Here is a 66,487-nt window from a genome sequence, read left to right as displayed (position 1 = left end):
CTTGTATACTAATATTATACTTTGGACTTTTTTAACAGCACCTGCACTTTTCCTTCTGTTTACTGTTACACTGCAGGGCCATCTTACCAGCATCATAGGCCCCTGGGCAAAGTATTGCGCGGTGTCCCTGTATTGATAACAAAACAGAAACATACATAGGCATCGGAAACATTGTGGGCCCCATGCACCTGGGACCCCCAGCCAGTGCCCATTGTGCCCATACGTTAAGACGGCACTGCAATCCTGTTATGTGTTTTGATAACCTTATACTTATAAATCATTCAATCCAGTTCAATGCTGCAAATTGCCTCTGTACAATATCTTAATTATAGTGCAATATTACTTTATTCTGGAAGGTTTAAATCTGTTATATGGTTGTATTGTTTTTTATGGTATTGTTTTGGTCGCACTTTGTACCTTGTTGTATGTTGCTGAATGTTGCATTGGAACTCAACGGAAATACGTTTTGTCAACCATATTTATTAAGCGCAAATGTAGTTACATTAAATAAAAAAATAACTGTATTTGTTTCTGCTACACATTTTATGCACTAAATTTATCTAATATACATTGTAATGGAGCACAGCTGATTAATGATCCTGGCATCCTTGGTCTCTCTCTCCGTGTGGCATTTGTCTATTCTCCTCATGTTTCCATGGGTTTCTTTTCACTTTTCCAAAGACAGGCAGGTCACATTAACTGGTTAGTCTAAGATGGCCCTGTGTGTGTGTCCAAATATGAAAGGGACTTACTATGGACTGACTTTCCATCTAGGGTTGCTTCCAGTCTGATTTTGATTTGATATACTGTACTTTGTTAATCCCTGAGGGGAAACTGTCTTTTTGCGTGATCTTTGGGGGTCAGAGCACAGGATCAATCACTATACAGATTGAATTTAGTAATATAGAATGTTATGCTACATTTTAACAGGTGATAGTTTCTGAAAGTCAACAATGCCAATGAGGCCTGGTACTCAAAAGCAGTGGGTGATTTGCAGTGTATCTGAGATATTATTGTAGTAGCATTGCATCATGACTAGACTACATAGTCTAATATTAGCAGAGGATGATCCTCTTAGTTCTGTTGCAATGAACAATGGAAGTTTAATTAATCCACAGCTAGTGTTGTTGTATTTTGGTTTTTATTGCCTGTGCTGTCAGCTCATTGTCTTATTTGCTTGTTATCATGGGCACATCGGTAATTAACGATGTACAGTCATCTTTCTCTCTCCACATTTTATATGTGCAGAAAATATGAGGAAAAAATATGTTTTTTCAATCTCTGTGTAACATACTTGTTAACACAATGTTAAATCTTCCATCTTAATCACACATTCTTGGAAATACTGCATTAAATCATATAAAACTTTCTGTCACTGCAAGGAAAACTGCAGCATTTTTATGCATATTGGGTAATGCTTCTTCTAGACAACCTGAAACTGTTGTTCATTGCAGTAATTAAATGTATATGACAATAATTATTTAACTAATTAAGTTGCAGGGAAATAGGAATTATCAGTATTACATTTTACACGAATTACTTACTTTTCTATGATGATAAATTGAATATAATTATTTTAATACAGTGCTATGATTCAGTTTAAATCAAGACAGACTTACATCTTTTGTAATGGTTCCAATTTATATGTTTGCATATACATTGTCACACACTTGCACATGGGAGGCAGCTAAAGGGTTTGAATGAAAGTAATTCCAAGCCAGACTGGGAGGTAGCAGAGTACAGTGGCATAGTCGCAAAATCAAAGAAGCCACAGAAAGGTTTGGGGCAGCCACCTGTATATTATTCCCTGGCTGCAAAAATGGTTTAAAGGTTTGTACTGATGTGTACAGATTGGAGTCCAGAACAAAACTGAGGGAATGGAGGAAAGATGGCGGCTTTAAAGGTCAGAAGGATCTTCATCCATAGGCTTGCACCTGGTGCCGGAACCAGGAAAGACATCATCAGGGCCAGGTGGAATTTCCCATGAAAAAGCACGAGAAAGAGTTGGTGCACTTCGCTACCTCCAGGTCTGGCTCGGAATTACTCTCATTCAAGCCCTTTAGCTGACTTCCATGTGCACGTGTGTGACAAAATGCTTTTAATTTCCATAACAGACTATATGATATGTGTGGGTATTCATCTTATAACATTAGCCAAAGTTCTTTGTCACTAAGTCTTCCTGATGGAAGAGGTTTAGGTTTATTATCCAATTTAGTTTCCCTACCCTGTCTTCAAGACACACTATAATGACAGTTACTCTTAGTATGCTGCTAGTCTTGACATGCTGCTAGTATGCAGCTCAAGTGCAGTTTAAAAAACAGGTAGCCTTTATACTGTGATTGAGGGAGTCATCTCAGGATGATTTCATGCTGAATACATAGATGTAGATGACCCAGAGATTCACAATGATACCCTTTTACCACCCTAGACCTACCTACACAGGTCTTGAGCTCTTTCTGCCTTCTAAAAAAGTACCAACAAAGTGTTTGTTTATTTTCAAAGTTTTATTTTCATATCTTTAGTCTTAGTTTTTATCTTGACTCTGGCTTCTTCCTACTGCCACTGAGCCTTTACCCTAATCTCTTTTCCATCTCCAGATTCAATGTGTACCCTGCTGCGAGGCAGCGTAAACCTCTTTCCTGGGAGCCAATTCTGTCCAAACCTCTGTACTCTCTAGATTCCTCAGAAAACATATGACTCTCAAATGGCCACATCTCACTGATGCTTGTACTGGTACCCCACTTTTTACTCTACTGGGGCACCATGCAGACATTGGGAGGTTCCTGTCCTTTTAACAGACCTTGCAATCCCACACTGGTAGGACTTTCTCTTGTACAATATGTATCTCACTTTCCTCTGGATGGATCTCTTGGAGTTTCTCTTTGCCCTGCATTACACTTGTCACTCCTTTGCCCCTGGTCATCCCTTCACACTATCAACGAATGACCCATATTGTATTAAATTAACTGCAATGCCCATAGTCTGAATTATCTGCAGGTTTCAGTTACATTTACATTAGTATCTACTAGATATTAAATCATGAACAACAGTATTGGATTGGTTTCTGGTGACCAACAATTCTGTGGTAAAGGATGTCAGAAAGTCTGTGACAAAAGAAGAGCAATTTTTTTAGGTTGTTGGGTGTAAAACAATTTTTAAATCAATCTCTGTTCTGGAAGAGTGACACAGTTGTTAGTATTACTTTATTGAGACCATGGGCTTGGGTTTAGATGGTCAGCTTCTGGGTGGAGTGTTCATAATCTCTCCATACCTCTGTGTGTTTTTCCCACATATCCTAGTCTCCCACTAGATACCAAGGATTAAAAGAATAGATTGGTAATTTTAAAGTGGTCCAGTGAGTGTGAAGGTAACTGTGTGATGAATATGCTACTAATCTTGCATTTGGTGTTTCCAGGCTAGGCTCTTCGCTGCTGTGACTTAATTTTTTTGAATGGTCTTATTCAAATATAAAGTCACAAATGATGTCTGTATTATTAATTATATAAACCTCTAAACCTTGTATTGACTGTTAATGTACAGCATACTCAAGAAAATGTTTTCAGACTACTTACCAGATAGCCAACGAAGAATCATGCTGTGATTTCAGAAATCTAGCACTCTTTTAATCTTAAAGCAACATACGACTTTGCAGTGATATTCATTCAGTATGTACATTGATTGGCTAGTTGACAACCACTGGCTGTATCCTGAGGATAGGCTCCTGCCCTCCTGTGACCCAGAATGGGTTTAAGTTGGCTCAAAACTGCATGTGTTGCATGAATTGATTGCTATATAGCTGTCAGACAGTGATACATTCACTAACCACTGTTAGCTGCATAGGAGGCAACAAAGATTATAGATGTGATTTAACATTTAATTAAAGGATTAACTGGAAATTTGTGGGTACTGAAGAAAACAGTTTTGTCAACAGCAGGTGGATAAACAAGACATTGTATGTATTTCTTTATTCTTGTTTATAGTGTTATTATTGTTGCATGTACAGATTACAATGAAATTCTTACGTGCAGGTGCCAATTAACATGCAACAAGTTGCCACAAGTTAATTGGTGAATAAAACTACTTTACTTCAAAGCATTTGTCTTTCTTATCTTAAATAGCTTACCTTACCTTGAAACTTCTATCTTCCTTACATGAAAAAATCTAAGAACACATTTGTCATGATACTGAAAATGCCCAAGTGCTGATGTGGATGAATTAGAACCATTATCATTTAATAACCAAGTTGCTATTTAGAATATAATAGGAAGAGGCAACCTTCCACATTTAAGAAATATCAAGGAGGTAAAAATTATACAAAAATGGTTCCTTTAATAAATCCAACAATTCAAGGGAAGGATAACTATAGGGAGAAAAAAAGTAACAACATAAACAGAACAGAAACAAAACATCAACTATCTTTATGGGTTTTTGCCAACAAGAATTGAGTGCCTGTCTGTCCATGAAGTTTGGCAAACCTGCTTGCCCATCTGCTGGGTACTCAGAAGCAATGAGCACATCCCCTGTCTCTTCCTCTCTTGACCCTAGCCCCTGTCTTCCCTTCAACTAAGACTTGAAAGAAGAATGTTTAAGTCAAACCCCAGACTCAAAGGTCTTCTGGCTCTAAGGCAACTTTAAAACCTTTCTTGATGTCACCTCTGGTCAAGCCTTAATTCTATCCAGAGTCAGGGATTAACATAATATTGCTCCTCTTACACTAGGCTGGAATTCAGTCTAGTGACTTTTGGTATCCCTGCAGGCCTAAGATAGTTTTTTGTGTTGGGTGCTCTGAAAGAGACACAGCTGTAAGATGTTTGATTGATTAATAGTCAATAAGGTGGCAATCCAAAAGGTCACCATAATAATGTGGGAATTGAAAAAGAAATTTTTAATTTATCAGTTTTTCCCCTCAGCAATAATCCATTGGTATTTAATCCAATTATTTGTCAAGACTCCTCCTTTATTTACCTTACCTTTCTCTGTTTTAGGAGGCAGGTCTCCGGCCTTTAGACTTATATCAAGTTAACTGATGCACACTTGTTTTAAGAAACAGAATAATTCACTTTATTAATATACACAAAGATTATTGAAGTATGATAATTGCATACATACTGCTCAAACAAATTAAAGGAACACTTTTTAATGAGAGTATAGCATCAAGTCAATGAAACTTCTGGGATAGTGATCTATTCAGTTAAGTAGCAGAGGTGGTTGTTAATCAGTTTCAGCTATTTGGGTGTTAATGGAATTAACAACAGGTGCATTAGAGGGGCAATAATGAGATGACCCCCAAAACAAGAATGGCTTAACAGGTGGCGGCCACTGACATTTTTCCCTCCTCATCTTTTCTGACTGTTTTTTCACTAGTTTTACATTTGGCTACAGTTAGTGTCACTACTGGTAGCATGAAGCGATACCTGGACCCTACAGAGGTTGTGCAGGTAGTCCAACTTCTCCAGGATGGCACTTCAATACGTGCCATTGCCAGAAGGTTTGCTGTGTCTCCCAGCACAGTCTCAAGGGCATGGAGGAGATTCCAGGAGACAGGGAGTTACTCTAGTAGAGCTGGACAGGACTGTAGAAGGTCCTTAACCCATCACCAGGACTGGTATCTGCTCCTTTGGGCAAGAAGGAACAGGATGAGCACTGCCAGAGCCCTACAAAATGACCTCCAGCAGGCCACTGGTGTGAATGTCTCTGACCAAACTATCAGAAACAGACTTCATGAGGGTAGCCTGAGGGTCCGACGTCCTCTAGTGGGCCCTGTGCTTACTTGCCAGCATTGTGCAGCTTGATTGGCATTTGCCATAGAATACCAGAATTGGCAGGTCCACCACTGGCACCCTGTGCTTTTCACAGATGAGAGCAGGTTCACTCTGAGCACATTTGATAGGTGAATGGGTCTGAAGAAGCCATGGAGAATGTTATGTTGCCTGTAACATCGCTTAGCATGACCAGTTTGGTGGTGGGTCAATGATGGTCTGGGGAGGCATATCCATGGAGGGACGCACAAGCTAGACAACGGCATCCTGACTGTCATTCGGTATCAGGATGAAATCCTTGTACCCACTGTCAGACCCTGTGCTGGTGCAGTGGGACCTGGGCAGTGATATTTCAGTTCTGATATTAATTGTAGTTTTATTTTTTATTTTATTTTATAAAATTTTTTATTTTTATTTCGTTCTAGTTTTCAGTAAAGTCAACAATTTTTATTTTTATTTAGTTCTGTGTTTAAAATTGTAGTTTTTATTTTATTTAGTTCTGGCTTTTTTATATAATATTAGTACAATTTTAGACCACAAATGCTGGCCTACACATATTTCAATGCCAGTTATGTTTCGGTCAACAAAATACACTCACAGTTCATAATGCTGTTAAACACAGCTTGACTATCAATGATCAAACAAATTAAGTGGCCTAATGAGCATAGTCCGCAAGATCAAATGTTTCAACACAAGAAACCAGTCTGTGCAAGCACATTGCTGTTAAGCTTTAAACAAGCACACATTTTGAGAGATTTTTTCATGTTGCAACGACGTCCATTGCGCAGATAGCCACACAGTGAAAATATTCGCTTGACGAGCGTCTGTAATGCAGGTGCACAGACAAGGTCCTATCCACTGGTGCCAGCAGACTACATGTTGATGATTTCTGCTGCCAGTACTGAAGCACTGACGTGCAGTGAGGTTCATGGCTGGTGTGGCAAGGACTCCTTCAGAGTCAGATTTACAAATATATATGTAGCTTATTCACTATTCAATTAGCAGCATGCACATTGACTACTAGTTATGTTTCATATTTCATCAGCAGTCTTTACACACACATAAGTAAGGTACATATTTGGCTAAGAAAGACCGTTATATTTATAGCGGCAAGAGAGAGCGGAGAAAGCGCATTTGCTCTGCACCCTCCATGTGTTCTAAATTTGTCTTTGCAATTTCACAATTCAAACTCATTCGATACAAGTGAAAGGAGTTGTGTACAAAAAAATGGATTTCAATTTTGACCTTAATTGAAATATTTAGTTGCTTTTAAAAGCTTTTAATTCTGATACTTTAATCAATTTTAATACAGACTGTTCAACAAAAGGATGAGGAGGAGGTTAGGTCAAGATCCAGATTAGGACGCAAGTGTAGCCATGCAATTGGTGGATAACAAGAAAAGCAAAAGAATATTTTATTTAAGGTCAAAATTTAGTTTTTAAATATTGAATTTTTTTTTCTTAGTCTGATCCCATTTTTTATAAAATTGAAAACCGTTTATGGTCTTATCTTTATTTGTAAATGAAGTCCATGCACCTATCCTTCTCCACGAAAATCTCTGTCACTTTTTTGTAAAAGTACTCCTTACTTTCCTTTAGTTTTAAAATTCTTAACCTTCCATTTTCTCAGTCAGTCGAAATAAAAAATTAAAGGACCGCAGCAGTGCACTTGACTTTCTGATATCGCTAACTTATTGTTGCCAAGAGTCTCTGCATAGGACAGTAGCAACAAGCACTTGTTGGGCTTCAGTGCGGCACAGTATTGTCTGTCTCAACTTGTGCCTTTTCACTGTCCTTTTTATGTCCTATCAGCAAGACTAAATATGTCACACACATTCATAAAATATATTATCTAGACTGTGGAAAGTCAGGTATATAAGAAACACGCGTGCAAACATTATATTGCCGACATACAGAGTGACAGCAACAGGCACGTGCCAATTGCATGCATCAACCCAGTGTTGAGGGATAACGCTGTCCGAGATGAGGCTCGGCTCATCTTGTAGCTGCCGTACCTTGCGTTTCTCCTCTGTATTTGATCAACAAATGAGCAAACTCTGCGATTTTGACTATAAAAATGATCATAATTATTAGAATCATACAGTCCAGTGGACAAATTTATTTTATGTTATCATTATTTATTTATTTATTTTTTTACTTTTCATGATGACAGGTGTGACCGCACGTCCCTGTATGAAGTGCAGTCAAGGTACCAGAGAAGTGCCAGACTTCCACTAAGCACTGATCCAGCTGCCCTCCGAGACTCTTTTCTTCTTCTCGCACGCTACATTTGCTTTTATTATCATCTGCACTGTAATTAAAGTATTTCCACACGTTACTTTTTCGCTTTCTACTCACAAACACGTGTGCAAAACTCGCCATCGTCACTCACACATGCTTACTGCTTCAAGCCGACGAATCAGATGTGCACAACAAACAAACAACAGTCTTTTAGGGAAGTGGAGCCACATGACTATAGCAAGCCTAAGGTACAAGATCACCAACAGCGCAACGTAAATGAACGCTCAGGGTGACCTACAAACAACCCCTCTGCATGACTGAACCAGATTGAACGAAAATGCTATTGCTATTTTTTTGTTTTACTCAATTTTCGTTTTAGTTTATTCACATATCACTAATTTTTATTTTTATTTAGCTTTAGTTTCTCTGTTTGCCTTAATTTCAGTTCTCATTCTTGTAAAACGATAAACAATATTTTTAGTTCTAGTTTTCGTTATGAAAATATCACTGGTCCTGGGTTCCTCCTGGTGCACGCACGACAATGCCCAGCCTCATGTGGCGAGAGTATGCAGGCAGATCCTGGAGGATGAAGGAATTGATACCATTGACTGTCCCCCACGCTCGCCTGACCTAAATCTAATAGAAGGCATCTGGGACATTGTTTTGGTCCATCTGATGCTGCCAGGTTGCACCTCAGACTGTCCAGGAGCTCAGTGATGCCCTGGTGCAGAACTGGGAGAAGATTCCCCAGGACACCATCCTTTGTCTCATTAGGAGCATGCCCCAACGTTGTCAGGCATTCAAATAAGCACGTGGGGGCCATACAAACTACTGAGTAGGATTCTGAGTTGCTGCAATGAAATTTTGGCAAAATGGACTAGCCTGCCACATCATTTTTTCACTTTGGTTTTTGGGGTGTCTTTGAATTCAGCCCTCTGTAGGTTGATAATTTTCATTTCCATCAAATGATGGGGCATTCTTTCGTTCCTAACACATTACCCAGTCCATACCAGTAGGGCCGTGGAGTCAGAGTCGGAGACAATTTTGGGTACCTGGAGTCGGGGTCAGAGTCGGCAAAAATGTACCGACTCCAACTCCAAATAATTTGAAATTGTAATGAAAAAAAAAAAAGCAAGTTCAAATGTCCCATTTCACAAACAAGTCATAATTAAGTACTTCCCTGATGTAAGAATAAAGCCCATTGCATAGCTGTGTTACTACTAGTGTGAAGTTCAGCTGAGCTATTATACAACCTGACATTCACATATTGTAATCTGGATTATGGTATATTACAAAAAGTGTTTTCATTTTATTTCAGATATAATGTGTTTAACAAGTTCATTTGAGTGTAAACAAGTGTAATGATGTAGGTGTAGGTGTGTGCTATGGCCTAATGTGTGTTCAGGGGTTCTGTCTGAACTCTCCAAATATGCTCCCACCCAGGGGTGAACTTTAGCATAATTTTGCACACCACCTGTTCTAGAAGATGTTGAAATTAAAAAGAAACAGATTCTATGTCTTTTGACAGATAATGCTTCTAATATGTTAAGCACAATTGAGAAAATGAATAAAGTAGATGGAGAAAGTGACAAACAGATATTATTAGAGCAAGACAGTTCTGCAAGTTTTGGAGAAAGTGAAACCGAAGAGAATAGTGAAATTTTGGATAACATTGCTGAAGAAGCATCTACTGTAAGCTTACTACTATTCAACATATGCACTGTGCTGTTCATACTCTGCAACTTGCAATAAGAGAGAGATTGAAAAATTGTCATGCAGCTGCTCTAATTGGCAAATTCTGGCAAGTAACTGTTGCAGCCAGGACCTCTAAAACAGATGCCATTTTGAAAAGATGTGCAGGAAAAAGAGGCATTTTGGATCAAACAACACGCTGGGGAAGCACTTGTTTGATAGTAAAGCGTTTGCTTGAACTAATACTTTATTGAAGAACTGGACAATGAAAATGTTACTAACTGAAAGCAAGTGGGCATAAGTAGAAGAACTGGAAAGTCTACTTTCATACTCCTTTACTGTCACCAAGAGGTTGCAATATGAAGATTTAACACCCGGTAAATTTTTATTGGAATGGAAGAGCTTGATATATTGCCTGAACAAAAGTGGAAGGTTAATAACTGATGGCATCATATCTTCAATGAAGAAAATAGAGAGTCCCTTACTGGATAGTTAGTCAGTATAGATATCCAGCATGATTTTTTTCCCATTGAGATGTGATGTGTTTTCAAAGTGTTTCTTTAATTTTTTTGAGCAACCAACAACCAACATATATGTTGGTTGTTTACTGGTATTTAGAGTTCTACTTTATCTTGGCACAGATAGTTTTACGATACCAAGTCTTTATGGATGATGTCCGATGTTGTGTGGAGCTGTTGCTTTGTTGTTGCTCTGGGTCCAAGTGGAAGATTCTTCATCCGTTGGAGTACTCTTTTTCACTTTGTTGCATGATCCTTGTCAGCACTGTTCTGCTGCTTCCTCAGCTTGCCTTCTGCTGTCTTTTGCCACTTAATTGGGAAAAGACATTACTCATTCTGGCCCAACAGTTTAGAAGATGAAGTTACCACCTTGAAGTTATGACATCTCAGCCTCATCAGACTACTAGCACACAACTGTGGCTTGACAGACTGTGTCTCAGTTCCTGGTCCCCAACAATAAGAGTTTGTCGAATTCAGTTCTCCAAGGGAGCGGCTCATAACTTGTAGGTTCGGAGATCAGGATTCACATATTTTCGGTCATTTTGGAGAGTTCCCTCACCCTGAGAGAATCCAAGAGAGGGTGCCCAGAGAGAATCCTTAAACTTCACTAAACTTGCCATTCTCTCCTTCTGTTCTTTCTCACTTACTTTGAGAGATGTGGTTCATGTGGTTTTAAAGAGTGGTTGAACATTTTTCTGATTGGGATAAAGTCATTTCCAGTTATGAAATCAGTGTTTTTTAAATGGGTTCTTCTGGTCAACTTATTTGTCATCCCTTAAATTATATAGGTCTTTATCTTAACTTGAGTTCTTTTTGCTTCTTCTTGCTCAAGAGGTCTGCAGGGGGACCTCTGGAGAGATGTTAGTGCAACTCTGATTTTCACCTTTCTTATCAGAGGAAGTCCAGAGGATCCAGTTTGGAGTGCAAGTGGGGGTTTTGTGCAGTTGGATACCTGCATCCCTGCTAAATCTGCTTTCTTGACAGGTTTGGTGCCACTAAAAACTAGCAGAATGGCCAATTTCCACTTTGTCCTACACAACCCAGTAATTTATGATATTTTCCGGTGCTGTAGTGAAAGTATTGCATCTTCCAGGATTCACTTAGTGACTTAATCTTCTCTTTTAGAAAGAAGCACCTTATTATCAAGGAAAAACAGTCCATGCTTTTGTCCAGGTCATCTCTCTGTCTCATTCATAAGGGTGATCCTGTCACATGTATTCTGGGGCATGAAGAACATGAAGTGCCCTTACAAAATATACTGCCTCTTAGTAGCTACTGTGGTTCCATTCCAAAAGGTCATGTGAAAAGACAATGTTCCCCTGGAGATTAATAAAGTATATCAAATAAAAGTAGATAACTAAATAAAAATATTGTCATGCAAACATTCTTTGTCTTGGAGGCTTTCTGTGTGACTTCCACTTTCTCTGCATTATCCTGGAGGTTCATTTGCCCTTACAGTAACCTCCTCCCAGCCAGGCATCTCCTCAGAAGAGTAGGACTGAAACTAAGGAAGCGTTTAACATTGCCACTCCTGATGAAATGTTGAGCATCTGTTTGTATTGTTTGAAGCCAACTTCTTTATCACATAAAGCTGCCCCTAAGTTAAAAAAACAGTGTGTTGTCATACAATATTTGGTTCAATATTTTTAATTATACAGCACAAGGGATGGCACAGTATGGACTGCTAATGTTCACTATTACAGTGGAAAAAGGCCACAGTCTTTAGTTTAAGATTCAGTCAAAGTGGAATATGAAATAAGCAGTGTACTGAAAAGTGGACTAATATTTTAACTGCAATGTTAATCGCTTTCTGCTGTGCCATCTGTTTAATTGAAATTTGTATCCCTGAAACACTCCGTTCAATCTTTTACTCATATGCTGTGAGACGCATCACACAAGACTCAGATCCATTTTTTTATATATAGTGCATTTCATATCATTTACAGTACCGCCATTTGTTGCAAAACAAATAATATTAGAGTAATACAATGGACACAAAATACAAAGTAAAACTTAACTACATTTTAATGACATCTCAAGATGACAAATTACAAATTACATTACATTACAAATTGATAAAAATTTGAAAATACTTCTTGCAAAAAATTGAAACTAATGAGGCAAAGGTCAGGCACACTCTGACTAGACACACTCACACAATTGGGATCATACACAATGCAGCTGCTTAGTACCAGCTTACCTGTGGAAAAAGCCAAGATGCAGGACTGTCATGAAGTATATTTATTTACTTAAGCATATTACCCCTTTTGGAGATTAGGCTGCTGATAAGAGTCCTCCAGCCATTGCTGTCCTGGGCCCTTCTTTTCAGCTGGCTATGGGAGTAGTTCGGTCTTTTAATGTCCACCTCCAGACCTCAGTATTAGATATCCTGTGATTATGCTCTTTTCTGTTTGCCTGAAGAATTCCAGGTGAGGGCTTGCCTGCTGAAATTTGTAGTGGGGTTGCATTGTGTATTCTCAATCCATCTCCAGAGTCTTCTCATTATTTCTTCTTCTGCTGGCTGCTGATCCATCTTCTGCCACAGGAAGTGTGCTGCTCTGTAATGTATGTATGGCTGTCAGCAAGAGCAAAGGTTGGGACACAAATGTAGACAGATGCCATGGCAAACCAGCAAAAGTTATATTTTACTTTGAAATCCAAAGTCCATGAACTCTAATTTAAAAGACAGGTAATCATAATATAAGATGGCAAGCACAAACAACATTATCAAAAGTGTTAAACAAGGACAGTGTCCGAAAACAGGCAAATGGTCAAAACCAGTCAAAAATATCCATCCAACCATTATCCAACCTGCTATATCCTAACTACAGGGTCACGGGGGTCTGCTGGAGCCAATCCCAGCCAACATAGGGCGCAAGGCAGGAAACAAATCCCGGGCAGGGCGCTAGCCCACCGCTGAGTCAAAAATATTTTAACATAAAAAAAAAATAAAAACAAATAGAGGATTTCATAACAGCAAACATGTTCAGTGCTTAAACATAGAATACTATTTAGGCTCCTTTTTACTCCCAGTGCCATTTCCATCGTATAGTAAATTTGTGAATGATTAACACTGCATAGTAACAAACACAGGCTGACTAGAAGACCTAAAATAACGTAGTCCTAAAATAACTTAGAATTGCTTTGTACTCATTGAGGGGGAAAAAATGTAAACTCAAATAGGAATAATAATGAAAGGGATCTCTCTGACACCCTGCATGGGAGCCATTTTAGATCTGCTGTTGAGTAGGAAATTAAGCTAAAATTATTTAGACACCTATACTGTAGACGTGATATAAGTTTAATGAAAATAAAGTGATCAATTGTTTTAACAAAATGAGGAAAATGTGAGATCAGATGATAATTGAACAGAACAAACTATGTAAATTTTGGTACAGAGATCTTGAAAGCAGGAGGACCTGAGATATTGGCGGACAGCCTGGTAGAGAAGCAGAATCAGCATAACATGACACATGAGACAAATGTGGAGAATTTAGAGTCCAAGATGTGAATCTAGTTAAGTAGGAATAGAAATATCAGAATGAAATATACAGTGCATCCGGAAAGTATTCACAGCGCATCACTTTTTCCACATTTTGTTATTTTACAGCCTTATTCCAAAATGGATTAAATTCATTTTTTTCCTCTGAATTCTACACACAACACCCCATAATGACAACGTGAAAAAAGTTTACTTGAGATTTTTGCAAATTTATTAAAAATAAAAAAATTGAGAAAGCACATGTACATAAGTATTCACAGCCTTTGCCATGAACCTCAAAATTGAGCTCAGGTGCATCCTGTTTCCCCTGATCATTCTTGAGATGTTTCTGCAGCTTCATTGGAGTCCACCTGTGGTAACTTCAGTTGATTGGACATGATTTGGAAAGGCACACACCTGTCTATATAAGGTCCCATAGTTGACAGTTCATGTCAGAGCACAAACCAAGCATGAAGTCAAAGGAATTGTCTGTAGACCTCCGAGACAGGATTGTCTTGAGGCACAAGTCTGGGGAAGGTTACAGAAAAATTTCTGCTGCTTTGAAGGTCCCAATGAGCACAGTGGCCTCCATCATCCATAAGTGGAAGAAGTTCAAAACCACCAGAACTCTTCCTAGAGCTGGCCGGCCATCTAAACTGAGCGATCGGGTGAGAAGAGCCTTAGTCAGGGAGGTGACCAAGAACCAGATGGTCACTCTGTCAGAGCTCCAGAGGTCCTCTGTGGAGAGAGGAGAACCTTCCAGAAGGACAACCATCTCTGCAGCAATCCACCAATTAGTCCTGTATAGTACAGTGGCCAGACGGAAGCCACTTCTTAGTAAAAGGCAGCCTGCCTGGAGTTTGCCAAAAGGCACCTGAAGGACTCTCAGACCATGTCTGATGAGACAAAGATTGAGCTCTTTGGTAAGAATGCCAGGCGTCATGTTTGGAGGAAACCAGGCACCGCTCATCACCAGGCCAATACCATCCCTACAGTGAAGCATGGTGGTGGCAGCATCATGTTGTGGGGATGTTTTTCAGCGACAGGAACTGGGAGACTAGTCAGGATAAAGGGAAAGATGACTGCAGCAATGTACAAGACATCCTGGATGAAAACCTGCTCCAGAGCACTCTTGACCTCAGACTGGGGCGACAGTTCATCTTTCAGCAGGACAACGACCCTAAGCACACAACCAAGATATCAAAGGAGTGGCTTCTGGACAACTCTGTGAATGTCCTTGAGTGGCCCAGCCAGAGCCCAGACTTGAATCCGATTGAACATCTCTGGAGAGATCTTAAAATGGCTGTACACCGACACTTCCCATCCAACCTGATGGAGCTTGAGAGGTGCTGCAAAGAGGAATGGGCGAAACTGACCAAGGATAGGTGTGCCAAGCTTATAGCATCATATTCAAAAAGACTTGAGGCTGTAATTGCTGCCAAAGGTGCATCGACAAAGTATTGAGCAAAGGCTGTGAATACTTATGTACATGTGATTTCTCAGTTTTTTTATTTTTAATAAATTTGCATAAACCTCAAGTAAACTTTTTTCACGTTGTCATTATGGGATGTTGTGTGTAGAATTCTGAGAAAAAAAATGAATTTAATCCATTTTGGAATAAGGCTGTAACATAACAAAATGTGGAAAAAGTGATGCGCTGTGAATACTTTCCGGATGTACTGTAACTCAGTAACTTTGAGAATACTACTAGATATGTACAGTTACTAAGAAACTGAGAATGGAGTACATGGCCAGAAACAGACTGTACAAGGGGAATGGTAGTGTGCATGGTCAAGGTTATAGCTAAGTCAATAAGAAATAGTACTGTGTTGTATCTTAACATTATTAACACTAGGTTTTTCCTTTGAGTTTTAACTTTGTAATCAATGTTGATCAATACTACATGTTTTTATGTCTGCATTTGCTGATAATGTTAAACAGAATTTAAAATGTCCAACTGCACAACTCCTGGACTACTTTCCCAAGATAACAGATGCTAATAAAGAAAAATGTTGTGTGTTAACTTAGAGGGCTTACTTGACCAATAAAATTTGACTTAATAGGAATCTGTTGATCTTTGTGAACTTCCATTTTAGAAACATTAATTTAGACATGGATAACACAATATATTGAACAAAACACAACATTTTGAAACCATCTTAATCCAGATCATGGAGCTTTCCTAGCAGTATTGGGCACCTGACAGGAACTAAACTTGGACAGGGCACTAGTCCATCATGGTGCTCACTTATTCACACACACGCTCAACATGAGAATACTATATGAATCACCAATTAACCTATAATTCATAATTCTAAAAAAAACAAAAACCTCTTTATTAAAATCATGTACAACAAGATTTCTGAAAATTTTTAACTTGCTGTGCTCTTTGTGGATGTCTTTAAAAAGGCATTCAGTATTTTAATTTTTTTTGTTTTTTGTTGTTAGAATTTTACTGGTGTAATCAGATGTAGATATAAAAATACTTTATAGATCATTTTCAAACATTTTTCTTTCTAATGTTCTAGAAAGTAATGTATTCCAAAATACAGTGTTACCTAAGTGAATACCAAAACTTACATTAGTGGTTTGTGTGCCATGCAAAATGAAAAGTGCCAATTGTGAACCAAATCAGACACACAGAGACCAAAATACTGCTCTTAAACATTGAAGACATTTATTGGAAAAAGTAATGGGCATCCCTTTCGAACAGGGGCGTAAAGGACTTAGTGCACCTATTAGTTACTGTATCTTTTGCTAAGTAATTTACACAAAGTATTTGTTAAGATGCACCCTATTTAAATGTCTTACCCAGTAATGAAAAAAATCCAGTTCTTATAATCCATCTAGGAATAAATAAGAACATATTCCTGCAGTATTGGTGTCCATGTAGTAAACAAGAAATCCTTTAAGTCTCTTTTAAGTCTATATCAATAGTTTGTGACCAGTAGGGGGTGTTACAGCACCCCATATCACAAACAGAACTAAACTGACACAAATCCTCAGTAAAAAATGTAAGGTTTATTATTTACAATTGCCTTACAAAATGCTTCTTTATCAATATAGAACTCCACAATTATAAATTCTTTCTCTTTTCCCCTCTTGCTTTTTCTCAACTCCTCCCAGGTGAGTGTTGCCTGTCTCCTTTCCCAGCTCTGACTCATTTGGATGAGGCAGAGCAGCTCCTTTTATCTTGGACCCAGGAGTACCTCCAGTGCCAAGGCATAGTTCAATGGAAGTACTTCCAGGTCAATCAGAGTTCTCAAAAACTAAGGAGCACAGATTCTAGTGGCATCCAGGGACACCAATAGGACGGCTCTACAATACCCTGCATTCCCTGTGCGTGTCTCCTGGTGTACCTGACTCCGTGGTTGCTGCCACCTAGTAGTTCGGGGGAACATGTAGATTAATACATTGTCTCCTGCTGTTCATTAAATACATTGGCCTCCCATCCAGGTAATGAATCATGCCCTGTCCTGGTCAGGGTGGCAGTCCATGCCAGCTGTCCGTTACAAGTTTTAAGACCCAAACTTAAATTAATATTTACTCAGATGCTCCTCAGTACATAAAGAAGGAAGCTGTTACTTTCAACATTGTAGTTCTAAACTCTTGGACATTTGATTGAGGATAATATTTTAAATCCCAGGGAAGAATTATCTCTGCTTTTGTGCTAATACCTAAACTAGTTATGCATTTCACGTGCCTATACCTTACAGTGGTAGACCTACATTTTCTGTGGCCTGAAGTTTGAACTATTATGGGGACCACTTTACAACTGGCAACAAGGTCTGGGTAACCACTGTTCTCTTCTTCAATGTTGTTGTTCCATGACAGATCACCAGACATATTATTTTTTTGATACTTTAATAACCTTTACATTTTTATTTTAACTATAATTTTGTATTGAATTACACTATATTATTAATAATATTATTTTTTTAAATCCTTCACATACAGAAAACACCTGAAATTTTTAAACAATGTGGGCTAAAGTCACTACTGAAGCCCCTCCTGGATTAAGGCCCTGAAGCTTAAGCTTCATTAGTTTCATAATAGATCCGCCCCAATACCTTATGTGTATGGACAGCTGGTTTAAAGGTTGTTGCTCCTAGAACAGTCCTGGAAATTCCAAACAACTTTTTTCCGTGATAAACCATTTACTCAATCCTCACACCTACACCTGTAATAATTTCACAGAGGAGCAGTGCAATAATTTTATTAAATATTTCACCTCTAAAGTGGACAGCATCCGCTCCTCATTGTCTTCCTCCAGCCCTCCATCGCTGGATGTTTCTACATCAAAGTCAATGGGCTGCCTTCCCCAGTTCCTCTGTACCACAGTTAAAGAAATTGAGGACATCATACAGAGGATGAGACCTTCAACGTGTTCATTGGACCCTTTTCCTACTCCTCTGGTAAAAGCTAATGTATCAGATATAAGCCCTCTTATTGCTGATATCATTAATCACTCTCTCCAGAGCGGCTTAGTTCCACTGGCCTTGAAAACCACAAAAATTAGACCTCATTTAAAAAAATCCTCTTTGGATCCTGAAATGATAGCAAACTATTGTCCGATCTCCAACCTTCCGTTTTTGTCTAAGGTTTTGGAAAAGTCTGATCTGGTTCAGCTTCAGGAACACCTCAAAAATTCAATCTGTTTGAAAAATTTCAGTCTGGTTTCCGAACTTCTCACAGCACAGAGACAGCCCTGGTCAGAGTCACCAATGGCCTCCTGATGGCTGCTGACCATGGCTCTCCATCACTCCTTATCCTCCTGGACCTTACAGCTGCTTTTGATACAGTAGATCATAATATTCTCCTTCATCATCTTCACTATACAATTGGACTTTCTGGCAATGCTTTGGAGTGGTTCAAGTCCTATCTTACAGACAGGACTGGGTATGTGGCCTTGGGGAATGCTAAATCTCATACCTACACTGTCACCTGTGGGGTCTTTAATATCTATATACTACCCCTGGGTCACATCATCCGCAAGCATGGAGTTTCATTCCATTGCTATGCCGATGATACGCAGCTCTATGTGAGACTGGATTCGACTTTTCTTACACCTCCATCAACTTTTTCCTCTTGCTTGGATGAGATTGAGGCCTGGATGTCCAAGAACGTCCTCAAGCTGAACAGCACCAAAACTGAAGCTCTTTTATTTGGCACCCCCCATCAATTTCATTCCTCTGTAAATTGTATTTCCTTTTCTGACCGTACCATTACCCTCTCCCTTCTGTTACAAATCTGGGTGTCAAGTTAGACTCCCATCTGTCATTTGATATACATATCCATCACCTTTGTAAAACTGCATTCCTTCATCTGCGAAACAAACTCTGTCCCTACCTCTCCCTCTGTGATGCTGAAAAGCTGGTTCATGCCTTTGTCTCATCCAGACTGGACTATTGTAATGCATTCCTCATCGGGATACCCAACAAGAGCCTTCAAAAGCTATAACAAATTCAAAATAGTGCTACAAGAATCCTGATGAGGGTGCGCAAATATGAACACATTTCACAAATCCTTCGATCACTTCATTGGCTCCCTATCCATCTCCATATCGAATACAAACTCTGTTTGTTTATTCACCAGTGTATCCATGGAAATGCTCCACAATATCTTAAGGAACACCTTTTACTATAATCCACTACAAGAAACCTCTGTTTTACAAATACCTACCGCCTTCGCTCCCCTGTGACCAAACTTCATACAATGGGAGACCGAGCCTTTGCAGCTGCTGCTCCACGGCTCTGGAATGCCCTACCAGACAGCCTATGAACACAGCAGATAGTGGGCTGTTTTAAAAAACAGCTAAAGACTTTTCTATTTAGGAAAACTTATTAACAAGAATGCTATAATTATTGTTGTTTTATCTCTGTTTTTATCTTGCCTTGCCTTTGTTTAACTTTTTATAACTTTTCACTTTGAGATTTACTGCTAATGTAAAGTGCCCCTATAAATAAAATGCATTATTATTATTGTTAGCATTTCCATAATATATAAAACAGTTTTAAAGTCCCTCCCTTTCAAAGATCCCAGAGTACAGTGGGAAAACGATCTCTCACTCAGCATCTCAGAAAAGGAGTGTAAGGTAGTAATGCACAGAATTCACTCGAGCTCCATATGTGCAAAACATACAATTATTCAATTCAAAATTATAAATCGAGTGCATCTGTCTCATTTAAAATTGTCCAAAATGTTTCCAGGGCAAGATCCAACCTGCAAATGTTGCAATCAAGTTCCAGCCTCATTGAGCCCTATGATTTGAGCCTGCACCAAATTAACATAATTTTGGACCAAAATTTTTAAATGCCTTCCTGACAGCCTTGGTGTCACAATCCCTCCTAATCCACTAACAGGTGTGTTTGGTGTATTCCAGATGGGCTTCAAGTGGAAAAGGACAAACAAACTATAATTGCCTTTACTTCCCTATTGGCACGTAGACTTGTCTTGCTCAACTGGAAGAATCCTGATCCACCTCTTTTAAGTCAGTGGGTAACTGCTGTTATATATTATTTGAAATTGGAAAAAATCAAATTCTCACTTAAAGGATCTGTACAAAATATTTTCAAAACTTGGCAGGATCTAATCAATAAGAATTTAGAATAAACATTTAAATTGATGAAGTGGATTCTCTCCCCTCTTTTTAATTCTATTTATTTTTATTAATTTATTTTACATACAGTACCGCTGCTCCCTTGTACGCAGAGTACGCAGTCTGCGTAGGGCACCAACTCCCAGGGGGGCACCATCCCAGCTGCTCAAAAAAATCGTTTTTATATATTATAATAATAAATTAATATTAATAATATACATATACAAATAAACAAAAATATAAACGTATATATTGCATTTTATGGTGAACGCAGAGTAGGCTAAGCACACGTGATGACGCGCGCGCCCTCACCTCTGTTACGGCTGCCTATTTGGCCAAAAATGATAATAATTGAACAATATGCCTGGTCCTGGAAAGAGACATCAACAGTCCGGCGCCGAGAAACGAAAGAAAAAAAAAGCCCAAGATGAAGCCCGTGCATCACTTTCAGGTACGTTCATAATCCTGTGAAATTATGTATTTACTTTTATTTGAATAAAGTTCTATTTTGGCCCCTATAGTAGGTGTTTTTTTTATTATTTTATTTTTACTTCCGTAATATTTGGGGGAGGGGGCACAAAAGTAAATTTCTGCTTAGGTCACCCATTTGGCCCTGTTTACATATTTTTACTATTATTAACATTTTACTCTGCTGGCTAGCTCTCCTGAGTGGGGGTTGATTTGTTTCAAACCTAGTTTTGTTAAACATGACTTGCTTATATGGAATGTTATTTGATTTTAATAAAATCAATAAAATGTTAAAAAAATAAATGGCTTTTAAAATAAAATCTCACTACTGTACTAGGTTTTTACCAAACAAAGAAATTCACAGAAATATTAGAAAGGTAGTCATGATAATCAGACTGGTTTACAATGTCTCAGTAGAAAGCAAATTAACTATTCATCCATCCATTCATTATCCAACCCGCTATATCCTAACTACAGGGTCGCGGGGGTCTGCCGGAGCCAATCCCAGCTAATACAGGGCGCAAGGCAGGAAACAAACCCCAGGCAGTGCGCCAGCCCACCGCAGGGTGAGCGCATGCACACACACACCAAGAACACACTAGGGACAATTTAGAATCACCAATGCACCTAACCTGCATGTCTTTGGACTGTGGGTGGAAACCGGAGTACCCGGAGGAAACCAACACAGACATGGGGAGAACATGCAAACTCCACGCAGGGAGGACCTGGGAAGCGAACCCAGGTCTCCTAATTGCGAGGCAGCAGCACTACCCCCTGCACCACTGTGCAACCGCAAATTGACTATTTACACTAACATTATTTCCATCAATTTTTGAACCAGTGTATTACAATGTTGTGGGTACAATTATCCTGCCCTGAAGAAATAGAAATCACCTGCACACAAGGTGCTAAACTACAGCAAGGTTGTATTTAACAAAATTTATGATAAAGGACTCAAACAATGAAGTATATGCAGTACTTAAACAACGGCCACCTCAAGTATTGTTTAAATGTTCCTTCTCAATTAATTTGCAGCAGACCACATTACAATAACCCAGGTTGCATGCAGGCTAAAATCCTGTGGTAATGTGTAAGTCTCTCCATTAATATCTTAACATGAGGTGATTGAAAATATACCTGATTGCTGAAAGTATACTGTACAGGGCCAAAGGACAGGAAATGGAGCAACAATATGATTACGCTATATTGTACTTGTAAATGGAGTGGCACAGTGTCATCATCATGATTGGTACTGCTCACTCACGACACTGAGGGTCTAAGTAAATATCTGCATGGGATGTCTTCCAACATTTCAAAGGTGCACATATCAGATCAACTGGGAACTGAAACTAGCTAACCTTTCCAGAGCAAGTTTCTGCCTTGAGCCTAATGCTGTTATAATAAGCTTTGTTTCCAATATTTCCATTCTATATTGAAGTGTTTCAGTAATGGACAGACAGATATATTTGTAGCAGTGAGGCAAGGTAGTGCAGTGACTAACATTACCGCCTCGCAGTTCCTGGAGAATGAGGCTGTCAGTGTTTGTGTGTGTTTTCCAAATTCTCTACAGGTTTTCTTTACATAGGTGTTTTTCCTCCAACATTATAATAATTTTATGGTAGGTTAACTGGTGGCACTAAATCAATAGAGTGTGGACGTGTGTATAAACATGCCCTCTGATGACCTGGCTCTCTGTTCAGCTTTGTGATACCTCATGCTCAATGAAAAATGTATATTTTTCAGACTCGTGCAGCCCTAAAACTTGCATCTAACTGTTTACAAAATTAATAAACAAAGTAGTGCAGAGACTAATCAGCTAGACCTGTGACATCAATGACCCTGTTTGAAATACTACTCCTCCCTTGAGACTCAACTCAAAGTCACTTAAAATGTCACTGCTTCATTTTTAAAAACACATATGTCAAAAAGTGAATATGTAAAGTAATTAGAATGGTCTACTTCATAATAGGTATTATATAAACTATTTTCCTATAGATTACCATAACTCTTAAAATACTGACTTTGATCAGCATCTTACTGTTTTATTTGCTCATGTGCCCTGCACAACAGAATAGTGACAATAAATTCATATTGTAAGCATCGTGTCTGTGAAAATATTAAGAGCAAGTGCGGCCACTGGATATATCCAGGAGATATTAGACTCTGCTCTGCACATTGTTCTTTTTGATAATATGCTTGATTACTACTTTTTAAAATATCATTAGATGATATTGATCAATGACATTGAAGAAAACAATAATTGATAATACATTTCTTGTACTTATGCATCAATAGCTTTTGTATTTATACTAATAATTTATTTTATGTTTATTTTGTAAACTTTTAAATTACAGTCTTCTGGGACAACTGTGCAAATATAAAATACAACATGGTGAGTGAAACAATTAGGCATGTCATGCAGAACCATAATGAGCTGCACACAAAAGGTTTACATTTCCATAAGTGTTACAGCATGTAGAGCGAAATAAAGGAAAACAGCAGCATAGCAATTTGAGGTTTATAAAGTGCCAAACCTGACAACCTGATCTCAGGAAACAGTCAACTGCAAATCATTTTCTCCACACCCAGTATTTTATACTTGGATCAGATTGGTCTTAGGTTCTGACCAAGCGACTGCTGCATGTCAAACACTCTGGAAGCAGAGGGCCACCCTGCTGAAGTTCAATCCATGTGCACAACAATACATTAGGTTGCTAATGGTTTTGACAGACACACACCAAGGCTTTCTTCTCACTCACAGCGCTTTGCAGAGCAGGTTTCAGGTCCATCTCTGCATTGAGCCTTCTGATTGTTAGGTAATTTCTACTTTTTTCAATTTGTACAAACTTGGATTAATAAAGCTGCAAGCTGAAAAATGAACAGGCAATCTTTTATTGCCAGTACTCAAAGTTTTGCTGTTCATCGTTTTTAATTGAAATGAATTACTTGGTGATACTGAGTCAACATTTAGTCACTACATAAGTTCTTCAAACTGAGTTACAGAAATTATGTTTTAATAAGAGTCACTTTCTAGCACCTTATATTTGTAACTGGTGTGTGACCACTGTGCTGCCAGGTTCCACATGCCATTTGCAGTCCAGTGTAATGTTTAGCAGTAATATCTGCAAACCCTATCTGCAGCTTTCAGAATTCCACCATGCCTTGGAACATGTTCAGTAGTAATGGCTCCTTGATGTGCTGTACAGACCAATATGTTTCTTTGTTGTCTATCCAAGAACTGTGGTGACACTGCCAACAGCCACATGTTCAGTTACCTTGGAAATGCTGTCAAATTTACTGTTGCCAGTAAGAGATTTTTGGCTGGTGCTTCGTTTCACATGTTGAACATTAACATGTCGGCATGCTGTAAAGCTTTTGGTACAGCAAGAAAAGGCTGCCTTAAACTCCTCACGAAATTTTCCTACATGGGGGAAAAAAAAGGAAATAAGCACATAGGGTGAGTGTGAAATATGATCTTGAAATAATAGCAGTCCTTGAGGGTTTCCATTAAAGGCCAGTACCAAACAACTTCAGAGTAGATTTCAAACATGAACAATACACTCACCACTCAGAAAATTATAGATGATGGGATTTGCTGCACTGTTAGCATAAACAAGCCAGTGGGAGAATGTAAACCATGCATAAATGGCCTCTCTGTCATTTGTGTTTTCAAAGTATCCAAATACCCTGAAAAGCAAAGCAAAACAAATTCCATGGAACCTTGCATTCTAAACTCAGTCTTACCCCAAATAGTGCATGGAGTCTGAGAGAAAGTAAAATGAGATCTACAGGCACAATACCTCTTGAGGATATTTAGGATGCTGATTGGTAGGTAGCATAGAGCAAACACGAGCAGCACCACAATCAGCATTCGGGCAGTCTTACGACGGGCACGCAACTGCTTGGTCTCTGCACTGATAGCACTGGAGCAGTGAGATGCTGCTGTGTCCTCTTTCTGAGACAAGGGTTTCTGTGAACGAGGAAGCCACTTATGTGTTAAGGCTGTCCCAGCTCCAGGAATCTGAGGAAAGCAAGGGATCTAAGATAAAACCAGTTTCCATGCAAATTATATATTATTAATTATGACAGATGAAAAGTGATTTGAAAAGAATGACATGGCTCTCAGTGGTAACATTTTTTCGAAATTGGATACCCTGTTATTGAAATGCAGCTTTCCCACAAAGCATGTCTGATGAGAATTAAATCTCCATCGATGACATCTACAGGTATTCTAGGAGACAACAACTGAAAAGGTGAAGTGTTGTACACACCAATTCATTCTTCTTTCCCCCTTTCCTCACATTCTCTTTGTCCAAATTGTACCCTTCACAGTTTGCCTTCTGTGTCTTTGTGGTTTTTTTAGTGCAATTTAAATGACACATTAATAAATGATTTAGTTAATAGTAAGAAAATAGAAATGTGATCCAGATCAAACAGGCAATAATTAAACTAATATAATGTGCCTTCTTTAAACTCACTTAATACTACTCAGGGTCATGGAGGCCAAACTCTAACCCAGGGGTCCTCAATCACAGTCCTGGAGGGCCGCAGTGGCTGCAGGTTTTTATTCCAACTAGTTTCCTAATTAAAAAGCAGTCCTTGCTGATAATGAAAGTTGGTATTAAACTATTTAGCTTGTTAATGCTTGCATTCATCCAAGAGCAATTTTAATTGCACTGTAGAGTTTCCTTCTGTGAGAACATTATCCGTGTTTTTTGTGGACCACAATAAATTTAAACTTAATGGTCCTTCCAATTCCCCTCTCATTCATTTCTAAACATTTTTTATCATAGATACTTCATGGTAAGCACGTTACCTGAGAGAGCTGCAGGTTTATTGGTTATCTGCATCTCATTATTCACTCATGTCTGATTAAGAAAACAGGCAAAAATTAAAACTTAAGTGTAGCTACTAACATCTAAAATAGGCAATTAAGGGTTCTGAACGGTAACAGGCAAGAGAAGTAAAATTAAGCCCAAATAATGTATTGCTTTAGTAGTAAATAAAATGGTTCTAATTAAGAAATTGGTTAAAGCAGTGTTTCCCAATCTTGGTCCTAGGGACCCTCTGTGGCTGCAGGTTTTTGTTCCAACCATCTTCTGTTTTTAATTGGACTCCTGGGCTAATTAATTGATGTGTTATTTCCTAAGTTCTGTGTTTTGGGAACAATTTAGAAATTAGAAAACTAAGTTTGGTAAAATATATATATATATAAATGTACCAAGCAGTTATATTCTTTTTAACAATATTTTCATCTTGATTTTCATTCTACTTTTCTAGGTGCTCTAATTGTTTAATTAATCCATTATTTAATAATTAGTGGGTCTGATGCTAAAGTAGTTGCAGCCTTTGATTATTCAGTGTTGTTTGCCTGCGTGTCTGCTCTGCTTGTGTTTAATTATTATTATTAAGATACAACAAAGGGGAAATACTGCACAGAGAAAGGGCAAACTATAATGAAATCAACAAAAGAGAGTTAAGCATTTAAATCTATAGCTAAATTAGAAATATTTCTAAATGTCTTATAAATATAAAAATCATGCTGTCGTGCTTTTCTGAATGTAGAATAAAAGAAAAAAAAAACTGAGATCAGTGTTATCAGGTGTTGTCACTGATTAGGAATCTGGTTGGAACAAAAACCTGCAGGCACAGGGGGTCCACAGGACCGGGTTTGGGGAAGCACTGGGTTAAAGTGAAAACCTGAAGCTATAGGAGACCTCCAGGACTGTAATTGAGGACCTCTCATCTACAAAGTAACTAAATTTTGTCTTTGGTGAATAAAGGAACTAACAAGGCATAGAGTTAAACACCAACATTTTCCCCAAGGACTGAGTTCTATTTAGGACACTGGCTAGAATGAAAACCTGTAGCCACTGCGGCCCTCCAGGACCGTGATTGAGGACCCCTGCTCTAACCAAGTAACATTAAGTGGAAATAATGCCAGGTGGGGTGAAAGTCCATTGCAGGGCACTCTTTCTCACACCAGACCTATCTAGACAGCTTGAGGATGTGGCAGGGAAACCAGAAAACCTCGAAGGCCCACTCACACACATCTCCATATGGGGCCAGTTTAATTGCCGATTAACCTAAAGTGTATAGGTGTGCATTCCACAGAGAAAAACGCATGCAAACATGAGGAGAACATGAAAACACCACCTAATGATTAGCTGTGGTATTTGAATCCAATATGCTCTATTCTGAAAAAAGCAATATTTTTTTCATGAATTTTGTTTTAGAGAAAGTTGGAAGAAATAAGTTAACAGACAATTAAATACAGATATATGCTTGATTTTGATCTATAATAATACAGTATTTAAAGTATAATTTTTACCAAATACATTTTAATTGAATTAAAATACTATGTAAAATGTAAAAATAAAAATAGCTTAATTCAAATACATTACATATCTGTAGTTTGATTTTTGTTTCCTTGCATAAGATTACATATCTTCCTGAAAACAACTTATGTTTGCATAACATAATCACCTTTTTTGTATTTTCAGTATCAGAATCCACACTTCTTCTTCAAGCCATAAAGAAAACCTTGACTCATTGGTATGCTTTGCGATTGTTTTGAATAAACAATAATCATGCAGTAATGAAAAAGACAACATTGGTATGATAAAACTGGCAAATATGGATAGCTTACTAAGTGCTACATAGCAGCATGACAACTAAAGGCCAATGTTACTGTGTTTCCCCGAAAATAAGACAGGGTTAGGGTTAGGGTTATATTAATTTTTCCTCCAGAAGCATGCTCTAGGGCTTATTTTCAGGGGATATCTTATATTTATTCATGTACAACAATATACATTTATCCAAATACAGTCATGTTATAACTCTCCACATTCAAACCCTGAATTTCAGCCTGAATTTCTTGCTACTCCAGCCTCTTTGCTGATTAATGTGCGCGCTTCGATGTTTGATGAATGGTTCGATGAGGTGAAGCAAAATGCCGACATACAGATGCATTCGTGGTGCTTTGATATTCAAGCGTTGAATATTCCCCAAAGTAATGACATGATACATTTGAAAGTCTCACATACCATCTTCTTTTTTTTTTTTAATAATAATAATAATAATAATGCATTTTATTTATAGGGCACTTTACATTAGTAGTAAATCTCAAAGTGCTACATAAAAAAGTTTAAACAAAGGCAAAGCAAGATAAAAACAGAGATAAAACTACAATAATTAGTAGCATTCTTGTTAATAAGCTTTCCTAAATAGAAAATTCTTTAGCTGTTTTTAAAAACAGACAACAATCTGCTGTGTTCTCAGGCTCTCTGGTCGGGCATTCCAGAGCCGTGAAGCAGCGGCTGCAAAGGCTCAGTCACCCATTGTACAAAGTTTGGTCACAGGGGGGCGAAGGCGGTAGGTATTTGCAAAACGAAGGTTTCTTGCAGTGGATTGTAGTATAAGGAGTTCTTTAAGATATTGTGGAGCATTTCCATGGATACACTGGTGAGTAAACAAACAGAGTTTGTATTCAATACAGAGGTGAATAGGGAGCAAATGAAGTGACCGAAGGATTGGTGAAATGTGTTCATATTTCATATTTGCACCTTCACAATACCATCAGAATGTACAGCGGCGTATTTGATCCACAGAGAAAAAAAAATAAGGACATAATGAAAATGTCTACTTTTTGATTAAAGTGGAAATTTCAGCTTTAAACTCAAAATGTCCTCTTTAACCTCGTAGTTTACTTTTTCATTAAGGTAGACTGTTGTAAACGTCATCTGAAAACTGACCCAGTTGTTAAATCGCTACGTGCTTCTGGGGCTTCCTCCTGACCTGAAAGCAGCGGCAAGTAGCATCGCCACACAGAACACATTAAATTTATGATATTCCAGCTGTCTGCACATTTAGAATTCTTAGATTTATACTTGATATCACTTTCATGATGAAATACATTATAAATATATATGTTACATTTTACAGATAAATCGTTAACTTTGTTTAAATAATGAATACTGCTAATAGTTACACATATGGGGTGGCACGGTGGCAGAGCGGTAGTGCTGCTGTCTCGCAGGGAGTCATGTCCCTTGTGATCCCTGCCTGGAGTTTGCATGTTTTCCTGGTGGGTTTCCACAGTGTGCTCAGTTTTCCATCCAAAGACATGAAGGTTTGGGGATTTGGTGAAGCTACAACAACGCCAGTGTATGTGTGTTCTTGTGTTCACCTTGCGATGAGCTGATGCCCCGTCCAGAGATTTTTTCTGTCTTGCACTGATTCTGCTGGAATGGCCGCATCCCCAAATTGATGGATGTAATCATTAAACATCCTTTTCAGAGATATTGTGGCAAGGTGTCCTCAGAATTTAATTGATATTTCGGGCACATGCATTGCATCGTGTGAAGTATAAACCTGGCCTTAGGCGCCTTACTTTTCATCTGACGATCTTCACTTGGGCTTATTTTTGGGTTAGGGCTTATATTACAGAGCAGCCTGAAAATCATGCTAGGGCTAATTTTCGGAGTAGGTTGATAGACTACACTTGAGTACAAGTGGCACTCTAAGCCTGGCTTCGTAAGATACCATGTACATAGTGAATAAATATTTAATTGGTATTTACTGTATGTTATATTAAAATTAACCTCACAACTCCATCATCTGCAGATAATAATTCCCCAGTACTATAATTTATCAGTGACACCATAATGATGTGTTATCTATTATGGTTTGTGTATTCAACAATTTTGGCTTCAGAATTCAACATGATTACATGTAATGTTTACATTTTTCCTGAAGAAGGGGACTGAGTTGCCTCGAAAGCTTGCATATTATAATCTTTATAGTTAGCCAAAAAAAGGTGTAATTTTGTTTGACTTCTCACATTCATAATGGTTAACACGGTACAACACCCTAGTACTACAGCATGAAATCCTTTTGGAATTTTTGGAAGAGCCAAGGCAAAGTGCATGCTATTACTAAGTTCACTATGTGAATCAACACTAAGCATTAAAAAAAAAAAAAACACTCACAAAAGAATTTTAAAACTTTGTGTGATGTGTGAACAGAACTATCGTCTGTATTTTGATAGTTCGGATAAAGTCAGCAAGCATATTGTAGTTATTGGTATTCCTGTAATAGAAAGTGGTAACCTTTGTGAAGGACAAGTTTTTATCTGTTGTACATTTATCTTTCTAAATTCAGTATGAAAGTTCAGATCAGCACCCCACACTAGTGATAAGCAACTCATAAACAATTTGTTCCGAATGACTCTTTCAGTGAATCATATGAATCATTTTGCTAGCATGAATGAATCGAATCAGTGAGCTAAACATAAATCATGAGTCTCAAACCACATCACTTATGATTATTTTCAGTTCACTATATCAATATCAGCAAATGAAAACAGTCTCTCATTCATCGTACAAGTACAATACAATAGCAACACTTATTTTATGTTAGAATGTATTACTTGTTATGATTTGTACAATTTGTTAGTACAAAGCACTTTCAGCATAGGAAAGGTCCTATATAAATAAAATGTATTATTGTATTACTAAGGTTAGTATTGTTATTAAAGTTGAAACTGAATATCTGTATACAGTATGAACAAGTTAGTCACATAAAACTGAACCTTATAAAAATGTTATTCTAATATTTAACAATTATTTGCTTTCAGCTTTACTTTAGTATGTATCATTATCTAATTCTTTTCAGTTCTAACAGAATCTGTACTCAAGAACCAGTTGGATGATACTGAACTGAATCATTACCCATGAATTAGTCACATAATTCTCATAACATCCTTTATAATGCCATGTTTTGTCTACCAAAATAAGACAATTCTATATTCATTATCATTATTATCAATCAAAATGCCCATCATTAACTCACACACAGAAAAGATGTGTTGGAGAAGGTGGCAGGTGGGGAATCTGGCTCTGAGGAAGTTTAGGACTAGTGAAGAACTTATCCATGTAACCAGCTCAAAGAACACAACTGTGACCATTTTAAAAATGGGCCGGAACAAATGTTTTCCATGCTAATTCATTAGATGAAATTATGCAAATAGAACTCAAAAGTTGTGTGCCTTTTTTACAGGAGGAAAAAAGATCCGGAAAATACATAGTTCTGGTGTTGTCTCATGTCTGCTGTCATACTTGCGCAAATGGCAGACAATTTCAGAGTTTATTAACTAGCAGTTCACCTTGAGTCGAGGGTTGGCACTGTCATCCATCCATCCATCCATGATCCAACCCGCTATATCCTAACTACAGGGTCACGGGGGTCTGCTCGAACCAATCCCAGCCAACACAGGGCGCAAGGTAGGAAACAAACCCTTGGCAGGGTGCCAGCCCACTGCAGAGGGACTGTCATCTAATGTCTTTTCCTTTTCCTTCAGCCTCAGACATCAATTTCGCTCCTGCCTTTCTGGATACACCTTTTCTGCTGGGGCCAACATAAAGAGGATGCCACCACCAGAAGACCCCAATCAGAAGACCCATGTCTGAAAAGATGTCACCTCACAGCGCTAGCTGTCATTTTGTCATTTTTTGGCATTCTAGCTGGAAGGTAGAGAACAGATTTCATACACTACACAATTGGCTTGAAAAATTGACATATTTGGTAATTTTTTGTTTTTCAGATTCACATTTGGAATTATGCTCCTTGAAATTCATTTTAAACCACAAGGACAGACATGATGTTTTTTTTTAAATTCATAAAAAATGCTTCACTTTAGAATACAACTTCAAGTAGCAGAATTATACATACCATGATTGTAAAGGAATAATAATAATCCTTTCCGAAACAGTATTAATAAAAATAATATATACACTAATTCTACTTTGTTAAAGTTGTTTCTAAATCAGCGATGGCATGTTCAGAGCAAAGGATCTATTAAGATTCATGTAACCCTTATTTTCTGTCAGTCATACTGTATCTACTGTTTTGGTTATATCTATTGCAATAAAACATCCATCCATCCATTTTCCAACCCGCTGAATCCGAACACAGGGTCACGGGGGTCTGCTGGAGCCAATCCCAGCCAACACAGGGCACAAGGCAGGAACCAATCCTGGACAGGGTGCCAACCCACCGCAGGACACACACAAACACACCCACACACCAAGCACACACTAGGGGCAGTTTAGAATCACCAGTTCACCTAACCTGCATGTCTTTGGACTGTGGGAGGAAACCGGAGCACCCGGAGGAAACCCACGCAGACACGGGGAGAACATGCAAACTCCACACAGGGAGGACCCGGGAAGCGAACCCAGGTCCCCAGATCTCCCAACTGTGAGGCAGCAGCGCTACCCACTGCGCCACCGTGCCGCCTATTGCAATAAAACATAAAACATAATTCCTGTTTATTCAAGATTTTTTAAGTTGTAAAGTTAAGGTTAATTAAGTTAATAATTTGTAATCTAAAATACCACTGCCTCAAATCTTATTTACTTTAGAATAAGTGTGGAATTACATTTTGTGCCTCATAATGAAGTGTGGAAGGCAATCTGATTATGTTATCACAAATAGGAAACGCTCAGAACTTATGCTATACCAAAGGTGTTTCTTAACTATTAACACTTGTCTTCTTCATATGTACTGAAAAGAAGACAGAATCCAAAAACAGATATAAATATTTTAGATATAATTCACAATCTAATATAGCATAATATACCATCCTCAAACTTGCTAATCTAATTCAGGGTTGCATGAATAGAGCCATCCATCCATCACTATGCAAAACACAGGAAACAACCCCGGACAAGATGTCAGCCCATCACTGGGCACTCTCACGCACACACCTGCATTCACACAGTACCAGTCTGAATCACCAGTTAACCTGTCTTGCACGTCTTTGGGAATGTGGGAGATAAAGAGTATGTGAAGGAAAAGCCATGTAGACACATAGAAACAATAATTCATGGGACTCGAACAAATGGAGCTGGATCCGTGAAGCACAAGCAATAGCTTCCACTTCCAGCCTATAACCCACAAAATATTATGAAATCTTTCTTTTATATTTGGGAAGTTTTATTCAAAGCTTATTGTTTAAAAATTTACCACGACTACCTATTTTAATAAAAAAATATCCATCCATCCATCCATCCTCTTCCGCTTATCCGAGGTCGGGTCGCGGGGGCAGCAGCTTGAGCACAGATGCCCAGACTTCCCTCTCCAAGGCCACTTCTTCTAGCTCTTCCGGGAGAATCCTGAGGCATTCCCAGGCCAGCCAGGAGACATAGTCCCTCCAGCGTGTCCTGGGTCTTCCCCGGGGCCTCCTCCCGGTTGGACGTGCCCGGAACACCTCACAAGGGAGGCGTCCAGGAGGCATCCTAATCAGATGTCCGAGCCACCTCATCTGACTCCTCTCGATGCGGAGGAGCAGCGGCTCTGCTCTGAGCCCCTCCCGGATGACTGAGCTTCTCACCCTATCTTTAAGGGAGAGCCCAGACACCCTGCGGAGAAAACTCATTTCAGCCGCTTGTATTCGTGATCTTGTTCTTTCGGTCACTACCCATAGCTCATGACCATAGGTGAGGGTAGGAACATAGATCGACTGGTAAATTGAGAGCTTTGCCTTACGGCTCAGCTCCTTTTTCACCATGACAGACCGATGCAAAGCCCGCATCACTATCGATCTCACGCTCCATTCTTCCCTCACTTGTGAACAAGACCCCGAGATACTTGAACTCCTCCACTTGGGGCAGGATCTCGCTCCCAACCCTGAGAGGGCACTCCACCCTTTTCCGGCTGAGGACCATGGTCTCGGATTTGGAGGTGCTGATTCCCATCCCAGCCGCTTCACACTCAGCTGCGAACCGATCCAGAGAGAGCTGAAGATCACGGCCTGATGAAGCAAACAGGACAACATCATCTGCAAAAAGCAGTGACCCAATCCTAAGTCCACCAAGCCGAACCCCCTCAACTCCCTGGCTGCGCCTAGAAATTCTGTCCATAAAAGTTATGAACAGAATCGGTGACAAAGGGCAGCCCTGGTGGAGTCCAACTCTCACTGGAAACGGGTTCAACTTACTGCCGGCAATGCGGACCAAGCTCTGACACTGATCGTACAGGGACCGAACAGCTCTTATCAGGGGGTACGGTAACCCATACTCTCGGAGTACCCCCCACAGAATTGCCAGAGGGACACGGTCGAACACCTTTACCAAGTCCACAAAACACATGTAGACTGGTTGGGTGAACTCCCATGCACCCTCCAGGACCCTGCTAAGGGTGTAGAGCTGGTCCACTGTTCCACGACCAGGACGAAAACCACACTGTTCCTCCTGAATCCGAGGTTGGACTATCCGACGGACCCTCCTCTCCAGAACCCCCGAATAGACTTTTCCAGGGAGGCTGAGGAGTGTGATTCCTCTGTAGTTGGAACACACCCTCCGGTCCCCCTTCTTAAAGAGTGGGACCACCACCCCGGTCTGCCAATCCAGAGGCACTGTCCCTGATGTCCATGCGATGTTGCAGAGACGTGTCAACCAAGACAGCCCTACAACATCCAGAGCCTTGAGGAACTCCGGGCATATCTCATCCACCCCCGGGGCCCTGCCACCAAGGAGTTTTTTGACCACCTCGGTGACCTCAGTCCCAAAGATGGGGGAGCCCACCTCTGAGTCCCCAGGCTCTGCTTTCTCATTGGAAGGCATGTTAGTGGAATTGAGGAGGTCTTCGAAGTACTCCCCCCACCGACCCACAACGTCCCGAGTCGAGGTCAACAGCGCACCATCCCCACCATACACAGTGTTGACACTGCACTGCTTCCCCCTCCTGAGACGCCGGACAGTGGACCAGAATCTCCTCGAAGCCGTCCGAAAGTCGTTAAAAAAAAATATTATTTTAAAATAATTTCAAAAGCATTTCCTCCAAATCTTTTTTTTTAAAAGCAATTGTAGAGGATTATAAAACAAAACATTTGCATTGATAAATTTTATTGATAATTATAGAACTTTTTTTTTTAAGTATATGTTTTAAATCTATATGGAAAAGGACATATTATTAGCTGTTTTCAAAGTATTACAAAACCCTTTATTGAGTTATATGAAGTGTATGTATACATATATGAAAAACATAACATAAAATTTAAAAATCTGCTTAATACAATTCAAAGCCCAGAAAGTCTAAGCCGGCAGCAGTAGGCACAAGGAACGAAGGAGGTCAGTCTATTACAGGGTCCATTCACACAGGACCTCTTTAGAGCTGGCAGTTAACCTAACCTGCATGTGTTTGAAGATGCAGGAGAAAAACCACAGACAACAACTGAATGCAGGACTTCAGTCCATGATGCTGGACCTGTGAAGCTGTAACACCACACCACCATTCCACCCTTAAAATGTATACAGTATATATTTCAGGTTTGAACATATGTTCTTAGACTGTTAAGGATTTTAAACTGCATTGGCAACTGCTACTTGCTAGAATGTGTCACTACAGTCACACATTTACCACTTCAGGGTGTTAAAATAATGGAAGGACAGTGGGGAACAGTATGTTTTACATTGGTTTCAAACTGGGGTTTTAAATTGACCCATTTCACACCATCCTGTTAAAAATGGTTTTGGATATAAGGTGGACAAAGATTTGGTTGGTAGGAAGAAGTGGAGATAGAGTAAGTAGTTGAAAAAGGTGAAGAAAGGAGGTTTAAACCTTAAGTTAAACCCCTACTTAAGAAAAATAATCTTGACCCCTCTGCTCTTGAATATTTTAGACCCATCTCCAACCTGCCTTTCTTAAGTAAAATTCTAGAGACGGCAGTCATTATGCAGTTAAATGGGCACCTCAATAAACATACTATTCTTGATAAATTTCAGTCAGGTTTTAGAACAAATCACAGCACAGAAACTGCACTCATTAAAGTAGCAAATGACTTGCGGGTAAATGCAGACAGAGGCCATTTATCTGTTCTCATCCTCCTAGATCTGAGTGCCGCATTTGACACCACTGATCATAATATTCTTAGAAATCGCCTTAGTCAATGGGTGGGCCTCTCTGGCAGTGTCTTAAATTGGTTTGAATCCTACCTGGCAGGGAGAAAATTTTTTGTTAGTTGTGGTAATTACAACTCAAAGACACATGATATCCTATACAAGGCTCTATCCTGGGTCCACTGCTTTTCTCAATCTACATGCTTCCGTTAGATCAGATTATCTCAGGGCACAATGTGAGCTACCACAGCTATGCTGATGACACACAGCTGTATTTATCAATAGCACCTGATGACCCCGATTCTCTTGATTCACTAACACAATGTCTGACTTGTATTTCAGAATGGATGAATAGTAACTTTCTCAAGCTAAATAAAGAGAAAACTGAAATCTTAGTGATTGGCAATAATGGATACAATGAGGCTATTAGAAATAAACTGGATGCATTAGGATTAAAAGTCAAGACAGAGGTAAAAAGCTTAGGGGTAACTGTTGACTGTACTGTAATCTGAATTTTAAATCGCATATTAATCAGATCACTAGGACAGCATTTTTTCACTTAAGAAACATAGCAAAAGTTAGACCTCTTATATCATTGAAAGATGCTGAGAAATTAGTTCACGCATTTGTTTTAAGTCGGCTAGATTACTGTAACACAATCCTCTCAGGAATACCCAAAAAAGACATAAATCGTTTGCAACTAGTGCAGAATGCAGCTGCTAGAATCCTAACCAGGAAAAGAAAATCCGAGCACATTTCTCCAGTTTTGATGTCACTACACTGGTTACCTGTGCCATTCAGAATTGACTTTAAAATTCTGCTTATGGTTTATAAAGCCTTAAATAATCTCGCCCCATTTTATATATCGGAATTTCTGACACCTTATATTCCAAATCGTAACCTCAGATCCTCAACTGAGTGTCTCCTTAGAATTCCAAGAGCAAAACTTAAAAGAAGTGGTGAGACGGCCTTCTGCTGTTATTCACCTAAAATCTGGAATAGCCTGCCAATAGGAATTCGCCAGGCTAATACAGTGGAGCAGTTTAAAAAACTGCTGAAAACACATTACTTTAACATGGCCTTCTCATAACTTCACTGTAATTTAATCCTGATACTCTGTATATCCAATTCATTATACTATATATTCATGGTGGCTCTAAAATCTGTACTAACCCCTACTCTCTCTTCTGTTTACTTCTCCGGTGTCCTTTTGGTGGTGGCGCACTACCATCAACTCAAAGCACCGTGATGTTCCAACAGTGATGGATTAAAAGCCAGAAGTCTGTATGACCATCATCATGAAGTCCTTCCATGAATACAAAGAGGACTATTTCATTTATGTTAGGTAGAATGCCCAGAGGGGACTGGGCGGTCCCGTGGCCTGGAACCCCTACAGATTTTATTTTTTTCTCCAGCCGTCTAGAGTTTTTTTTTTTTTTTTTCTGTCCCCCCTGGCCATCGGACCTTACTCTTTTCTATGTTAATTAATGTTGTCTTATTTTAATTTCTTATTTTGTCTTTTATTTTTCTTTTGTTCATTATGTAAAGCACTTTGAGCTACTTTTTGTATGAAAATGTGCTATATAAATAAATGTTGTTGTTTAAGAGTACATGTAGTGGGAAAGTGCATTAGATACCTTGTCTAGTATATAGGGGACAATGTTTACTTAGGCACAATTGGCTATTTAGCTATTTGCTTTGTATTTTTGCTGCCCTGTTTTCCATCGTTATATTGCTCATCTTTTTAAGAAGTCAGCAAAGTCAAGATCCATGACTAATTTACTGACGATGCTGTGATCTTTGCGGAGTCAACGGAGGCTCTGATCGGGGCGCCCGAGAGACTGAGCGAGGAGTCTGAGTGTCTGGGCTTGCGAGTGTCCTGGATAAAAACCAAGATCCAGGCCTTTAATGACCTCTTGGGCACAGCCATCAGCAGTGTGTCTGTCTGCAGAGATTGTGTCGACCTTGTCGAGAGGTTTACTTACCTTGGCAGTGACATTCATGTCTCTGGTGACTCTTCCTAATGAAGTCAGTAGACGGATTGGGAGAGCATGGGGGGTCATGAGATCGTTGGAAAGGGGTGTGTGGAGCTCCTGATATCTATGCAAAAGGATGAAGGTCCAAGTCTTTAGAGTCCTGGTGCTTCATGTCTTGCTATATGGTTGTGAGACATGGACGCTATCCAGTGACATGAGACAAAGACTGGATTCCTTTGGTACTGTGTCTCTCTGGAAAATCCTTGGGTACCTTTGGTTTGACTTTGTGTCGAATGAGTGGTTGCTCATGGAGTCCCGAATGAGGCACATTACCTGCATTGTGAGGAAGCGTCAGTTACGGCATTCCGGCCTTGTGGTGTGTTTCCCTGTGGGTGATCCAGCTCGTAAGATCCTCATTGTTGGGGACCCGAGTGGCTGGACCAGGCCAAGGGGTCACCCACGTAACACCTGGCTGCGGCAGATAGAGGGTAATTTCCGGAGGGTGGAACTGGACCGCGTGTCTGCCTGGAGGGGGTTGCCAACTGGGATCCCGAGTTGTTTCATTGCGTAGTGGGTGTGGCAACGCACTGTACCAGTGCATGCTCCCCAACTTGACTTGACTTGACTTTAAGAAGTCACCCTTTTTCAAACTGCTGGCTTCACTGAAGTTTATTTTGGATTCATGAATGTCTCTGAGTACCACCTACTAATCATTTATGTCTATTTATTATTGAAAGTGCTTTAACCCATTTTTGGATCATGGGGTCTGGGCACATTCACGTATAAACACCTCCACACTCACATTGTTACAATTTATATTCAACAAGACATGCTGACATTGCCCTCAGGTGCTTGAGAAAAAAACTGGGGTAAATAGAGAAAAACTCACACAATTCAAAGTGATAACACAGAAACTCCACACGGACATTGCTAAGGTCATAATTTGAAGCCAGGGCTCTGGAGTTGTGAAGTAGCTGCATAATCTATTGTATTTATTATGATAAAAATGTTCAACATGAATTTGTTAAAGAGCAATATTTATCAGGCAGGCAAATAAAGGCAGAGGCTCTAACCCTTAGTTTCATGGCTATTTCTATTTTCTCCAAATTTAAGGATCAACTCAAAGAACTAAACTCACGTGTAAGCATAACACAAAAAAGGGCCCTCAGATATTACTAAACATTTTCAATAAAGCTGAAGACTAATTTTGAGAGAGAGAGAGAGATGGAGAAGAGACATCAGAACTATATACGTCCTATGATTGGCCTTCTATCAGTGGGAATGACATACAAGAGTGACGTAGTTGTGTTACTTTCTCTCAATTGTGTATCCAATGAGGAGACATGTGATGTGTCAGAATGGCCAATCTCCAAATATGTTTCTGCTATACATATTTTACGTACATACATACATGCAAAGAACACAAACATGTGCTCTCAAATCCAAATAATCCGATTCAGGGTAATGAGAATTTTTTAAGAATAGTTAAGGAGACATAGGAACCTCCATCCATCCATCCATCCATTGTCTCCCGCTTATCCAAGATCGGGTCGCGGGGGCAGCAGCTTGAGCAGAGATGCCCAGACTTCCCTCTCCCCAGCCACTTCTTCTAGCTCTTCCGGGAGAATCCCAAGGCGTTCCCAGGCCAGTCGAGAGACATAGTCCCTCCAGCGTGTCCTGGGTCTTCCCCGGGGCCTCCTCCCGGTTAGACGTGCCCGGAACACCTCACCAGGGAAGCGTCCAGGAGGCATCCTGATCAGATGCCCAAGCCACCTCATCTGACTCCTCTCGATGCGGAGGAGCAGTGGCTCTACTCTGAGCCCCTCCCGGATGACTGAGCTTCTCACCCTATCTTTAAGGGAGAGCCCAGACACCCTGCGGAGGAAACTCATTTCAGCCGCTTGTATTCGCGATCTCGTTCTTTCGGTCACTACCCATAGCTCATGACCATAGGTGAGGGTAGGAACATAGATCGACTGGTAAATTGAGAGCTTCGCCTTGCGGCTCAGCTCCTTTTTCACCACGACAGACCGATGCAGCGCCCGCATTACTGCGGATGCCGCACCGATCCGCCTGTCGATCTCACACTCCATTCTTCCCTCACTCGTGAACAAGACCTCGAGATACTTGAACTCCTCCAATTGGGGCAGGATCTCGCTACCAACCCCAAGAGGGCACTCCACCCTTTTCCGGCTGAGGACCATGGTCTCGGATTTGGAGGTGCTGATTCTCATCCCAGCCGCTTCACACTCGGCTGCGAACCGATCCAGAGAGAGCTGAAGATCACGGCCTGATGAAGCAAACAGGACAACATCATCTGCAAAAAGCAGTGACCCAATCCTGAGCCCACCAAACCGGACCCCCTCAACGCCCTGGCTGCGCCTAGAAATTCTGTCCATAAAAGTTATGAACAGAATCGGTGACAAAGGGCAGCCCTGGCGGAGTCCAACTCTCACTGGAAACGGGTTCAACTTACTGCCGGCAATGCGGACCAAGCTCTGGCACCGATCGTACAGGGACCGAACAGCCCTTATCAGGGGGGCCGGTACCCCAAACTCTCGGAGTACACCCCACAGGATTCTCCGAGGGACACGGTCGAATGCCTTTTCCAAGTCCACAAAACACATGTAGACTGGTTGGGCAAACTCCCATGCACCCTCCAGGACCCTGCTAAGGGTATAGAGCTGGTCTACTGTTCCGTGACCAGGACGAAAACCACACTGTTCCTCCTGAATCCGAGGCTCGACTATCAGACGGACCCTCCTCTCCAGGACCCCTGAATAGACTTTTCCAGGGAGGCTGAGGAGTGTGATCCCTCTGTAGTTGGAACACACCCTCCGATCCCCTTTCTTAAAGAGGGGGACCACCACCCCGGTCTGCCAATCCAGAGGCACTGTCCCTGATGTCCATGCGCTGTTGCAGAGGCGTGTCAACCAAGACAGTCCTACAACATCCAGAGCCTTGAGGAACTCCGGGCGTATCTCATCCACCCCCGGGGCCCTGCCACCAAGGAGTTTTTTGACCACCTCGGTGACCTCAGTCCCAGAGATGGGGGAGCCCACCTCTGAGTCCCCAGGCTCTGCTTCCTCATTGGAAGGCATGTTAATGGGATTGAGGAGGTCTTCGAAGTACTCCCCCCACCGACCCACAACGTCCCGAGTCGAGGTCAGCAGCGCACCATCCCCACCATATACAGTGTTGACACTGCACTGCTTCCCCTTCCCGAGACGCCGGATGGTGGACCAGAATCTCCTCGAAGCCGTCCAAAAGTCCTTCTCCATGGCCTCCCCAAACTCCTCCCACGCCCGAGTTTTTGCCTCAGCAACCACCAAAGCCGCATTCCGCTTGGCCTGCCGGTACCTATCAGCTGCCTCCGGGGTCCCACAGGACAAAAGGGTCCTGTAGGACTCCTTCTTCAGCTTGACGGCATCCTTCACCGCCGGTGTCCACCAATGGGTTCGGGGATTGCCGCCACGACAGGCACCGACCACCTTACGGCCACAGCTCCAGTCAGCTGTCTCAAGAATAGAGGCATGGAACATGGCCCATTCGGACTCAATGTCCCCCACCTCCCTCGGGATGTGGTCGAAGTTCTGCCGGAGGTGGGAGTTGAAGCTACTTCTGACAGGGGGCTCTGCCAGACATTCCCAGCAGACCCTCACAACACGTTTGGGCCTACCACGCCTGACCGGCATCCTCCCCCACCATCGAAGCCAACTCACCACCAGGTGGTGATCAGTTGACAGCTCCGCCCCTCTCTTCACCCGAGTGTCCAAGACATGTGGCCGCAAGTCTGACGACACGACCACAAAGTCGATCATCGAACTGAGGCCTAGGGTGTCCTGGTGCCAAGTGCACATATGAACACCCCTATGCTTGAACATGGTGTTCGTTATGGACAATCCGTGACGAGCACAGAAGTCCAATAACAAAACACTGCTCGGGTTCAGATCGGGGGGGCCATTCCTCCCAATCACACCCTTCCAGGTCTCACTGTCATTGCCCACGTGAGCATTGAAGTCTCCCAGCAGAACGAGGGAGTCCCCAGAAGGTATGCCCTCTAGCACCCCCTCCAGGGACTCCAAAAAGGGTGGGTACTCCGAACTGCTGTTGACATAGGAACCTTGCCCTCATATATTGTAATAATTTAGAAAGCCTAAAGTAAAAAATAATTTATTTCCTTTAGTATGATTTTGATCATCCAGATCAGGATATTATAATAGTTTATAACATGTTGACAACAAATATGTGTTTAGAAGTGTACTGATTGCAAAGCCCATCTTGTGTCTTGAATTTATTTTGATTTGGTTTATAAAGTACCTTCTTGCTGTGACCAAATTGTGCAATGTGTGTGTTTTTTTTAGCTTTTGTGGGATCGTGGTATTGAAGCAGGAGCACATAGGATTACCTATTGTAGGATGTTGAATTTCCCCTTGGGATTAATAAAGTATCTATCTATCTATCTATCTATCTATCTATCTATCTATCTATCTATCTATCTATCTATCTATCTATCTATCTATCTATCTATCTATCTATCTATCTATCTATCTATCTATCTATCTATCTATCTATCTATCTATCTACCTTCATTAATTATATTTCATATTTGAATTTTGCGCTTCATGATTGTGTTCACTGTGCTCACTAGGAAATACAAACCATATCAACATATTGCCCAATGCAAACTTTGACTTAATGGGGGGCCTGACTCCATAATTATTCTCTGCTGAAAATGCATTGGTTCTGTTTCAGTTTAGACTGATTCCCCTATTTTTATTTTCTATCACTGTTGCTTCTACCTCACTGATGTTAACTCTACTGGAGTGTTATTGACTGTTAGTCTTGCCCTCTGTTGTAGAACCAAGTCATTTTTCTTTGGTGTTCCCTTCCTGGCCTCACTGTCTTTATTAGACAAGAGTCAGAGTCACTGTCAGGTGCTGGGACGTCTGCCTCCTCTCTCAACGATGCCTTCCAGATATGCCCAGGCTGACACTTTTTTTTCTTATGTAGCTGCCTCACACTATTCTTTTCCAGAACACCCATCACACATACTGCCCCTTAGCTTTGCCAGCACAAACTTTCTTTGCTAAATACAAATTAAAGTTTATTTGTGCAATGAATGAACAGTTAACCTTATTAGAACTTTAGTTTGAATCCCATAGAAATTATTGAGCAGGCACAATTCTGTGAACTTTAACATTTGGGTAATTTCCAGCAAATGACACTGTATCCATCCATTATTACCAAACTTACCAGATCTTTCATTATTTAGGTAATTATGTCAGGTAAAAATTCATAATTGAAGTATTACATAATATTTGCCTACCTGTCTGCACCACAGTTTGCGAAAGATTTGGAAGTAGGCCATGAACATCAGGCACAGAGGGGCCAGGTAGGTCACCATGAAGAAGCATATATGATACACCTTTGGATAGACATCATCTAGAAAAAAATCACATTTACAAAGAATTTTGTATTTAATTTAGGTCTATACCTTCAGTGTATCAGTTTAAAGCAATTCTTGTATAATATTTCATATTTTATTCAAAACTTAACACACTCCTAACAATTAATTATCTGCACAAGCATCATGAAACCTCAGAAGCAAATATGCTGATAGCAGGGTTAAAGACCTCAAACAGATTTAGAGTGTCATTCAAACTCAAATCAATCATTGCATCATTATTACTATTTTTTCATACAGCAGTCATTTCTGCAGTTCAGATTAGATTGATAACTGCTGTCTCTTAGTCCCGTTCTCCATCATCTTTATTATATCCTATATCCTAGCAGGGTTATAAAATGTAAGAGCATTACAAGTTATGACACTGTTTTATGTTTTTGTCTTTACTGTATAACATGTGCCATTTTGTCATTTACTGTTGTTACATACAGTTCTGTGATCATGTAAGATTTGGTGTTGTATTTGTATTATTTTGTATGTCTGTTTTTACAATATATATGACTATAGTTTTGGTAATGGGCTTAATATCATGACAGCATATATTCAGTACTGGTTGCCATCTGGGACATACTGCCTAAATTATAACTATTCTATTATTTCTATTGTAGGCCATATTGGCCCCAAAGCTGGGGACCTCTGATATAAGAATTACTTGTGCTGAATGTCTTTGAGAGCGCACACTCGCTGAAAATCATTTTTGTTTCCTTCACTTTCTTTTATAAAAAGAAATATGATTTCCCAGACACACCTGCCCAGTGCTCATCACAGACGGAAAAGAGCTGAGTTTGGTTTGCCAGTTCTGGGATCATGCTGCTGCTTCCCATCACAATAGCCTGCGGCACCATCATCAGCAACGAAGCAATCCAGATCACAATGATGCTGTTCTGTGCCCGCTTGGCAGTGCTCTTAAACTTCAGTGGGTGGCAGATGGCATACCAGCGATCCAGAGCAATGAAGCTGAGGGTCAATACTGATACGGACACGGACACTGTCTATGTAACAATAACAAATCAGTTAGGTTTCCAGAAATATGAAGAAAAAAGAGGTAACATTTTCAACAGAACACCCAGAGCTTGTCACCAGATATCTTTAATTATTCATCTCTTGTGCCTTTTAAATTTTATGATCAGTTTATTGTATTTACTCTGTTTAATTCCAAATATCCAGAGTCATATTTCTGTTTAATCCCTTTATCTTCAAAATATCAGCATTAGAAACTCATTGCATTTGCCCACAAGGGGGCACTCCTGTTTTGTAAATCTAACACTGTTTGCTGTCTGGACAATAGCAGGCCTTTATGTCTGCCAGCTCTTAAAATACTCACTGCAAAGAGGAAGGAGTAATAGAATTTCATATTTCATAGCCCTAATGCAGACTGTAGATTAAAAGGTACAGACCAGGGGATTATGATCTTCACTTTGATTCACCTCACTCCAGACCGTTTGTGTGCATGTTTACAAATGTGTGGGAGATGCTGCTAGTGGGTTCATACTTGTCCAGTGGTTTAAATAATTGTACCAGACTATGGAGCAAATTCACCTGTAGATAAGGGATGACCTTGCAGAGGGTAGGTCCAAAAAACCAGCTCTCAGTAATGTCCACCACCAGACTGGCTGGTAGACAGATAGCAGTGACCAGCACATCTGCCAGAGAGAGGTTCACAATGAAGTAGTTGGTCACTGTTCTCATATGATGGTTCCTCCATACAGCAAGGCAGACTTAACAGAAAAGAGAAAAAAGAAACATATTTTTTTCAGTCTGAAGGAAAAAGAAACAATAATTCTGATTTAAAATACAAAATTGTCTTTTAATAGTATGCTGCAAACCTATCCTATTTCAAGATAATTGTCTTCAGCATTTAGTAGGCAATTCCACTTAAGTTAATTTTAAATATTAAATTGTGAAAGACATTTACTCAGAAGAACTATTTGAGCTTCATGGTTAAATTACACACCCATTTAAACTAAATGACACACATTCAAGTACAGTCTGGTTGGATGTTGGGAACTTACCAAAACATGAAAGCCAGTCAGTGACTCAGACCAAGAAATATTTTATAAAAGGAAAACTGGGAGGTAGTGTCCAGAATTGCAGGTAATAGAAGGAATAACAGGGCAGACACAAACGCAAGGCTCTATAAGGTCTTCAAAATCGTAAAAAAAGAAAACACTAGCAAAAGCCTTGTGGAGAGTGCCCTTCAAGTGACAGCTCCATTCACAGAGAAGTAGGAAAAGAATGATGAGGTACTTTTATTAAAATGTGTTACAAGCTCATCAGTCTGGAACGTTGTAGCATATAGATTTCCTCATTTTACATGGGGAGAACTTTTTGCCTGGGGGAGCCAGGGCTTAGAAGTAGAAGCATCAGTGGCATAGCTACATAGACTTTCAGGAAGTGGGTGTCAAGACATCCAGAGCACATTCCTAACCCAAGAAGTGGCCTGGGGAATTGTCTTGAACGTAGCCTTCCCACTTTATCTGCACTGGCCCTTGGAAAGTGGAGCTGAGAGGTGAATCAGGACATGGCCTAGACTGATGGGAGGTAGAAAAGCCAGAGTTCAACAAGGACTTACAAAAAGCGAGATAAGCAGTGTTTGAGATGTTACAAACAGTCAGGGTTTGTTGCTTTCCTCATATACTGTGCCCTCTATAATGTTTCAGGCAAATACACATTTTCCATGATTTACCACTCTGTGGTAAAAAACTACAAATCAAACAATTCACATGTGATTAAAGTGAACATTGCAGATTTTAATTTAAGTGTATTTGCATAGATTTCGTTAACACCCAGCAGAAACCACAATACTTTTATTATATTGTCCCTCCATTTCAGGTATGTTAAAATAGTCATAATTAGTACTTTGTTGCAATAACTACTCAAAGTCTGCGATTGTTGTGGCAGAAATACACTGCTCAAAGAAGGCACTTGTGGACTTCAGGATGTGCAGGGCAGAATCAAGCTTTATTGCATGATGTACACACAGTCTGAGTTTAGATGAATTGAGCAATTAGCAACTTGGCTACCATTGATCTATTACAATCCCTATCAAAATTTTACCTCACTTACTATCTGACTCCAACTTCTCATTGTCTTGGTCCTGCCTCCAATTAGTTCCATCAATATGTCCCAGCCTAATGAGCGCAGCACTCTATCTTATCCATCAACCACCAGGCAGGCCCTCTCCCCACCTTGAACCCATCCAGTTCCTGCTACCATTATCTCTAGTCTTCAGTTCATGAGCACCATCTGGAGAGAAGGGGGTGGTGGCTCTGCCTGACCTTCACTCATAAAATATTGGTGGTTTCCAGCTTGCTAAGAAATATAAAAATATACAGACACAGGCCTTTTTGTTATTTAACCCTTACTATACTAATGTGCACTATGAAATAATGTTTATTTTCATATATGTTCATGATTCTCTTTGAATATATGCAAATCATCAACTTTAAGCATATACAGTCATATGAAAAAGTTTGGGAACCCCTCTCAGCTTGCATAATAATTTACTCTACTTTCAACAAAAAAGATAACAGTGGTATGTCTTTCATTTCCTAGGAACATCTGAGTACTGGGGTGTTTTCCGAACAAAGATTTTTAGTGAAGACTGCTCAATACTGATTCTTTACAACACCAAATTGGTTGGATTAGCTTGTTAAGCCTTGAACTTCATAGACAGGTGTGTCCAATCATGAAAAATGGTATTTAAGGTGGTCAATTGCAAGTTGTGTTTCCCTTTGACTCTCCTCTGAAGAGTGACAGCATGGGATCCTCAAAGCAACTCTCAAAAGATCTGAAAACAAAGATTATTCAGTATCATGGTTTAGGGGAAGGCTACAAAAAGCTATCTCAGAGGTTTAAACTGTCAGTTTTAACTGTAAGGAATGGGATCAGGAAATGGAAGGCCACAGGCACAGTTGGTGTTAAACCCAGGTCTGGCAGCCCAAGAAAAATACAGGAGCAGCATATGCACAGGATTGTGATAATGATTACAGACAACCCACAGATCACCTCCAAAGACCTACAAAGAACATCTTGCTGCAGATGGTTTATTTGTACATCGTTCTACAATTCAACACAATTTGTACAAAGAACATCTGTATGGCAGGGTGATGAGAAAGAAGACCTTTCTGCACTCACGCCACAAACAGTCGCTTGTTGTATGCAAATGCTCATTTAGACAAGCCAGATTCATTTTGGAACAAAGTGCTTTGGACTGATGAGACAAAAATTGAGTTATTTAGTCATAACAAAAAGCGCTTTGCATGGCGGAAGAAGAACACCGCATTCCAAGAAAAACACCTGCTACCTACTGTCAAATTTGGTGGAGGTTCCATTATGCTGTGGGGCTGTGTGACTAGTTCAGGGACTGGGGCCCTTGTTAAAGCCGAGGGTCAGATGAATTCAACCCAGTATCAACAAATTCTTCAGGATAATGTTCAAGTATCAGTCACAAAGTTGAAGTTACACAGGGGTTGTATGTTCCAACAAGACAATGACCCAAAACACAGTTCGAAATCTACAAAGGCATTCATGCAGAGGGAGAAGTACAATGTTCTGGAATGGCCGTCACAGTCCCCTGACTTGAATATCATTGAAAATCTATGGGATGATTTGAAGCAGGCTGTCCATGCTCGGCAGCCATCAAATTTAACTGAACTGGAGAGATTTTGTATGGAAGAATGGTCAAAAATACCTCCATCCAGAATCCAGACACTCATCAAAGGCTATATGAGGCGTCTAGAGGCTGTTATATTCGCAAAAGGACGCTCAACTAAGTATTGATGTAATATCTCTGTTGGGGTACCTGTCTAATTTTGTTATGATGCATATTGCACATTTTCTGTTAATCCAATAAACTTAATGTCACTGCTGAAATACTACTGTTTCCATAAGGCATGTCATATATTAAAAGGAAGTTGCTATTTTGAAAGCTCAGCCAATGATAAACAAAAATCCAAAGAATTAAGAGGAGTTCCCAAACTTTTTCATATGACTGTACTTTTCTATACGATTCATAGACATCATTATGTGCTGTGTATTTTCTCTGTCTTGTTGTAGGCTGAAATGCCATCCAATGAGTTTGGAGGCATTTACTGGAACCAGAGGAAATAAGATGTTTCTATACACCTCAGGATTCCTTGTGCAACTGCCATTAGCAATTGCATCATTAATGAAGAGAAGTGTGCCATTACCTGTGGCAGCCATACATGACCAAACCATAACACCCCCACCACCATGTTTAACAAATGAGGTGGTATGCTATGGATCTTGATCAGTTCCTTTCTGTCTCTACACTTTGCTCATGCCCTCACTCTGATACAGGTTAACTTTCTCTCATCTTTCCACAACACCTTTTTCCAGAATTCTGCAGGCTCTTTTAAGTGCCTTTTCGCAAACTGTAATCTGACCATTCTATTTTTGTGGCTAGCGAGTGGTTTGCATCTTGCAGTGTGGCCTCTGTATTTCTATTCATAAAATCTTCTGTGTATAATATTCTCTGACACGCACACTTCTGTCTCCTGAAGCCAAGAAGAAAGAAGATAAAGGGCTATGTATCTTGTGCTTAATATTATGATTATTGTACTGTGTTGCTGTGGAGAGCGAAAGGCAAGGACATGTCTGTTTCCCCATAAAATAAGCATGTGGTGTGCTGAAACTTGTGTCCTGGTGTTTGTTTGTGTAGTTTTTGCACCTTACTCTAGTCTGATCTCGTCTATCTCACTTTTTAAATGATAATAAAAACTTCTTTATTTTCTGTGACTTGTGATTTAGGTATACTAGGTTCAGGGAATGTCTCATGAAACAGTGACAGGAGAATCTAGATTGCCATGAAGTTTATTTCTGTTTTATTTCAGGTACAGAAAATAGTTACATTTACGTTTTTCTGTCCCAGTTCTGATGAATAGGTGAATGGTGCTATTATCTGACAAAATACTGGACTTATTTTTTACTAGAAGAAAATATAAATCTGAAAATACTTTGGGGAACATGAAAATGACTTAATCCTAGTCTTTGTGGGGATAAATATACTTTTGAAGCAGGGGAAATTTATATTGAGGTTTTAATAAAGTGTTGTTGTTCAAGTATAAAATGAGAACAAATGAGGGTTGGAGCTGACTGAAAATTGAAAGTGAATTATCCTGGTGCCACTCAGCAAGTAACCCACGAACTGGAGTGGTTTTCTCACAATGTGTTCTTGCTTATTTAGGATATGATTGCTTCACTACAATGATCGCACAAAGCTAAAAAATGACCCTCAATGACAAGCTTAGATCACATGAAAATGATGGTTCCTCTAATACTATGATTTTGGTTTCCAATAATATCAATGTAATACCAGCACACACTTAAAGCAACACTGCATTTTAAAGTTACTAGTTTTATACAAGCCTAATGGTAAGTAGTATTTTAAAACGTGTTCTCAGGTTTTTCAGGTAAGGAAGATGGACAAGGCTTCTAGGTAATGTTGTTATACAGTACTCACTAATTATGGTATCAGTGACAGGTGATGTGTTATATGTTGATTAAATTATTGATGAATTTCACTGTACTCTGTCCATGTCTGTGTAAGCCCTGTAAAATGTTACTTTTTTTTCTGCATCAGTCTTATTTTCTTATTCTGTATCAGTCATTTATTCTAACTGACTTAACAGGCCAAATAACAATCTATCTAAACATACTTATCAAATTTATTTTGCTGTTAAAGAAAATACACATTTTCAGATAAAAACTAAAAAAATCACATTTAACTAAACAAGTGCTCACTGTATATGTTTTGAAGATCACATTTATCAATATCATGGATTGTTGTATACCATTTTTGCTGTGTCAATTATTATTATAATTATTATTAATATTTATCATTATTTTATATTATGCCACCATTTTGTGTCTTTTAATGAGTCACTTTCTACGTTATTTCTGTGGTTGGACCATTTTGTTGGTGGTAGCATGAGTAGCAAACCTCATTTCTACTAAATAATGCCGTGAACCTACCATTGTAAAAAATGATGGTCACCATAAACTAACAAATTAACATCAAAGGAATATCCTAGTACAGCATAAGCTAAAAGGGCTTTAATACATAAGAATTGATGTGTAAAATTATGTTTTGACTTACTTTGTTTGCACGCTTGGTATTTTGGATTTACTTTTGATTTTGGAATTTTGGCTCTCAACCCTGTCTTGCCTTTTCACTATCATAGACTACTGCCCCTCTTTGAAAAACTATAATTTCCCAATTATGAGACTAACACAAACACAATTAAGTCTGTTAGGACATTTGTCCTTTGCCATTAAAATCATAAGTTGTAATACAAAGCTTTTTGGTTTGATTCTTTGTTTTTAATCTATTTTCATAATGAGACTACTTGTTCACCTGTAGATGTTTTGAAATAATCCTTTGATGACACTTGTCATTCCAGTATATTTTAAAAAAGTGATTTTACTGGAATTTCAAAGTATTACTAATTTTGAACATGTTTTCTTGCCAGGAAAACAACATTCTGGGTTCTACTGGTTTAGATTTTATCATTTAATCGATGTCCTGGACAGCAATATTGATGTCTAGAGTAGGCCAAACTATTTAAACATACATTCTTAAAAACAATGGTTCTTTAATGACATTTTATGATTTTTACTGGGTTGTGTGGTTCCTTATAGAACTATTGCTTGACAAAGCACAATTTCATTCTGGGAAGGGAAGGGATTTTTGCATATGAAGTTAATTCTTTGTGCTTTGAAAAGGTTCCTAATATGTAGAAAAAGTTAAGAAAATCAGGAGAGGAGAAAGCGACAAACGGAGGATGAGACACTGGGCGAGGAGGAGGATCCCACAGTTGTTGACCTAGTGCTTGATGGAAACATGTCTCCAGATAAAGAAACAAATTGAGATCCTTGCAAAGAAGCAGCAGTTTGGTATTCAACATTTGCTGGTTCAGATGAGACTTTTGCTTTTTTACAAGGTAAGATGTCCAGCAGACTCACGTTATTATGTGTTAAGCTTACATGCATATTTATCTGTCCCTGAATAAAGTTTAATGACTAATTATTGAAATTTTGTTTTTTTAAAGAAGCCCAATGCAATCACATATTTGTTTCATGTAAATTCATAGTAGATACAAGTTTTTAATATGCCTGGATCTCACCTTTGTAACTGTGGCAGTAGCTTGAAAAATATAGTTTGAAGCCATCCTGACATTTGGCGCAATGTTTGAATAATGTGACTTACATCATTTACCATAAATCTAGGCATGTCTTGAAGAGACTGTGTGAAAAACGCCATAGCTGGTTTGTTGTGATATCAGTGCCAGAAGTACAGCAGCTGGCTGACATGGAATCTGGTGAAGTGTGTATATACATTGCATCCGGAAAGTATTCACAGCGCATCACTTTTTCCACATTTTGTTATGTTACAGCCTTATTCCAAAATGGATTAAATTCATTTTTTCCTCAGAATTCTACACACAACACCCCATAATGACAACGTGAAAAAGTTTACTTGAGGTTTTTGCAAATTTATTAAAAATAAAAAAAACTGAGAAATCACATGTACAAAAGTATTCACAGCCTTTGCTCAATACTTTGTCGATGCACCTTTTGGCAGCAATTACAGCCTCAAGTCTTTTTGAATATGATACCACAAGCTTGGCACACCTATCGTTGGCCAGTTTCACCCATTCCTCTTTGCAGCACCTCCCAAGCTCCATCAGGTTGAATGGGAAGCGTCGGTGCACATCCATTTTAAGATCTCTCCAGAGGTGTTCAATCGGATTCAAGTCTGGGCTCTGGCTGGGCCACTCAAGAACATTCACAGAGTGGTCCTGAAGCCACTCCTTTGATATCTTGGCTGTGTGCTTAGGGTCGTTGTCCTGCTGAAAGATGAACCATCACCCCAGTCTGAGGTCAAGAGTGCTCTGGAGCAGGTTTTCATCCAGGATGTCTCTGTACAATGCTGCAGTCATCTTTCCCTTTATCCTGACTAGTCTCTCAGTTCCTGCCACTGAAAAACATCCCCACAGCATGATGCTGCCACCACCATGGTGCTAGGTTTCCTCCAAACGTGATGCCTGGCATTCACACCAAAGAGTTCAATCTTTGTCTCATCAGACCAGAGAATTTTCTTTCAGGTGCCTTTTGGCAAACTCCAGGCGGGCTGCCCTGTGCCATTTACTAAGGAGTGGCTTCCGTCTGGCCACTCTACCATACAGGCCTGATTGGTGGATTGCTGCAGAGATAGTTGTCCTTCTGGAAGGTTCTCCTCTCTCCACAGAGGACCTCTGGAGCTCTGACTAAGGCCTTTCTCCCCCGATCGCTCAGTTTAGATGGCCGGCCAGCTCTAGGAAGAGTCCTGGTGGTTTTGAACTTCTTATACTTACGGATGATGGAGGCCACTGTGCTCATTGGGACCTTCAAAGCAGCAGAAATTTTTCTGTAACCTTCCCCAGATTTGTGCCTCGAGACAATCCTGTCTTGGAGGTCTACAGACAATTCCTTTGACTTCATGCTTGGTTTGTGCTCTGACATGAACTGTCAACTATGGGACCTTATATAGACAGGTGTGTGCCTTTCCAAATCATGTCCAATCAATTGAATTTACCACAAGTGGATTCCAATTAAGCTGCAGAAACATCTCAAGGATGATCAGGGGAAACAGGATGCACCTGAGCTCAATTTCGAGCTTCAGGGCAAAGGCTGTGAATACTTATGTACATGTGCTTTCTCAATTTTTTTATTTTTAATAAATTTGCAAAAACCTCAAGTAAACTTTTTTCACGTTGTCATTATGGGGTGTTGTGTGTAGAATTCTGAGGGAAAAAAAAAGAATTTAATCCATTTTGGAATAAGGCTGTAACATAACAAAATGTAGAAAAAGTGATGCACTGTGAATACTTTCCGGATGCACTGTAGCTTATTGGGATTGCCTCCAAATTCATTCTTTTCTTGCCAGTCACTCCGTTGGCATGTGACAGGAGTTTCTGAAATAAAAATAAAAATATATAGACTGAGGAGTATGGTGTCACAGGGCCTGTCTAGAAAAGTATATCCTTTTGATTCTTGAAGCAGATGGGGTGATCAAAAGGTTTGCAGAAAAAATAAACTTCTGCGACGACTTTTGATAATTTAAAAGTAAAAAGGATTTTTTTTCTGTTTTTTTGTCATGGCCATCATGTTAGTTGTGTGTTTATTGAGGTTTATAGATTTGCATTATGACATTGCACCTGCAATGGCAACTGTATGCGGTATGAACCTAATAGATTCATTAAGATGGATGTCAGATTTTGTTTTTGTGTTTTTAATGGTCCAGTTGTGCTGCTCATTTTAAAACTATAGAAACTATGGAAATTTATATTACAGTGAAAGTGTGCACTCCCTTTACCACATTTGGTTGTCTGAGTTGTTATTGTGCACATCAGATTTGTCATGAGACACAAATTAATCCACTTATAATATGGAGCCGTTATGACTAGGGAATGCTAGAAACTTAAAAAATCTGGTAACATTTATGATCCCAGTCCAACATTGGCATCAAGTACAAGAGAAGAAAGCATTTTCAAATAAGATGGAGACCACTTCAGAGCACACTCTATTACACCAATGCATTTGAAAATTGTTCATTAATCTAAATTTCATCTTTTATGGATGTGGAAGGTAAATTGGTATATTTAAGAGAGACAAAACAAAAAAAATGGTTAATGGGAGAACATGCAGGCTAAACACAGACCAAGCACAAGGCAGGTATTGAGCCCAGGATTCGAGAGCTGTGAGGCAGCATTACTAACCACTGCACAGCCCAGTCTCATTTATGCTCAGTTCTGTTTTATACAATTTAAATTTAACTCCATTCAGTTCTAAATGCTGCAAACTTCTCTCAGAGGACAGCCTCAGAATTCATAGAGAGATAAAAACAAGTAAAAGGGAAACAGAAACTCTCATCCCCTCACAATAAAAGAAAGAATTACAGCAAAAATGATCTTAGCGTTTTGTAGTAGGTAACACATCTGACTGTAAACCCCAAAACTGTTGTTTCGCTTACTTAAGTTAGTTGTGCTCTGTAAAAAATGCAAGGAAACATTTCTACTATCTCCTGATCTTATAAGTCCCTTTGGCTAAAGTTGTCAATCATTATGCAGGAATAGTAATCTTTTCAAAGCAGGCAATAGTATATTTAAATGATACAATTTCCCACAAAAATAGAAAGGATTATTTGTTATCACTTGTTTAAAAAGGCAATGTAATTCAGTGGCTAAAGGTCTAGGCTGTGATATAAATTAGATGCCATCTCAAGCAGTTTCTACAGTTAAATAAAGCCACAGTATCCATCTAGGATGATAGAACACTGCAGTTTTGTTGTTTGTAAAAACTTCCCTAGGTTGACCAGATGGTCAGTTTTGCAATGTGTTTCTTATATTTAGAGTAATGTATGAATATGTAGAATACTGACTTTTCAGATATTTGTTTAGCTCACCTAAGACACTCACCTAAGACATTACCAGCCAGGGCCACCACAAATACAACGATATATCCAACAATGAGGACCCATTCATAGAGTTTAGGAAAGAGATAGTCCCTCCAAAGATAGTGCAAAATCTCCTCATCATAATTTGCATATGGATCTTTGTCCAGTGACACATTGAGCTGAAAGTCTGTCCCTGTGGTGCTTGGACTGAGTGTGCTGCAATTATCCAGCAAGTCCCACTTGGCAGATATCACCGTGGTCATCATTCAGAGTGACGCTGGACAGCTGCTGGGAGGAACAGAGGTAAAACATACAAGTGGAGCCATTTGAGAAAGAAAATCATTGGCTGGGTGGAAATAGTAATTTGCAATTTTGGACATAGAAACATGAACTGAATTTGGTTTTAAAAGCATTATATTGCCATCACCATATACTCTATAGCATGTTAAAAATATTTCTGAGACTGAATCTCAAAGGGTGAATTTTATGGTAACCTTGGAAACTGCTAATATATTTGTCATCATTACCTTTTCGCTTCAATTAAACAGAATAAAAATATTATTTAGCTTTCCAAATGACCTTTATCTTCAATCAATTAAATACTTCTATACAATAAAAAAATAATTTAGACTTTACCTTGATATAGGGATGAAAGGTGCAGTGAATTGAAGAATATACTATGTTGTTATGTTCTTTTTACTTTTCATAAAAATTCCACAGGGTTATACAGAAGGTAACTATGTTTAAACTCAGCTGCAACCGGGCGTACATGAGCATAGGTACAAATCCCAGATGTTCACAGGGGTAACTAGAGGTAGTCAAAAGGCTCTTCTGACTTGCTGTTAGACTGTGGAACAAAACAGTGAATAGAGCAGAAAATCAGATAAACACAAATTCAGCATGCAAATAACAGTTCTGTTTAGAATAATACAATACAATTTATTTTTGTATAGCCCAAAAAGAAGTGCCGCAATGGGCTTTAACAGGCCCTGTCTCTTGACAGCCCCCCAGCCTTGACTCTCTAAGAAGACAAGGAGAAACTCCCAAAAAAACCCTTATAGGGAAAAAATGGAAGAAACCTTGGGAAAGACAGTTCAAAGAGAGACCCCTTTCCAGGTAGGTTGGGCTTGGGTGTCAAAAAGAAGGGGGTCAATACAGATAATACAGAGCAAAGATATAATATCTTTTCAAAATAAAAGACATCTGTAGCACTGTTCATCAATCTATCGACTATCAAACCTGTTCACAAAAGCAGGGCCCAGTGCCTGTCACAACAGCATAAGGCACAAGATATGAATTAGCTATAGATGGCACAGCAGAGCATACTCAAGCACACACCCATGATCACTAGCAGGAGATTAGATTAAAGGCACAAGCTGACCTAACACAGGTTTTGCTGAAGCTGGAGGGATATCAGCTTCACCATTCCTAGAGCCATAAAGAATTAAACTAAGAATCCATTCATGGGTGTTTCCTGGCTTGGGTCCTTAATCACAAGGCTCACACACACATACAATCACACTCAGTCATGTTGGGCTAAATTGGATTTACCCATCAAACCAACCTGTTCACCCTTCAGAAATGGGAGGAGAACAAACTAATAGACGGTAAAAGGACATTCCACAGAGAAAGTGTCTAGGACAGGGGTAGGCAACGTCGGTCCTGGTGAGCCGCAGTATGTGCAGGTTTTTGTTCCAACCCAGTTCCTTAACGAGAACTCAATTATTGCTGATGAAGCACATATTGCTTAAGTGACATTTTGATGCTTCATTTTAGTGGTCTCGCTTGTTAAGGTTCTCCAACCTTAATTGCTTATTTCAATCTTAAACTGCTGCATTCAGTGTTTTAATTGCTCCTTATTAGCAATAAGATGTAAAAGACAAAGCAGCCAGCAGTTCTCCAGCTAGCTTTTTTCCAGTTACATCTGTATGTGTTCATCATGCACTGTTTGATTTAATAAAACACTTAATAGAAAAATGTGACAGACTGAAAATGATCTGTTTTAGGCTTCATATCATTTGGATGATATCCTTGGAAAGGAAAAAAATCTACGATATAAGAGCCTTACATTGCACAGACTAACAAGCCATAAAATTAAATAAGGTCTGAGATTGGCAATGATTGGTTTCTAATTAAGCAGTTGGGTTGGAATGAAAACCTGTAGCCACTGCGGCTCACCAGGACCGACGTTGCCTACCCCTGGTCTAGGATGGTACGGAAATGCAGGAATCTAGTCTTGTCAAGCAGTAGCATAAGCTCAGTTGTGAAATGATACACATGAAGGTTACAGATCTATAAATTCATACTATCTACTAATTTAAATAGCTGAGATGTACATCATTTATTTTAATTACATATAATGTATATTTTTCAGCATATTCAGAACAGAGTCCCAGAGTGTGCCAGAGGGGAGGTCACTTTGAAATTGTTGTTTTAATACTGACAATAATCTTAGACTTATTATAATAAATAACTTCAATGAGGAACATTTAATGCACAGAATTGCTTGCTCATAAATTTAATTAGTAGTCAAAGGAAGCATGGAAAAATCTCTGAGTAATTTTATTTGGTGTTTGGATACATAATGGAGTGATGAAAATAAGTCACTTATTAATAGTAAAGTGGAGAGTCCATAATTTATGATCACATTTTACTAAATTACATAAGTATAAAAACAATAAATTGCAACTAACTTTACCGCAATAGATTAAATATACCTTCCTCCCTTGCCCTGTAAATGTAAATAAAATATATATATATATGCAATGCCAGGATAGACATGAAAGAAGAGAGTAGCCTCATTGTTAGGGATGAATACAGGGCTTTAATTATACTAACAGACCACACACCAAACCCAAATAAACTTGATCTCAAGAAAGATTTTGTATGGTTGAATGCCTTCTTTATGCCTTGTGAGAAAAAGACAGAAGGAAAAGGTAAAGATGAATCAGTAATTGGTTGTATTAATTTTCAGATGACTACTTGCAACTAGTTTTCCCAACAACTTGGCAGTAGGTTTCATCATGGAAGCCTGACGATATCATGAACAGTCAGAGGGCTCCTTACTTTGTTTTAAAACACGTGATCTTAGCCAGATTAATCCATCCATCCATTATCCAACCCGCTGAATCCGAACACAGGGTCACGGGGGTCTGCTGGAGCCAATCCCAGCCAACACAGGGCACAAGGCAGGAACCAATCCCGGGCAGGGTGCCAACCCACCGCAGGACACACACAAACACACCCACACACCAAGCATACACTAGGGCCAATTTAGAATCACCAATCCACCTAACCAGCATGTCTGGACTGTGGGAGGAAACCGGAGCGCCCGGAGGAAACCCAAGCAGACACGGGGAGAACATGCAAACTCCACGCAGGGAGGACCCAGGAAGCGAACCCAGGTCCCCAGGTCTCCCAACTGCGAGGCAGCAGCGCTACCCACTGCGCCACCGTGCCGCCCAGCCAGATTAATTGAGATATTAATTTTGGTAAATGTTAAGATTTTCAGTTTTGGTTACTTGTGTACAAATTTATTTTAATTATAAAGTATTTGTTTATTTTTATTATTATTTTGGTGATCCCATTAATGCCTTTTAAACGTGCAATTTTGTGACTGTCTTTGCATGGCTACAGCATATTGTTTATAGGTGTTTTACTGAATCAGCAGCAATTTAGGTGTTATCTTTATCACCAGTCTGTCTTTTAAGTCACACATTACAACTTTATAACAGCTTGACAAGGTGAAAGAAAGAGAGAGAGAGGTAGTGTGGCAGATAGTGGTCTCCAAAATTTGACTTAGTACTTTACATAATACAGTAGAATGTTTTATCTGTTTGTTTCATCACAAAAGTAGTTTTGCCTTTTATCAATGCTTCCAAATCTATTTTCACATTTTATGTTCCAATAGTATGTTGCAGAAAAGATGAATATGTGCTGAATCAGAGGATGTAAAACACTCTAGGACAATGTACAAAATCACTAAATTCTACTCAGAAACATTAAGATATGTTATATGTTATAAGTTAGAAGCTAGTCATCTGAGGTGACTGAGACCAAGCAGATGTAAAGAACAGAGCAAGTGAATCAGTGGCAGCTTTCCCAAAAAATATGCATTTTTGTGAATATACAGTGAATTTGGCTATAGTCAGTGTCACTACTGGTAGCATGAGGCAATACCTGGAACCTTCAGAGGTTGCACAGGTAGTCCAACTTCTCCAGGATGGCACATCAATACGTGCCAGAAGGTTTGCTGTGTCCCCCAGCACAGTCTCAAGGGCATGAAAGAGATTCCAGGAGACAGGCAGTTATTCTAGGAGAGCTGGACAAGGCTGTAGAAGGTCTTTAACCCATCAGGAGGACTGGTATCTTCCATTGGGCAAGGAGGAACATGATGAGCACTGCCAGAGCCCTACAAAATGACCTCCAGCAGGCCACTGGTGTGAATGTCTCTGACCAAACAATCAGAAACAGACTTCATGAGGGTGGCCTGAGGGCCAGATCTCCTCTAGTGGGCCCTGTGCTCACTGCCTGGCACCATGGAGCTTGATTCACAATTGCCATAGAAAACCAGAATTGGCAGGTCAATCACTGGATACCCTGTGCTTTTCACAGATGAGAGCAGGTTCACCCTGACCACATGTGACTGATGTGAAAGGGTCTGGAGAAGCCGTAGAGAACGTTATGCTGCCTGTAACATCGTTCAGCATGACCTGTTTGGTGGTGGGTCAGTGATGGTCTAGGGAGGCATATCCATGGAGGGATGCACAGACCTCTACAGGCTAGACAACAACACCTTGCCTTTAGGTATCGGGATGAAATCCTTGGACCCATTGTCAGACATATGCTGGTGCAAAGGGTTCTGGGTTCCTCCTGGTGGACGACAATGCCCGGCCTGATGTGGTGAGAGTATGTAGGCAGTTCTTGGAGGATTAAGGAACTGATATCATTGACTGTCCCCCACGCTCGCCTGACCTAAATCCAATTGAACACCTTTGGGACATTATGTTTCAGCCCATCCGATGCCGCCAGGTTGCATCTCAGACTGTCCAGGAGCTCAGTGATGCCCTGGTCCAGATCTGGGAGGAGATCCCCAGGACACCATCCGTCATCTCATTAGGAGCATGACCCGACATTTGCAGGCATGCATTCAAGCACGTGGGGGCCATACAAGCTACCGAGTATGATTTTGAGTTGCTGCAATTAAATTCTGGCAAAATGGACTAGCCTGCTGCATCATTTTTTCACTTTGATTTTTGGGGTTTCTTTGAATTCAGCCCGCTGTAGGTTGATAATTTTCATTTCCATCAGATGATGTTGCATCCTTTCGTTTCTAACACATTACACAGTCCATATCAGTAGAAATATCCAGCATGATTTTATTTTTCCCATTGAGATCTGATGTGTTTTCAAAGTGTTCCTTTAATTTTTTTGAGCAGTTATATATGTATATATATATCTCATTACAAATATCCTGGACAGTGTTTTTCTAGTTTAAATATACTTTTACTTTTTATTTAGTTTTTCTATTTTTAATTTTTTCTAATTTTATTTTTTATTTAGTTTTTCATTCTTTTTTTGTGTTGTACTTAGTTTCAGTTTTTTGCAATTTTCTAATTTTAATTTTTTATTCTATGTTTTGAATGTATTTACATTTTCAGAAATGTAGTGAAACGTCAAGCAAAATGACACCTTTTATTGACTAACTAAAGAGATTACAATATGCAGGCTTTCGAGGCAACTCAGGTCCCTTCTTCAGGCAAGATGTAATCTGAGTTTGCATATTGTAATCTTTTTAGTTAACCAATAAAACATGTCATTTTGCTTGACTTTTCACTACATTCATAATGGCTAACATGGTACAACACCCTAGTACTACATTTTCAAAAATGAACTTTTAGATTTTGCCATACCAAAAATGTACACATGAACACAATTTTGCAAGTGTAAAACAGTTTTCTTTAAATTTGTCAAATTGTATATCATTCATGTTGTGCCTACAATTTTACCATCTGTGACAGAACTCCACTTTCTCCTGATATTGTGACAGTTCAGTGCTTCCAGTATAATCAGACAATGAACGAATCAAATAACAAGTGTGCTCAGATATCATTTGTTACTTTAATCTGCAACAAGTTTAAGCACATGACTATTTCATTTCAAACATGCTATCTCTTTTATTTTTGAGGTTTACTTTGCAAACTTTAAGATCACTGCATACATATAATCTAATTTTATATTTCTTTTTGATATCTCCTGATGCTGACTATATGTCATGTACCCCTTTTGAAAGTTTGATAAAATATTTTTTGTTGGAATTATTGCTTATTTTTTGAAATACTGTTGAATTCAGTATTTAAATTGTGTTAATAACAATAATAGCAGAGGGGCTTGGGAGCATGCGCTGATAGCATGTTGCTGCACCCACCACACAATGAACCACCTGGATTGGGACCCAAGTGTACTGGGTGACACCTCAGCACCACACTGGAACAGTGTGAGGTTTTTTTTACGGTGGCTGGAGTGCCACCCTGTAAGTTGGAGGTCTTGCTTGCAGGGCTGGATACAGATTAATGTCATACTCAGGACAAAGCAATTGCAGATTAAGGGCTGTACTTAAGGTCCCAGCAGAACAGAGTCACTTTGCTTGTTTAAGGGAGTTGAACTGTTACCTTTCCGATCCCTAGCCTTAGAGCCACAACCCTGTCCAATTATAACAGAAATAGGAACAAAAGATTTTCGATGTACTGTATATCTTGCCTTTCTACAAGCATACAATTTACATTAAATACTGAACATCTGTTATAGCAACATCTCAGATGATTCACTTAATAAGCAACATGCAAAACCTGGGGAGCTCCCTGTGAGTCAACCTGGGACGATGTCATTTAACAACACATGAAGGAATAAACAAATTTTGGCAATTGAGAGTGCTTAATGACACACTTTAAATATCCAGCTATTAAACAATATCTGCAGTTAGACACACTCAGTCCACAGATACATCAGGAAAACAAGCAAACTTCTTACAGACACTGACCAGGTTAGCAATCAAACCTGAGCTCATGATGCTGTGTAATAGTAGTAGTAATCTTCTTCTTCTTCTTCTTTCGGCTGCTCCCGTTAGGGGTTGCCACAGTGGATCATCTTCTTCCATATCTAACTGTCCTGTGCATCTTGTTCTGTTACACCCATCACGTGCATGTCCTCTCTCACCATATCCATAAACCTTCTCTTAGGCCTTCCTCTTTTCCTCTTCCCTGGCAGCTCCATCCTTAGCATCCTTCTCCCAATATACCCAGCATCTCTCCTCTGCACATGTCCAAACCAACACAATCTCGCCTCTCTAACTTTGTCTCCCAACCGTCCAACTTGAGCTGACCCTCTAATGTACTCATTTCTAATCCTATCCATCCTTGTCACACCCAATGCAAATCTTAGCATCTTTAACTCTGCTACCTCCATCTCTGTCTCCTGCTTTCTGGTCAGTGCCACCGTCTCCAACCCATATAACACAGCTGGTGTCACTACCGTCCTGTAGACCTACCCTTTCACTATTGCTGATACCCGTCTGTCACAAATTACTGTTGACACTAATAACAATAATACATTTGTTAATATAGCACCTTTCTAAAACTCAAAGTGCTTCACAAACAGTCAAAGGAATACAATAAACATAATATCAAAGATGACATTAATAACACTGGATAAAAACTAACATCAAACATTAATAAATATTTGAAAGTCAAAGTTCTGAATTTCTGAAGTTTCTGAAGTTAAGAAAGAAGCAGACAAAAAAACAAAGACATGAGCAAGTAATGCAATTTTTGTATAATTACATGTAGGGATAAAAATGTAGATATTAGCGATAAAGAATAATGAATAGGACACGAGGGCATTTCTTTCCGTTTTACAGCCCAGCTCTGGGTGACATGGACCATTTAATTGCTATTCATTTACAGGTCTAACAAACCCTGCCAGATCTCTACAACACTGCAAAGTAAACACACTACACAGAGCGCAGAATCAGACATGGTACTTGTAGAGCTTTTAAATAGTCATTGACCATTGACAAATGATGAGGCTTTGGTAATAGCTCTCAGTTCTAAAAGGGAAAGCTGAATGAAGAATGAAATGACCAATGGAATCCACAGATTCAGAAGGCTACTTGCACGTGTGCATGAATCAATGTTCGTTTCTAACCAAATTCACTACTGTACATCTTTAATAGCATTTAATAAATACAGTATATAGGCAACTGCACTCTTCCATGTACATTGTGCACAAAGACTAGTGTGGTGAAAATCAAAATTAAAATTGCAAAAATTATTTATTTTTAGTTTTTATTTTCTTGTTTTCATTTAATTTTAGTTTTGCTTTTAGTTTTTTTGCTTTAGTTTTAATGACATGATTTTTTTTGTTAAAGACCTATTTTGTTTTCATAGGAATAACACTGACACTGATGAAACCTGAATTGAAACAAATTTCCACTCAGAAAAAAACATCTAATTAAATATGAGGACTTCAGAGGGAAGAAGTAAATGAAGCAGAAGATTACTCTTGAAATTTCTTTTAACATTTAGACCACCACACATTTTTTCAGTAATGCAACCACCAAGGCTATGCCAAGTGGCATCTGAATTCTTGTTTTCACTAATGGCCCATCAGCACAGCATCCTGGTAACAGTAGATATGTGCTGTGTTTGTTACGGTAGGAGGATTTACTGACATGTTACTGATTACCTGCGTTCAACAACTGTGGAACAAAACATATGAAAAAAGGCAAGTGAGAGCAAAGCTTTGGGATCAATATTCCTTATTTCATCGACAAATACTTTTAATACTCCCAAACAACTTTTTTAGTGAGTTTTGCATTTCATAATTACAAAATAATTAGCAGAATGATTTTAGTTTTGCAAAACTGTATGCAAATGGCTACTGCTCTGCTTAGCTCATCACTAGTCTTTATCCTCAAAGACCTGGAATTATTAAACTGTTTATCTGTGCCAAGACAAATTCCATCCATCCATCCATTTTCCAACCCGCTGAATCCGAACACAGGGTCACGGGGGTCTGCTGGAGCCAATCCCAGCCACCACAGGGCACAAGGCAGGGAACCAATCCTGGGCAGGGTGCCAACCCACCGCAGCCAAGACAAATTATATCTCTAAAAAGTAAGTAAACAGCCATCTACACATTTGCTTTCTTCTGTTTAATTGTTTCTGTGTAATAAAGTCATAATTAACAGTGTCAGGTAAATTTCTAACTTTTACAAGCTTTTAATTAATTTGGAAACTGAAAGCTCCAATATGTAGCCACTTCGCTTGTGTAACCCTCTTTAACCCTTAAGTGTACATTAGAGCAAGGGAGGGTGAACTGTGACTTCATACTAAATTTCCAAAAGTGAAAATGTTAAATGTAAAAATGTAAAATCAAGGTAACCCAGAAAACAACTAAACGGAAAAGAACAGATGGCCTCTTTGCGTTGCATGTTATGCTAGTCTCATGCTACATAACTTTAAAATCTAAAAATCGCTGAACCGCTCACAATACACAAGATTCTTTCTTGTGTTCAATTGTCATCATAAATGTATGCACCGTACACAAGCAAGTGCAGATGAGATTCACAGATTACACGCTCCTTCCCCCAACAAAGAGTACCAATTCTGAAACTCCATTGACTCACGAAACACACACAAATATTCGACTATTTCTTACCAAGATAGAGTCAGAAGAGCAGTGCTTGCAGTGTAAATTGTTAGTACTCTCATTAGTTCAGAAACAGGTTGTACCAATGTCTTCTCAGTTTCCTGGGTTAACACATGCTGAGGAACGAGTTGAAGATGTTTTTCCAGTTTCTGCCTCCTCCATCTTACTTCCTCCTTCTCTCTCACTGGCTTTTGCTCATCACCTTTCTCACTATTTGTTGTAGGTCTGCTAACATTACAAAATTTTGTGCCAATAATTTCAAACATGTGTGAAAAAGTTGGGGGTGTCTGCAACAGCTCAGAGACTGACTCTAGGTGTGTCCTTTATTCGTAGTGACCCTCATTGATGGACAATTGCAGAGATCTGGGCATTTTGTAGCCAGTCTTAAAAATTGCCTATGACTTGAAATCTATGGCAAAATTGTATAATGTGAACTTGGGTGTACAGAATTGTCTTATAAAGTGTGGTGCGGTGTAGTGGTTAAGGCTTTGGACTTTAAACCCCGAGGTTGTGGGTTCAAATCCTGATACAGACACTGTGTTACCATGTGCAAGTTATCTAACCTGCCTGTGTTCCTGAAAACCAAAGAGAAATGTAATCAGTTGTATTCTAAATGTTGCAAGTCACCTTGGATTAAGATGTCAGCCAAAAATGCAAATCAAGTCAAACCTGAAATGCTCTAACATCAGTAGACCCAATCTTCATTTCTCCCATATGTCTTGCATGTGCTGCAATTGACTTTTATGGATTTCAGAAGTCAAAATGTATTGATGATGTGATGCAGAAGCCAAATGGCAATTAAGCTCACCTTATTATACGTAAAATAAAAATGGGACAAACTTTTCAAAAAAGTGTTATGTATATGTGCTTCTTGTTTAATTTTTGACAGTACATAAATAGGTTTACATCACTATTCTGTTCTCCAAGTGAATTTTATTGCTCAAGGTCTGGTCATTTAATTCTAAAGAGAAGTTTCAGTTAAAACTGAATCTTATAATCATTGATTAATAATTAGTGCATTATTTGCACATTGCAGTTTCATCAGAGAAACACATCTTCAAGTGTATTTTCTCTACTCATTACTTAAACTGGACACTAATTACACATTAAGGGCTGTGTATTGTGTCTCCCGTACATCATGTTTCAGTAATTGATTTCTGCTGCTAGATCTGCAGTATTTTGTTTCTCTCCAAAAATCTGTCTTGATATCCAACATAAAATATGCTGAATTTATTCTTTATATAAATTTCTCTCCCTCCTCTTACCTGTAAATGTCAAATTTATTTCAGAAACCTGAAAAATATTGGTTCCTATATCCTTGCTAGTTCCATTTTTAATCTTTTTACTCTTCTTCACCTATTCCATCAACACTAGATAGTCTTGTTGATCACTATAGCACATCCCTTCTTTCAGCACCAGATAAAATAGTTCCTTTAAAGCATAAAGAGGTTTCCTTTAAGCGCTCAGCTCCACGGTACAATTCAGAGTTACGGTCTATAAATGCCGCTGGCCGATGCCTTCAGAGAATGTCACGTAAGACTGGCTTCACCATGCACATTCAGGCTTTCTCTGGCCATCAAAGAGCTTAAAGGGATGCACTAACTGCAGTCAAGAACACACAATATGGCAGAATAATAGAAAATGGCCATGTTAACCCAAGGGTTTTGCTCTCTGTAGTTAATTAATTACTTCAACCTGCCTCTGGCCAAATTACCTCCTCTACTTTTTACGCAATAAAATTAAAGATTTAAATAATTAAACTAACTTAAATCCATCATCCAACTCTTTTTCCAATTTTTACCAGTCATATCTGCATTTGTCAATGACCTGCTTTTTAAGATGAGGCCCAATACCTGTGTACTGGACCACATCCTCACCACACTTCTTAAATCCTGCCTTCAAGCCATAATACAATAATAATAAATACATCCGTTGACACGGATGTGCGAGCCATGCTTCTGTAACCCCACTGTTGAAAAAAGTCTAGTCTTGATACTGACAGTCTTAACAGTTTTCAGCCTATTTCTCACTTAAATTTTCTGTCAAAAGTTCTTAAGCATGTTGTAATCCCCCAACTCACCAAGTACTTAACTTCTAATAATTTGATGGAACCCTCTTCAGTCTGGTTTCAGGGTGCAGCACAGCTGTGAAACTGCTCTGCTGTGGGTAACTAATGATTTGTTTATGGCAACATACTCTGGACAAACCAGCATATTAATTTT

At 39.4% G+C, this 66,487-nt stretch overlaps 1 protein-coding gene across 1 annotated transcript; it reads right to left on the bottom strand.

The window, feature by feature from the left end:
- Window positions 1-23,120: 23,120 nt before the first annotated feature.
- LOC114665209 (orexin/Hypocretin receptor type 1-like) lies at window positions 23,121-54,838 on the bottom strand. Its single transcript, XM_028819640.2, has 7 exons — window positions 54,580-54,838; window positions 44,639-44,817; window positions 43,848-44,091; window positions 42,962-43,077; window positions 24,557-24,777; window positions 24,322-24,443; window positions 23,121-24,177 (listed from the first exon to the last, which is right to left on the bottom strand). Exons 1-7 carry the CDS (start codon window positions 54,821-54,823, stop codon window positions 23,984-23,986), a joined length of 1,320 nt encoding a protein of 439 aa, XP_028675473.1. The 5' UTR covers window positions 54,824-54,838; the 3' UTR covers window positions 23,121-23,983.
- Between the last annotated feature and the right edge of the window lie 11,649 nt (window positions 54,839-66,487).

The sequence above is a fragment of the Erpetoichthys calabaricus genome, chromosome 14 (genome assembly GCF_900747795.2).
Source record: "Erpetoichthys calabaricus chromosome 14, fErpCal1.3, whole genome shotgun sequence".
Lineage (NCBI taxonomy): Eukaryota > Metazoa > Chordata > Cladistia > Polypteriformes > Polypteridae > Erpetoichthys > Erpetoichthys calabaricus.
Note: the sequence above shows the minus strand (reverse complement) of the source record. Positions and strands in the feature narration are given on the sequence as shown.

Coding starts and splice junctions, on each gene's coding strand:
- LOC114665209 (XM_028819640.2), bottom strand. CDS start 54,823: ATGATGACCACGGTGATATCTGCCAAGTGGGACTTGCTGGATAATTGC. Junction 24,778..42,961: donor GCAAACTGTGGTGCAGACAG/GTAGGCAAATAT, acceptor TGCTTTCCTCAG/ATTCCTGGAGCTGGGACAGC. Junction 24,444..24,556: donor ATCCTAAATATCCTCAAGAG/GTATTGTGCCTG, acceptor TTTGCTTTTCAG/GGTATTTGGATACTTTGAAA.